We start from the raw sequence: 60,948 nt of genomic DNA on the forward strand, positions 1-60,948 counted from the left end.
GATTACAGTCGAAGTTTTATCCATGAAATACTCAATGAAGTCCAGAAAGGTGTGAACTCTGTCTCCAGCAATGCAAAATGTACTTTTAACAGAGAGTACAGCTTAGATTTGTCTCTGCATCTGTGCAAAATGGCAGCAGAAAGGTTTAAAGCCATGCACGAAGCATTCCAAAAGGCAAATGACCCAGTCATGTACCTGAGGAGCAAGAGAGAAGATTTCTTCCAATGTTTCCAGATTTTCTGCCAAGGAGCCACTTCCATCACAACTTTCGCTGGTTTCCCTCGTGAGAAGATTGCTACAGCTCTTCGTCGGGCAGTCTATGAGAGGACGGCTAAAGCCATTGCTGAGGACATGCAGGGCAAATTCCCAGATTTCAGGGGCAACAGAGCCAATCTGGAAGTTTGCATCTTGAGATACCTGGCAGAACAAGAAAATTTTGAGTATTTCAAGCAGTACCTGAAGTTTCCAAAAGAGTTTTTTCAGAGTTACATTGAGACACGAGTAAAGAGTCACTGTTTAGATGGGAGTGGGAGGCTTGAGAGGTTTTTAGATTCCTCCCTTAATCTTCTCTTTGAAAAGATCCTGTCAGCTGTTTCTTTATCAACCCAAATTGTCAAAGACAGAAAAGACAGAGAAGACAAAGTCTCTCTTTGGCTGGATGAATTTTGCAGGGAACTGACAGAGGTGATCAGCTTGCCCAGAAGTGACCTGAGGGGCATCGAGTACCAGGAGGTCACAGACATTGAGTTCCTGAGTAGTACCATGGCAGAAAATCTGGCTGCCATGAGGGACAGGCTCAAGGAAGAATTTGCTGATGCTGACCTGAGCTTGTTTTCAAGGAAGCCTCACATGATCCTGGCTGAACATTTTTCGGGGTGCTGGGCACAGTGTCCCTTTTGTGGGGCAGTCTGCATAAACAGCATGCAGGGACATGATGGAGACCATCTGGTGGCCTTCCATCGCCCACAAGCCTTTATAGGAGACACATGGCTGATGTGGTTTTTTGGCTTTGAGTATGATACACGCCAACTGAATATTGATATTTGCTCCAGCGCTGTTGCAAGCGATGCCTTATTCAGAGCTGATGGTGGCCGATGGATCCCGTACAAGAAATACCGTGATGCAGGTCCTCCTCATTCCACTTGGAACATTCTTCCTGTTCCATCCATGCAGGCGTACTGGAAATGGTTTGTGTCTCGTTTCAGGACACAGCTGGAAGTTTTGTACAATGGGAAATTTCAGGGCAAAGGAGAAATTCCAGAGTCATGGCAGAGAATTACCAAGCAGCAAGCGCTTTCTGAGCTGGACAGGAGTTAGGCCACATCCATGGGAAGGAAGAACAACAACAGCTTTGCTGTTCTGGAGATGTTTGTACCAGGCTCTCCACAAAATGCATTTACAATGATGATGCTCTCAAGCCCAGTGAAGACAATGATATCCAATTGCTCCTGAATGTGGTGAATTAAGGCGCATTACTGTGGCTGTCATTCAGCAACTCTCTCCCTTCATGATAAAGCCAAAATCCTCTTGCCTTCTTGCCACAAACATTTCCCTCTGCTTTGTCCTAGAGCCAAACCAAACCCCCTCCTTGGGGCGATCAGCCTCATGGCCAAGACTGAACCAAAAGGCCAGTGCAAAGGCAAAGGCAGCACTCCAAGCACCCCTTGGATCAGCTGCTGTGAGACAAGAAGGGACAGTGCCCCAAAGGCAGTTTTCCTGCAGCAAGGAGATGTCCTGCTTGGAGAAAGGGCTGCAGGACCTGAGGCCAGCTCCATGCTGGCTGCAAGCTGGGCTGCTTGGCTTTTGGGCATCATCCTTCCCTCCCTGACTGCAGCCTCCTGGACCAACTGAGGCTGTTCTCCAGGCAGGAGCTGCTGTGCCTCTGGGCTCTGGAAAGCAGTGACACGACTGCCCTGGGGCTCAGGCAGTGCTTTCACTCCCTGTCTCGGAGGTGCTGTGTCTCTGTCCAGGGCAGCTGCTCCTGCTCAGGTGCCTGGGGCTGCTGCCCTTCCCTCCTTTCAGCCTTGGCAGGAGCTGCTTCGGCCTTTGGCCTTTCTGCTGAGCAAAGGCCTTTGGAATGCCCCATGTGGAGAATCCTGTCTGCCAGCACCTTCTGCAGCAGCCCTTGGGGCAGTGCTGGTGCTGTCCAGGCAGGCTGGTGTGAGAGCTGAGTTTTCTCCCACACAAAGTCTTATACCAGGCTAAAATGATGAACAGAACTTGCAGCTGTTTGGTCTTTAGAGATGTTTATTCAGTTTCTTATCTCATGGTCCGCACGCCACAACCTTAAAGCTATAACCTCCCCCCGGAAAAAGAGCAGGCTCTTTCTTTTTGCCATTGGCGGTTGTCTGGGTCTCACTAAAGAAATTCCACAACTGACGCCCAACAGTGACTGTAAATCGAAGCAGGAACTATCCAGTGGGCTCTGTCTGCTGCACCCGCTGGGGAAGATGGGGCTGGAGAAGGACAGGGACAGGGCTGTGGTGCCTGGCTGGGTGGAGGAGGGATGGGGATGGAAGGGCAGGTGGGGAGCTCTGAGAAGAGCAATATTGCTCTTAGTTTCCCTTCCTCCTTTTGCTCTCTTCTTCCTGTCATTCTTCTTTCTCCCTTCCCAGAGACGCTGTTGCTGCCTGTGAAAAACGAGATTCACTTTCTTTGTAAAATTTTTTTAAAAATGGTTTATTTTAAAAAGTAAGACAATTAGGAAACAGAAATAAAGCAAGGGATCTCAGCATTTAGCCAAGAGCACAGCCTACCCTTCCAGAACACCTGTTTAAAAGGATCAGTATGTTACATATTCAGAAGAACCTAATGCAGTGTTCAAAATGTTCTTTTGCATTCAGATGCCCTTGTAGTTTTAACTCTCCCAACCTGCCCCTATTTCACTAATTTAGCATTTTATTACTCCTTGTAGATAAATTTCTTGGTGGTGCCTCTTGGCTTGTCTCTTGTCCCATTCTTCTGATAACAGATGATCAGTAAATTCTTCCATTGGAGCCTTGGGAGTCTGTTGTTGTAGGACACGAAAGAAAGATGAGAGACTCTAAATATTTCTGAAGGCAAAGAGCATAGAAAAATGCTTTATTGCCTAATTCTTACTACCTTTTATAAAGTGTTCCGGTACAGACTTCACATGGTCGCTGAATAGGAACGACACCTCTCTAATCCCATTCATTAAACTAGAGAAACAGCAAAACACCACCTGGAGAAAGATTGTTTTGAGAAAGGATAGTTGTTTGCCAAAATTGTTTTGAGAAGAAGCTTTCTTGAGAAATTTTTCCTTGGGAAAAAGTTAGCAGCTACTAGCAGGCTAAAATCTTTCAGACCCAGAAATATCAGGCCCACAGGGGTCTGCCCTTGTTATCTTCATCCAGATAATCCAAGAATGTGGGGAATTTCCTGATTACCTTTCCTATTCTTCTGGGTTAATTCCAAAAAGCGTCTTGCATCACATTGTTTCTATTTTAATATTATGCTACAACCTATATATATATATATATATATATATACACACACACACACACACACATACACATTCATGACATCACCATTTCTTAGCCCTATTAATAGCAGAAAATAAACTATATTAATACAATAAAACCTTCCTGCATTCTGCATATACCATTTTAATATTTGAGAAAAGCCAACTTTATAAAATGCATTTATAACACTGCCCCATCCCTGGAAGTGTCCAAGGCCAGGTTGGACAGGACTTGCAGCAGCCTGGGACAGTGGAGGGTGTCCCTGCCCATGGCAGGGCGTGGAAGTGGATGGGCTTTAGGGTCTCTTCCCACATGGAATCCTTGAGGATTTAGGGAGATGAGAATGGCACAGGGATACCTTTGAGCCCTTTCTAGTACCTAAAGGAGATCCAAGAGAGATGGAGAGAGACTTCTTAGCAAGGCTGGAGTGCCAGGACATGGAGAATCGCAAATAAGGAACGAATACTGTGTGTATGGTAAGAGAAGTCTTGCTGATGTGTGATTATGTTATTGTAGTTTGTCGTTTGGACACCCTCTGTTCTCCCCATGGCCCTTTCCCCCCCCTGTACTGTTTCCACCTCACAGCCTTGGTTGTCAGAGTTGTCAGGGACATGTGGAGGGAGGGCGTGTACATGTGCCCCTTGCATGGAGCAGTTGGGAATCGGGGCACACCTCATCTCCAATCAAGTTGCAAGAAGGTCTCCACCATTGGATGGCAAAGAAGTGTTGACTGGCAGAATTTGGGAGGGGCCAGGGTTGGCTGATGCAACACCAGGGGTATAAAAGACAGAGCAGCCATTTTGTGGATCAGCCTCTGGCAGTCAGCCATGCTCCCACCACTGTCCCTTTTTCCTTGTTCAGTCCTCTGTTGTGTTTGTTGAGGTTTAATAAACCTATACAATTTTAAAGTGGGCAGTCATTTCTCATGGGGTTTTGGGGTAAGGGGCTTTGCAGCAATGTGCAGGGTTTGGGGGAAATGGGGTGAGACCCTAAACCCAGGTTTGGAAGGGGTAGGAGGTGCAGTGAGCCCCAGGGTTTGGTGGGTTTGTGATGACACCCATGGGTTTGGGGATGGGGGTTGGTGCTGCAGAGAGACCTGGGATGGTGGCGAGGGGCTGCAGGTGAACCTGGAGTTTAAGGACAGGGTGTTACAGGGAAACCTGGACATTGGGGTGAGGCTTGGGTGAGACATTGGTGTTTTAGGGTAGGCTGAGCTCTGAAGTAAGACCCTGGTTTGGGGGTTGTTGCAGGGAAACACAGGGTTTGGAGGGATGGCTACAGTGAGACCCAAGGTTTGTGGGTTGGGAGGGCTGCAGAGAGACCTAGGGTTTTGTGGCAGAGGAATTGCAGTGAGTGAGAGCCAGGATTTGAGGGGCTGTGCATGCAGCAAGGACGAGTGTGGTGGAGGTGGGATTGTGTGCGACATGGAACCCCCTCTCCTTGCTGGAATGATCAGGGTGTGACTGGGAGCTTCTCCTCCTCCTGGGCTGGGGTCCAGGGAGGCAGTGATGACCTGTCCCTGCACACAGTGAGCTCTGGGGCTGTCCCCTCAATGAAGGGACTGCAGAGCGGGCTGTGGGTTTCCTGGGAGCAGGACTTGCCCAGGAGCTGTCCACGTGGAGCTCATGACCACCATACTCCTGCCCGGTGGGTGCTCCATGCAGTCACACCCATGGAACCCACATCGCTCCCGTCTCCTCGTGCAAAGCTGTGCCTTGTTCAAAGCATTGAGAACCTTGGAAAGAAGGGCTGGAAAGGCCAGCAGGCTCTGCTCTGGCATTTGCATCCCCAGGGTCTGATTTTGGGCCAAAGTTGGTGTTGGCGGTTTGGTTTGTTCCTTTTTGTCTTAAAGAATTTTTCCTCATAAGTTACTAGGAAACAAAGTGCTGGTACTCTAGATGGTACTTGACTAACACAAAGGAGGGGGAAGATCACATGAGGTTTGGGGCAGGAAAAAGACAGGGCTGGGGGTGCTGGGGGAGTTGGGGGTCTTGTTCTTTTTTCCTTGCTCTCAGCATCGGAGAGGATGGTCAGGCTGTGGTTTGCTGCAGGACAAGTCCACGGTCAAGAGAAAGTCTGGTCCTGGGGGATTAATATCATCTGCTCGGGTGCCTAGGGATTCAGCTCCTTCGCCTGCCTGCTGGGACATCTCCTTGCCTGCCGGAGACATCCCCCCTGCCTGCTGGGGACACCCCGCCTTTCCAATCCCCAGCCCCGGAGTTTCCACCATTCCAGCTTGATGCTCTTGGAGTCCCAAGAGATCAGACAGTCCCGTGCTTTGTGAAACAAAGCCCCTCGAGGTTCCTGGTTATGTTTATTATTATTGCTGTAGTTGTTGTTTGTTTGTCCTGTTATATTTACTAGTAAAGAACTGTTACTCCTTTCCCCATAGCTCTGCCTGAAAAAGCCCCTTCAGTTTTCTAAATCATAATAACTTGGGGGGGGAGGATGGGAATTCCCAGTTCCTAGAGGGAGGCCCTGCCCCTCCCTAGCGGATACCTGTCTTCCAAACCTAGACCGCTGGCGACATCCTTAACACGGGGTATAGGAATTTCTTGTCATTTGCCTGTCATTTCTTCTAAGTGCAGCTAACAAGTAATCTATAAGTACCCACATGAAGCTGTTTTGAGAATGAGAAGATTCTTTAACACAACAATCAATTCTGAGGGTGAAAAATAAGTGCACCTGTAATAACAATGGATTTGTTCCATGAGAATCAGTAAAAGAAATATGTAAACAATCTGAGAATAGATGGATTTGATAGACAAGTAAAATGTCTTTTACTAACCACTAGAACAATTAACAAGAACCAATTTTAACCAATTAGAAGCTGCCCCTGAAGTTTGTAAAAACTGCATAAAAGACAGAATGCAGCCATAATAGAGTACTGAAGCTTCTAAAAACTTGATACTGTGTCATTCTGTATGTCTCGACCACCTCTACAATGACAGTGGGAGAATAATGGATCCTGTGTTTGTGTGGAGGGTGTTTTCCATATTCTTTATTTCTTCCACACCAGCAGTGAAGTAAAAAGGCTTCACCTCACAAGCTTTGATTTGCAGTTGTGGTGTCGAAGGGTCTAACAGTGGACCTGTTAGCCAAAGGAGAGGGGAGAAGTTGTGTGTTCAGGATACGCAAAGCAATCACATGGAGACGAGAGATTTCGCAGGGCAGAGCTGTTCCTCCGAGAGAGCCTCAAGGCTGAGCCAAGGCCGAGAGCCCCTCTGCCTGTTTATTTCTTACTTTTTATACATTTGTGGGTCTGGCTGTGGATTGGCTTCTGGAGTTATCACCTCCCAGCCAAATGGCCAGACCAACTGTCAGTTACAATTGTTTTCAGGTTTTATTTTCTATTTGCATAGAAATATGCAAACAAAGGACAGAGAATGAGAAACAAAGGATTTGTTTATGTTACACGTGTGAGAAAGGCAGAAACTGCTCCTAATATTGTACAGTAGCTAAAAAGTCTGACTCCATTTTATGAACAGTCAAAAGGCTTTAAAAAACTCAGAAAAACCAGGGTGACAAAGTTGAGAAGCAAGAAGAAGCTGATACGGAGCCTTCTTCAAGGCTGTTACTGAGGAGACCCAGAGAAGAAAAGAAAGATAAGGAGAGAAGTTTGCAGCTGGATGAAGTTACTGCTACTTTCCACCTACGGTGTTCTGTTGATTTATTGTAACCAACAGCCAGGGTAGAAGAAGTATAAAGAATTAGAAAGCGTATGAAAGGTCAGCCATTTTGGATAATAAACAGTTGCCGTTTGAGACTGCTTCTGGTCCCTGTTTTGTGTCGTGACCACCTCAACTACAACAACTGGCGACCCTGATGTGATACGACAGCCTGCATGACATACTCAGTCTGGACCCATACGGGGGTCCCTAGTAACTGGCAACATTGACCCACTGGGAGAAGAGTGGAGGAGGCAGCGTTGGTGAAGCTGAGAGTGGCATGTGGAAGCCACAGGGAGGTCTGGACCTGATTTTTCCTATCAAGACACCTGTAAGCAGGTGAGCCTCCAACAAGTAATTATGGGAAATAATTTATCTATTGAGGAAGAGACTGTTTTAGCTACATGGAAAGCTTTGGTAAGAAATAAGGGAATTAATACATCAGACTATGCTCTTCGTAGTATATTGCTGTGGGCTAAATCACATAATTTTGGTACTGATCCTAATACAGCATTTAGTGTTAATGCATGGAAAAAAGTTGGGGACAGACTGTGGGAAGTCATCTGAATGGGAGATAAAACTGTTGTTGATCTAGTGGTTACCTGGGGATCTCTTTTGGAAGGATTAAAGAAATGGAAAGCAGAGCGGGAACAAGCAACACAGCACGGATGAAGAATCAGGGTTGATAGCGGAGACTGACAGGGGGGATGAGACAGATGGGGCCTCTGATGGAGAAGCTGGTAAATCTATCCTTGAACAGGGTGCAGATGCCATGAGAGTTACTAGGCAGGCTGCTGAAAATTCTGAGAAAGCTGCTAGAACTTCTAGGTCAGCTGCCAGGGCTTCTGGGACAGCTGCCAGAGCTTCTGGGCTGGATGCCAAAGTATCTTCTTATCAGGCCCCTAAACCTCTGTATTGCACACCTGCACAGCAGCTCGTGATGGTGCGTGTATACACAACACCAGTCCACCAGTTAGCTGAAATGTCTTTAGCAGAAAGAGAAACCCAGCCATCTGCCCTGCTCCCCTCTGAGCAGCATGAGCAATTTACACCGTCATATCCTCCGTTACCTGACAGTGACAGCGACACAAGCGAAGAGTCACCCGCTGTAACACCTGACGTGGGGCAGGGAACTGTTGATAGCTCACCTTCTTACAGATCTAATCCTGCTGCCCCATGGAATTTGCCTGCATGTCAAGTAACTGTGCTTCCTCGGCAGCCTCAGAAGTTTTGGCAATTTGTTAGGAAGAAAGCAGCAGAAGAAAAGAATTGGGACATAATAGAAAAATTAGGTGCTCCAAAGGTACCTCAGGATCAAAGTGTTAATGTAAATGTTGTCTGTGATAATAACCCTATGGCTTTTCATGTTTTTAAAGCAGCTCCTGGAACAAGGCAGAGTGATAGTCATCACGTCTTTGCCTGCAAAGTTGTGCAAGATCTCCAATCAAAGGTTTGGTATTAATTCCTCAGAGGTAATGCAATTAATACATGTAATTAATGCTGATATGCTTGTGCCTTATGACATCACACATCTTGCTACAATTTTACTCCAGCCAGTACAATACGGTGTGTTACCCTGGTTTTTCTGAGTTTTTAATCGCCTTTCGAATTTTCATAAAATGGAGTCAGATCTTTTAGCTACGGTACAATATTAGAAGCAGTTTTACCTTTGTCCCACATATGTAACATAAACAAATCCTTTGTTTTTCATTCTCTGTCCTTTGTTTGCATATTTCTAGCCTGAAAACAATTGTAACTGACGGCTGGTCTGGCCAGTTGGCTTGAGAGGTGAAAACTCTAAAAGCCAATCTTCTGCTAGACCCACAAATGTATAAAAAGTAAGAAATAAAACAAAGAGGCTCTCCCTCCGGCCTGTCTCAGCCTTGAGCTGGACGGAGGAACCTTTGCTCTGCGAAACCTTTTGTCTGCGTGTGGCTGCTTTGTGTGTCTCGGTAACAACTGGTGACCCCGAGTGTAGAAGAACGGTCTGGTGAGGTTTTCCTTCCTCTTTTTTTCCCTGTTTTGTGTTTATTATGCAGGACTCTTTAGTATTGGAATTTTGGGGAGATCTCTTGAAGCGGAAAAACGCTCAGATCTCCCGGGAGGGACTCCAGAGTCTATTCGCATGGGGCAGACGCCGTGAGTTTTCTCCCACACCACAAGCTGTGCTCAGTCGACAGGAATGGTACCTCCTGGGGGAATATCTTTTAGACACCCTCTAAATAGAATATGACGAAGAAACTGCAGATTTGTTCCTGCAGTGGAAGTTGTTTGAGAGGGCAGCATTTAAGTCGACCCCTTCCAGCTCGCAGGCTAGCAGCCCCGGGCCGAAGCAGGACGGAGAGCTGGAAGGGGGCGGGGTCATTATATCAGACCCGGAATCCAAACTTCAGCTCCTTTGTGATGTTGATTCTTCCCCTCCCTCCCCCATTCCTGCGCGGGGGTGTTCCCCCCACCTCGGGTTCCGGCGCTGATCTCGGGCAGAGGGGGAGCAGAGCCCCGCCGAGCCCGGGGCCGGTCCCGCCTGTACCCACGCCGCGGAGCCTCCGGAGCGGGGTGGGACCGCCTTCTCTCCATGCTTTTCCAGCGTTGTTGTGGGGGGGGTGGCCCGGGAATGCGACCTCCAGTATCTTTTAACCGAGAGTCGGTCACGGTGCATTGTCTGTTCTGCCGCACGACCGTGATGTATCCGACGGAGTCGGGTGACGTAGAGCTCCCCGCCTTGGCACCCAGGCCGGGCCCGGAGGCGGCTGCGTTGGCCGCCTCTGCCCCCGCACCACCTGCTGATGTGGTGGCGCAGGGCGGGGATGCTGCCGAAGGCAGGGTCCCGGTCAGTCCCTCGGCGGGTACCGCACCCATGCGCGGGCTGACAGCTCCGCCCTACTCGGGGGTGGGGGGGGCCGTGTGCTCCCAGGCCCCTGCGGGACCCCTTCTCGGGGGGTTCTGGACACTCCGCCTCCCGCGCTAGCCCCATGGGCTGCAGGCGGTGTTTGCAGCGGGGGGAGAGGCTCTGATGCGGCTAGTTCTAATGAGCTGCCAGCAGGGACCGACGCGGCCCCGCTAGTGATGGAAGTGCGGTCACCGTCTCCCCCTGAACGCAGCACAAGCTCCACAGCTGCGCCGGGATGTGTGTCCGCCGCGGAGCCGTCTGACCGGTCTCCAGCGGCCGGCGTGGGCTCCAACGCCGCTGAGGATGCAGCGGGGCCGGCGCCAGCGGCTGGTCCGACCCCACCCCCGCTTCCCACTGCTAGTGTTGCGGTGGCTACGGGCAGCGAGGTGTTTAAGTTCAGCGCGAACGGGGACACGGCCGGAATGCGGCCGGTCTTTGGCAAGAGCAAAAGTTCCCGCGCTGTTGGCTCCTCGTCAACAGCTTGGACACTTCCCCATTGTCAGGTGACTGTACGCCCGAAAGACCGTGGGCAATCCTGGGGGGAGGTGAAAGCTAAGATTGAAGGACTGAGCAATGGTGCTGATGCTGGTGCTGGACCTGCGGTGTCTGATGTTCAGCCGGTCCCCAGCTGAGTGCCTGCCTCTGACCCTGTGGGGTCCAGATAAGGCAGGATAAGGCAGGTGCTGCTGCTTCATCTGAGGGTCTTCAGGCCTTCCCTGTCCTTCAGGGTGCTACTCATAACACCTGTCAACCCTTGGCTTGGCAGGCCTTGTCAGAACTGCGTGATGCAGTCGGGAAATATGGTTTGGGCTCAGCCAAGGTGATGCAGGTTCTTCATTATTTTAATCCCAGTCTTTTGACACCCTTTGACATTCGGAGCTTAGCTCAAGCTCTTTTTCCACCAGTTGAATATGACTTCTTTGAGAATAAATGGACTCAGTTGGCAGTCAGAGTGGTGGAACGGAATAGGACACTGGGTCCAGGAGACCCTAGGCTATGGTTAATATCGATATGCTAATGGGAACAGGCAATTATACCAGGGCCGAAGGGCAGGCTGGTTTTGAGCCCTTGGTCCAGGAGCAGTGCCAGCAGACAGGCATGGCAGCCCTGGTTCAGACCTTACAGCTGGCTGCTCCACAGCAGTCGTTTGCAATGATTGTCCAGGGAGTTGATGAGCCCTTCCTGTGCTTTGCAGGACGGCTGACGGCTGCAGTGGAGAAGCAGGTGAGTGATCCTGCAGCAAGGAAGCTCATGATTCAGTCCCTTGCTCAGGGCAACTGTAATGCTGCTCGCAAGGGGATAATTGAGACGCTTCGCGGGGAACCATCCATGTCAGACATGGTTGGGGCCTGTGCAAAGGTAACCCCTTCCAGCCAACAGATGGTTGCCGTGCCTACAGCTGTGCAGCCAGCTGTGGCTACGATTGTCCAACCGACAGTGACTACAGCGGTCCAGCCGGCTGTGCCTGCGGCCGTGCAACCGGCTGTGGCTGCTGCTGTGCAGCCTGCTTGGGTCGTTCCCCAGGGGGTGCAACAGCAGCAATGGGGTGCTAGGGCCAGGAAGAAACAGGGCGGAAAGGCACAGAAGTCTACGGCTGTCTTGTTTTATTGTGCACGATGTGGAAGGCCGAATCATGCTGCGAATGCATGTAAGGCAACGGTGCATGTGAATGGTCAGCCATTGGGCAGTTCGGGAAACGCGATGCAGAGCGCGAAGGCGAGACGCATGCCGACACAAATGTCTTTGCCTCAGCCCCAACCGATGGAGATCTGCTCAGCAGGCTTGCAGCCAGCACCCGCGGTTCAGCAGGTGTTGATGTCTGCACAGCCGAGTCTGTTGTGATTGATTCGGACAAAATACACAAGGTTCCCCTGGATGCCTTTGGTCCCTTGGGTGATGGCATGAGTGCTTTCTTGATGGGGAGATCTAGTGCCACCATTCAGGGTATCATGGTGCACCTGGGACTGATTGATGCGGATTTTTCGGGACAGATTCATGCAATGGTCTCCACACCCACCCCCCCTCTGACTATCCCAAAAGGCACACGAATTGCTCAGCTTGTTCCTTTTAAGTCTTCCGTTTCCAGAACCGAGGACCGGTCGCGAGGAGACGGTGGCTTCGGCTCTACTGGGCCACCTCAAGTGCGCTGGACTGCTGTCCTGACCAAAGACCGTCCTGAGACGCTGTGTTCTGTGTCCATGGTTGGTGCCACGCCATCGGAGATTCACCTTCGTGGCCTCCTAGATACTGGGGCCGACGTGAGCATTCTCTCCCTGGCTGCTTGGCCCCCGCAGTGGCCTTTGACCCTGGCAAAGACATCGATCTCGGGCTTAGGAGGAACAAAGCAATGCTACGTGAGCTGGAATCCCGTGGCCATCACGAACCCGGAGGGACAGACGGCCATAATTTAGCCTCATGTTACTGAGATTCCTCAGAACCTCTGGGGGAGGGATGTTTTGGCCGCGTGGGGGGTGCAGTTGGGAACAGATTTTTGATTGGGGCCACTGTGATGAAGGGCACAGAGTGTCCCACACCTCCTTTACGGTGGCTGGTGGACAGACCCATCTGGGAGAACCAGTGGCCCCTCCCTCATGACAAGCTGGTCGCCCTTTGTGAACTCGTACAGGAGCAGTTGGATCAGGGGCATTTGGAACCATCTACCAGTCCCTGGAACATTCCTGTCGTTTGTATCAAAAACAAGTCTGGGAAATGGAGGTTGCTACAAGACCTCCGAAAGATCAATGCCGTGATGGAAGGCATGGGGACATTGCAGGCTGGTATGCCATCGCCTACCATGCTTCCTGCGGACTGGCCAGTCCTCATTGTGGATCTGAAGGATTGTTTTTTTACGATCCCTCTGCATCCTGATAACAGACCAAAATTTGCCTTCACGCTACCAACAATAAATAATGCCAAGCCCGCACAGCGGTATCAATGGAGAGTTTTGCCTCAAGGAATGCGGAATTCCCCAGTGTTATGCCAATGGTATGTAGCCCGTGCCTCGTCTGGAGTTCGCAAGCAGTTTCCTGATGCTCACGTCTATCATTATATGGACGACATTTTGGTGGCTACGCCCACCCAGGATGAGCTGCTGAGGCTACAGCCTCAGTTGTTGAATGCTCTGCATTCACATGGACTGCAGGTGGCTCCAGAAAAGGTACAACAACAACCTCCCTGGAAATATTTGGGAGTCAAAATTCTGGAACGGACAATCCGTCACCAGGCAATTTGTGCAATCAGTGAAGACACTGAATGATGCTCAGAAGCTGGTAGGTGTTATCACTTGGTTACGTCCTTACTTGGGACTGACCACAGCACAACTGTCTCCCTTGTTTGAATTGTTGAAAGGGGACACTGATTTAAAGTCACCTCGTGAATTGACCCCTGAGGCACGAAAAGTACTGGAGGAGGTTCAGCAAGCTGTTTTGGCTTGCCAGGTGTACCGCATTGAACCTTCCATTGATGTCACTGTGTTCATTACCACTCCTGATTTACATTCTACAGGTATGGATCAGCCAATGGAATGATTATTGGACTGATCCTCTGCACGTCTTGGAATGGGTCTTCTGCCTCATCAGCCACATAAGACGGCGACGGCGCTGTTTGAATTGATTGCGCGCTTGATAATCAAGTGCCGGCAATGCTGTTTAGAATTGATGGGTGCAGATCCCTCAAAGATCATACTCCCGGTTGAGAGGGAGGAATTTGATTGGAGCTATGCGAACAATGTTTCACTGCAAAGTGCTCTCGAGGGTTTTTCAGGGCAGATCACTTACCATCTGCCTAGCCACAAGCTATTGCAAGTGGTGAAAAATACTCAATTTACTCTATGACCCAAAAATAGCCAAGAGCCAGTGCAAGGACCCACCGTCTTCACTGACGGTTCGGGCAAAACAGGAAAAGCCATTGTTACCTGGCAGGATGGATCTGAGTGGCAGGTTCTGGAAAGCCATGAGGATGGGTCAGCCCAACTGGTTGAACTAAAGGCTGCTGTCATGGCATTTGAGAAATTTTCCCAGGAACCTTTCAATTTGATCACGGACTCTGCCTATGTTGCCAACATCGCACAGCGATTGGGTTGTTCAGTTTTGAAGGAGGTCAGTAACCCTGCCTTGTTTAATTTACTGAAGGCCCTGTGGTGTGCAATTCAGGCCAGAGTTCATCCATACTACGTTCTGCATCTACGGAGTCACACTAACTTGCCAGGATTTGTAGCGGAAGGTAACGTGAGGGCTGACAAGTTGGCTAACCCAGCGTGGGTAGCACCTCAGCCTGACGTGCTCGCACAGGCCAAGGCATCGCATGGGTTTTTCCACCAAAATGCGCATACGCTGCAGAAGCAGTTCCAACTGACGGCCACCGAGGCTCTTGAAATTATCGAGTTGTGTGACGACTGTCACGCCCTTAGTGCGCCATTGCCGGCAGGGGTTAACCCCAGAGGCCTTAAAGCCTTGGAGCTTTGGCAGACCGATGTTACCCAGGTCGCCGAGTTTGGCCGGATCAAGTATGTGCATGTCACGGTGGACATGTTCTCCTCTGCGATGTGGGCTTCTGCTCACACTGGAGAGAAAGCCCGCAATGTCATTGCCCACTGGAGGCAGGACTTTGCTGTTCTTGGCATACCTTCTGCTGTGAAAACCGACAATGGTCCTGCTTATGCCTCACAGCAGGAACGGCAGTTCCTACAGTCATGGGGTGTGTCACATAACTTTGGCATCCCTCATTCTCCGACGGGACAGGCGATTGTAGAACGCGCTCACGGTACACTCAGGCTTGTTCTTCAAAAACAAAAAAGGGGAATGCAGGGTGAAAACCCACACAGTCGGTTGGCAAAGGCTTTGTACACCATCAATCACCTTATGGTGCCGCAGAACTCAAATAATCCTGTCATTTTGAACCATCATCTCTCATTGCAGGCTTTGGATGGTGTGCAACAGCCTCAAGCGAAGGTACGGGTCCGAAATTTAGTCACCAAGCAATGGGAAGGACCCTATGACCTAATCGCTATGGGGCGAGGGTATGCGTGTGTGTCCACGGACACTGGGACACGCTGGCTACCTTCAAGGTGTGTCCGTCCTGACCTGCAACCACAAAGGCAGAATTCAGCTGACAGGCAAGGTGGAAGCCGTGATCAACTTGAAAGCCACCAAGTGGATGAATCCTCGACTGTTCACTCTGATGATTCCTCCACAGACAGTGATTGAATTTATATATATACGCTTTGTAAATTTGTTCATTTTTCTTTTTTTCTTTTTCTTTTTTGTAAAGTTAAAAGGGTGAGATGTCACCCTGGTTTTTCTGAGTTTTTTAAAGCCTTTTGATTGTTCATAAAATGGAGTCAGACTTTTTAGCTTCTGTACAATATTAGTAGCAGTTTTTGCCTTTTCTCACACGTGTAACATAAACAAATCCTTTGTTCTTCATTCTCTGTCCTTTATTTGCACATTTCTAACCTGAAAACAATTGTAACTGACAGTTGGACTGGCCATTTGGCTGGGAGGTGATAACTCCAGAAGCCAATCCACAGCCAGACCCACAAACGTATAAAAAGTTAGAAATAAACAGGCAGAGGGGCTCTCGGCCTTGGCTCAGCCTTGGGCTCTCTCGGAGGAACTCTCTGCCCTGCAAATCTCTCGTCTCTGTGTGATTGCTTTGCGTGTCCCAATCACAATGGTCCTCACCACAGCTTGCAGAAGAATTTCATCTCTTGGAGCACCTTCTCCCCCTCCTTCTACCCTGACCTTGGCACCGCCATGTTGTTTTCTCTTTCGTATCCTCACTTCCTCCTCTTCTCTATCTAAAAGAAAAACTGCTGCCCATAGGTACCATTGCCAACAAGTTTTACTAATTCCAAGATTCCTACAGGATCCCACAGCACTGAGAGGTTTGATTTAGTTTAGGTTCTGCCTCGCGGTGTTTCTGCTCACCATATTTCTACTGCTGGCCATGTGGCCTCTGCTGTTTAACACCTCTCTTCCCGCGGGGCTCCAGGAAGGAGAAGCTGCTGCCGCTCCTGCCCGTCTGCCCGTGGTGTGGCTGCTGGCCAGGCAGACAAAGCTCCCTGTGGGCCACGCTGAAACAGCGGCTGGGGCGCATCGCTGAGCACTGCACCAGGATGCCCCAGCGGCAGTGGCTTGCCAGCCCCGGAAAAAACAGTGCGAGCGCTGTTTTGATTTTCTTCTTAAATATGCCACCACAGAGGTGTTATCTATGGAGGGGTTTGACAGCTGGCCGGTAAGCTGAAGTCAGTTAGTAGAAGCAACAGCAATTCATAAATTCCAAGTGTATCCACAGCAAGAAAGAAGACAAGGCCGTTAGCATGGAAACCAATTAAAAAAGATACATGAAGGAGTTTTGTAGTTAGACTATATGTATAAGTAAACGTTTATATGTTTATAAGCAATGCTTATATGTTACATGGCTTATTAATTTTTGCAAAACTTTTACTAAATATATTGGTGCTAATTGCTTTGCACTGATGAATATAATAAGTTATTGTGATGTAGTTAATAACTTGAGATCTTGCTTTGTTATGAGTTTATAAACTGGAGAACATGCAGAATAAAGAAGACCATGCTGCCATTGTTATTCTATTCAAACGCGCGTGTGTGTGTATGTCACGTGTGACCCTACAAGGACAGTTAGTAATACCCTGACATGACGAAGGAATTACAACTACGAAATATGCTCCTCGTACTGTTTTAATCTAGGCAGTCACAAAATTTTGAGACTGATGCAACTACTGCTTGCAGTGTTAAAGCTTAGAAGGAAATCAGAAAAAGACTCTAGGATGTAATTTCAAAAGAAAATAAAAACAGCTGCAAATCTATCACCTACTTAGAGATTGCTTTATGACACCCTAAAAAACCAGGAAACAGAGCAAAAATAAAAGAGACTCAGAAGAGGTAGCAGAAAAAGAATAAAGCAGAAACTCAAAGTTGCTAGACAGCAGCAGAGGGGAGAAGCTCAGCCTAAGAATATATCCTTCCCTGAAGTAAATCTTGCTAAAGTTGTTTCTGCAAAGACTGTTGCTAGGTCTGTGGGTATGGGACATGAGCAACAAGCTGATAATGTCTCTCCATATCTATCCCGAAAGGCTCTAAATCCCTGGACCCTTCCTCTGTGCAGCAAAGAAGTGTTAAATCTGTGAATCTCCAACACAGCAGCTAGCTAAGATGACCTCCGAAAAGAAACAAATTGAGCCATCGGCTCCTCTGCTTGCTTCTGCTCCTGAGCTGCACAAACAAATAAAAGCATCAACTCTTTATCCCCCACTGCCTTCTGATACTGATAGTGACAATAAAGAAATGACAAAGTGTCCTAGGTTACAATGTAAAATGTGCCCAAAGTATGTATTCTATCACCATCTACATGAAATGTTGAAACTAAGTTGTGCACCACTGTTTCCCATGCCCCCTCCCTCCAGACTATCTTCTGTTAATGGCCCATCAATGCCTTCCTGCATGACTCATAGATAACTCTCCCCAGGAGCTATCTCTGTTTAATAGGCAATCAAGGACCCATTACAAAACTGATAAAATGATATCAGTCCATTGTGAGATGCTCCGCCCAGGGGGAGGAGCCAAGCATTCCCACCTGGATATAATCTGGGCCTTGGGACAGCACAGGCAGCCTTACCCACTGGATTCCCAGAGGACAAGAGCTACCAGACCTTTCTGCAAGAACACTGCTTCAACAAGACCACTTCATCTGGACTGCTACCACCACCGTTTCAGGTTGTATTCTGACTCTGTCAGTGATCTTTTGTACCATTGCATGTGTTTCATTTTATTTTACTTTTTTTTTTCCTCTCCTATTAAATTGTTTTTTCTGACTTGGAGTCTCTCACTGGTTTTGCCTTCAAGCCAGCACACAAAGATTAGAAAGTCTAAACTAACGCATAAACCTGATTAATGTAAAACTAGTAATAAAGATGAGCTTGATGTTTCAAGAGCTCTGCCTTTTTGTCAAGTTACTGAAACTGTTTAACAACATTTACAATTCTGAAACCAAGTTAAAAACAAAGCAGCTGAAGTAAAAAACTAGTATTTATTAGAAAAAATAAGCCTGTCAAAAGCATTAGATATACAGAATGTTGATATAAATGTTGCTGATAATAAAATAGCTTCTCCTGTATTTAAAACAGTTCCGAACTCAAGACAAAATGATCGTCATCTCATCAAGTTTTTGCATAGAAAATTGTACAAGACCTCCAAGAAAAGGTGGCTAAGTTTAGTATTAATTCTCCTAAAGTAATACAATTAATTTGTATTATTAATACATATTTATATTTATATTTATATTTATATTTATATTTATAAATATAAATATATATAAATATTTTATATTTATATTTGTATTTGTATTTGTATTTGTATTTGTATTTATAATATTATGCACTTAACTTCAATTTTGTTTCAGCCAGTAGAGCATAGAGTATTTCAAAACACCTGGAAGCAACTAGCTGAGCAAACAGCTTTAAATATAACTACCTCAACACAACCCTCATCACACTGTAAGAGTTGATACTTTGCTCAGCAACAAGCATTTTACTAATCCAAACATACAAGCATAGTAAAATCCTCAAGTTTTACCACAAGCTCAGCAAATAAGTATGAATACTATAATTAAAACAATACAAATAGCATCTCCAAACCCAAAATTTGACAGTATAAAACAAAGTATTAAAGGACCTTCTTTTGCAATTTGTAGAAAAAAATTGCTGCAGCAATTAAAAAACAAGTAAATGATAGTTTTAAAACAAATTCTATGTAAACAATCAGCCAAAGCCAATACAAATAAAGACTGCCAACAAATTATTGAAGCTCTACCAAAAGATCCCTCTGTTCCAGAAATAATTACAACTTGCTCAAAATTAGCACAGCCCAGCATAAAATAGCTGCATTAGCAGCAATCCTAAAGCCTCCACAGAAATATTTCTCATGTAAAAAGCAAAAATATTTAAAAGCACAGTACCCTAAAAATGTTAAAGAAAAAGTAAAATCTAAAACGAATCGAAATAATAAATTTACTTGTGTGAAAAATGCCAATCACTTATTTTAAAATTTTAAAAGTTTAATAGTAAATAAGATGGTTATGAAAATAGAATTAGAGTAAAAAAATTGAACAGTTTTAGAGTTAGGACAATACAAGACAATAAAAACAAAGTTACAGACGTCTGGGTGCCTCTCCCGAGCCACAAGCTCTGAAGAAGGACCCCTGTTAACAAAGAATTATCTCTTAAAAGCAATAGCCTGTTGAATATTTATACAATTCATACATAATGCATAAATTCCATTCTAACTAAGAATTGTCTCTGGTTAGTATCACTTTTTTCCTTTAATCTCTATGGCGTCCACCAGGCTGAGAGAAGCAGGAGGAGCTGGTCTCTTCTGATAAGAAAGTAGTAAATTCTTTCTTCTTTGAAAGATTTACATTTTCTTGTGGTTGGTACATAAAAACTTCATTTTAACTACAAAACTACATTTACCATACTAACAAAATGTTAATACCACATTAACAGTTAGCACAACATAACACATATAGTAAATATCTTGCGTAGAGCCATATAATATGCACTTTTCACAATCCTCCCTCTTTCTTTTTATAATTAATTTGGCTCGAGCAATATTCATTGTTTTCTAGCTTTCATTATTCGCTCATTTTTTTCACAAATCAATCTCGCTTCTTTGAAGGGGTCTTCTATATTATTCTGTTTCTTTAACACCATAATCCTTTGTGGTGTTGTTGTTGTAGGCAGCTTTTGGTCAATGTTCACTAATTGCATGCCTTGTACCACACTGGTGGTGAGCCGAATGAAACAGGGGATCAAAAAAGGAAGAAATATTAGACCAGCTGTAGCGCATAAAAGGAAGAAGCCTAACTTTTCCCACCATTCTACTCCCAACACATTATCCCACCAGCTAGTATTTAGCATTGATTCCCACTTTTGAACTGGTACGTGGGCAATTTTTCTGATATCATTGACTATGTCCAGGACGGCATCTCCATTGTCATCTATTTTTAAACAACAATCTGATGTGTTGAACTTTCCACAAACACCCCCTTCTTCAGCTAATAGATAGTCCAAAGCCAACCTATTCTGATACACAGCCACTCTTGTTTGGGTTTGTTGCCTTGATATTAATTCCATTGCCTGACCACTTTTGTTCGTTATTATTTCTACAGTGGCCTGAAGTCTTATAATACGATTTAGCATATAAATTGGGGTTCGATATCCCCAACTCCCATCTTGTGCCCAGGTGGCTGGCCCATATGTTTCTAGTATGCGTTCAGGGGGCCATTCCTCATCTCCCCATTTTTGGAATCCTCCAATCAATTCTCTTTTGTTTCTCTTTAGATCCTCATAAACTGGTATCCCTAATTGATCTCCATCAGGTCCTGGTAAAAGAAAAAATCCTGGCTGTATAATTCCTAGAGTACAGCTCCCTTTCCACTGGGAGGGGAGTTTTGGGTATGCTCTTTTTCCACATATCCAAAATAAGCCGTCTGGAGCTTTCCAATAGTTAAATTTTTGTTGATCTATATTCTCCCAAAATTTGGAAACTTCTGGGATGCCATAGTAAGGATTTTTACTTGTATCATTACATTGAAAAGGGTTTGTTTTGTTGTCATACTTACAATTCACTTTTTTTGCTTTTTCTTGGGTCCAACACACGGTTGGTGCTTCTGAGACCCACCATACAGAAGTTCCATTACTAACCTTATATCTTTTACAGGGTGTTTTTCCTACTTCATAAAGGAGCCTTTTCCCAGTGCACCAGAGACATTCTTCCCCTATCACTGTTGAGCTTAAAATCCACCCCTCTGGTCTGTTTTCTCAACTTGTACTTGCTTGGTTCCATTTTAGAAGCTCAATTGGGCCTAAGCTGCTGCCTTTCCATGGCCATTCTTCTGACATCAAAGCCCCTCCACAGACCCAACAATTGGTTATGTTAAGTTCCTTACTTATTCTTTCTCCTAATTCTACAAACTGATTTTTACCCATCCTTGAGATATCTATTTCTTTCTCTAATTGCTGTTCAAGTTTGGTATACAAATCGTTGATGGAAATTGGCACAGGCTTAGGTGGTTTTACTGATTTAGCTTTTTTGCTTATCAACTGCTCTTTTACTAAATCTGGTGCTTTTTTCCCAGTAATGTAGGTAAAACAAATCCATCTCTCCTCTTTTGGGCACTGACTTCCCATCCTGCTTCCACTTGTTCCTAAGTTCTCTGCAATCCAGTACTTTTTCCCTTTATGTATGCAATTGCCTAATTTGGATGGGTTGTAACAGTGGCTGTTGACATGAGTGTGAGAAATGAAAAAAGAACCTCGGTGTCTTTCCATGTACAGCTTTTGGTAACATCTGTAGCATGGCCTTGTCGATATCCCAAAAGGGAGAAGACAAAAATTGAGTGACAGAAAAAGGAGTAACAGAGGTCCAGTATGGCTTATACTCCCACCTCCCATGCCTATGGGGTTGCAACCCACAGCAGGTGTATTTGATCTTCTTGGTGGCGAATACAGAGGCCAATCTGGTCTTGCCCTCTATTTCCTTGTCACTTCCTCTTAGCTAATTTCCAGATAAATCGTTTTTGACACTCTTTAACTGTCGTTTCCCACTGTTCTTCAGGTATCTCCCATTCAACAGGCACTAATAATTCCCATCCACAAAACAAAGTTATTATTTCAGTTTCTTGGAATTCTATTTGGATAGGAGATCGATTTGGCCCTTGACACTTCCTGCAACGAGAACGTCGCTTGTGTGAACTACAATACCAATTCTTCCCACAATTTAAACATTTACATTTAACCCAGCTAGCATGTCTGGTATTTGGGTGGATCAAACAAGGTATTTGGTCTGACACTGATGGAAGTTGCAACTCCTCTTCCTCCTTGTATAAATCACAGGCTAAGGCATGAATACAAGAGTTCTCTGTCCGAAACAGTCCTGATCCTCCTGTTTGGAGTGGAAGTATTCCTCCCCGAGGAGGGTATCGGAGGCGTCTCAAAACTTGTCCAGGCGGTACTTGAAACCACTGATATAAGCTTGGCCTTATCTCTCAATTAGGTGTGATCCTGGGTATGTTTCTTGGACCATTTGGGTCTTCCCAGTTCATTACCACCCAGTCCCCGTTTAAGAGTCAGTTTTGTATCACCCGGTTCAGATGTAATCGTCCACTCCTTAGGTTCTTCCACAGGTCCTTTGATTCTGCTGGCGTGGATCCACCCTCGTTCCTTGGTCCGGATCGCAGCCTCGGTCATCAGCAATACCTGAAAAGGACCTTCCCATTGAGGAGTTAAAGATTGTTCTTTCTAGGTTTTTACTAGCACCCATTCCCCTGGATGAACATTATGGATTTTAAAATCTAAAGGTGTGGTTTGAGGGATTATTCCTTTCAACCGTAAGTTTTCAAGAGTTTTTTGCAATGGTGTTAACGTATTTTTTTTTAACGCTCATTTCCCCTACCTCATAGGTAGCATTTTCATGTTGGGTGGTTAAAAAGGGTAACCCAAACATCATTTCATAGGGTGACAATCCCAGGTCTGACCTGGGTTGTGTTCGGATCCTCAATAAGGCTAAAGGTAGGCATTGTACCCATGACATTTGGGTTTCAACCATTAATTTGGTCAAAGTTCTCTTTAAAGTCTGGTTCATCCTTTCTACACGACCAGAACTCCATGAGCTCCCCCCTGTTCTACATTCACATACAGATGAAAGGGTTTTTTCTAGTGAAGGTAAGCTTAAAGCTGGTATTGAGGCTAATTTTAACTTCAATTTTTCTAATTTATCATCATCTTCCTTGGTCCATTTTATATTATCTCCCTCTGTCAATTTTTCATACAAAAATTTTACTGCCTGTGTGTACCCCTCAATCCATAATCTACAATATCCCAACAATCTAAGCAGTTTTCTGATTTCCCTCTTTGAAGAGGGAGGTGGAAGGGATGGAATTCCTGCAATTCTCTCTGGACTGAGCTTTCGACTACCCTTACTTATCAAGTGTTCAAGATATTTTACTTCTAGTTCTACAAATTGCAGTTTCTCTTTTGATACTCTTAATCTTTTTTCTCCCAGAGAATTTAAAAGCTTTATTGTAGCTTCTCTAACTTCAACTTCATCTTCCCCAGATGGTAGAAGATCATCCACATATTGGATAATTTGTATTTTAGGAGGAGTGGAGAAGGCTTGCAGTATTTTTTTTTTTTTTTTTTTTTTTTTTTTTCCTAAAGCTTGCTCAAATAAGTTTGGAGATTCCGTGAACTCCTGCGGTAATTTCGTCTACCTGAGCAGTCGCTGTGGTTACCGAGGGAACGGAGCTCGGGGCTGCAAGGGGGGAAGGGAAGGGCATAGCGCCGAGGCTTGGTCCTCCAAGGGCGGAGCGTAGGCGGGGTTTGCTGCCGGGACAGGAGGAGGGGGCAGTGCCGGGGGATGCCAGAGGATAGCGTGGCCAGCTTGCATGGGGCTGGTGGCAGTTGAGTCAACGACTCCCGGCAGAGACAAAGGAGCGGCGGCAGCGCCCAGCGCAGCCGGCTTAGGCAGGGCAGCCGGGGATCGGGCAGTGGGGGAGGCGATTGGAGATAGGACGGCTGGGACCGACGGGCCCCCCCCCGGCCCGGTTGGGGCTGCAGCCCTAGACCACGCGTCAGGAGGGGCTCCCGGCACGGCCCCCAAGGCGGCTGCAGACCAGACGGCTGGGGCAGACAAATTCACCGGCGGGGCCGGGGCTGGGGTGTATGCGGGGACCGGCACAGCTGCCGGGGGCTGCGAACCGGCGCTCGGGACGGGAACCGGGGCAGGCGGGGCTGCCGGAGGCTGCGAGCCCGCGCTGGGGGCGGGCGGGGCTGAAGCGGGACCTGGGACAGGGGGCTCGGCCGCGGACGGATAGAGCGGGAAAGGAGGGGGCAAAACCTGCAAAGGATCCCACTCTATTTTCTTCTTTTCTTCTTGTTCCCTTCCCTTTTCTTTCCCCTTTTTTCTTTCCTTGTTTCGTCTCGGGCGTTTCTGATACATTAAAAAATTTTATTCTCCTAAAATCTCCTGTCCAACATGTGGCATATTCTCTTTCTTCAGGATTAAACGGTTCTTTTGAATTTACAAATATATTTAGAGCCTGACAGATCCAGTTCTCAAAAGAGCCATATCTTGGCTAATAAACGTGGTCAGATCTTATTTCCTTCTTTGCCCATTCTATCATGCAAAATTGTATCATCTTTACCTTTTCCTTTTTTTTTTTTTTTTTTACAAGGGTTTTTATCCTAGTTAGCTAACATAATGCCAAGAGGGCTATTTTGAGGTATTTCTGTTGGTAAATTTTTTACACTCTTTTTTCTTGCTTGTATCTAACTTACTGTTTTTCTGTCCTATTTTTCAAGATTTTATCTATTCGTCCCCCACCTCTGTTTTTCACTTTCTCTTACAACCTAAAGACCACTTCTATCTATGCACACACACAAAAATCCCTTCTATCACACACAAATACAATACACTTCCCTCTAAGGAGATATAACAGCCAACATTACATGTGCTTTCTTCCATCTACTCTTACTTCATTCCTCCTTTACTTTTATACACTCTTTCACACTCTTAGGACATGAAGCTTGTCGCCAGAGAATCGTGGCTCTGTGTGTCCTCCCCCTATAGCTGGGCCTCTGAGGAGGGCTCAGAATCTGGTCGCCCCAGGTGCCGATCCACTTATGAGGCTAATTTGCGTGTCACTTACACTTTACTGCCCCCCTACTCCACACGCCCGGAGAAAAAGGGCTGAATTGCAGGTCACACACACTTTGCCACAGCCCCCCACCCACCCGGGGAAACTGAGGCCTATTCGCAGGTCACACACACACTTTGCCACAGCCCCCACCCGCCCGGGGAAACTGAGGCTTATTTGCAGGTCACACACACTTTGCCACAGCCCCCACCCGCCCAGGGAAACTGAGGCCTATTTGCAGGTCACACACACACTTTGCCACAGCCCCCACCTGCCCGGGGAAACTGAGGCCTATTCGCAGGTCACACACACACTTTGCCACAGCCCCCACCCGCCCGGGGAAACTGAGGCCTATTCGCAGGTCACACACACACTTTGCCACAGCCCCCACCCACCCGGGGAAACTGAGGCTTATTTGCAGGTCACACACACACTTTGCCACAGCCCCCACCCGCCCGGGGAAACTGAGGCTTATTTGCAGGTCACACACACACTTTGCCACAGCCCCCCACCCGCCCGGGGAAACTGAGGCCTATTTTGCGTGTGACTCACTCTCACAAAACAAAACAACAACAACAAGGTACCTTTTACTTTTAAATCACCTATTACAATTTTAGGTGTTACTGGCCAGTCCCGGTGCTCTTGGATATCCCCTCAATCCAGCTGTGTTGTCCAACCCCAGATGCTCTCGGGCACTTTAGCCCTCAATCTAGCTGTGTTGTTCAACCCCAGATGCTCTCGGGCATAACCTCAATCCGGCAAAACCTTGGGTGCTCTTGGCACATTCCCTCAACCCAGCAGGTTTCAATCCTGGATGCTCTTGGGCACTTACCCCTCAATCTAGCAGACTTTTTGCTTCACCCTGGGTGCTCTTGGGATATTAATCCCTCAACCCAGCAAAAGTTTTAGTCCTGGATGCTCTTGGGCAACTACCCCTCAATCCAGCAGACTCTTTGTTTAACCCTGGGTGCTCTTGGGATATTAATCCCTCAACCCAGCAAAAGTTTTAGTCCTGGATGCTCTTGGGCACCTACCCCTCAATCCAGCAGACTTTTTGCTTCCTAGGGGTCCCATCCCTTTTCTAAAATTCAGTCCCAGTTTCCCTGGGGGGGTTCTCTCACTCTTCTTATCACTCGCTTCGTCTCTTAACTGGCCATCTTTCTCGCGAAAGAACGGAAACGCAGCGTCAGAAACTCCGCACTCGCTTAGCAAGTCTGGGATAACCAGCTGCCTCTCATTCACACACATTCATCCCCCCCTTAACCGCCCCTCCAAACCAATACTTACCTGTCCTGTGTCCTTGGGTCTTTGTCTTCGTGTACACTTTAGTCTTAGGGGCTAACTACCGCGGTTTTAGGGAATCTTTTCCCTTTCTTTGTTTTATTGTCTCCTCTTGTCCATTGATCGTAACCTGCATCTGCCGGTCACAGCAGGAGAACACAGAGCGAGGCTGCCAACTGGGCAGGGCGCGCCGTCCTCACCCTGATTCCACTGGGGCACCGGCAGTGAGGTGTTTGAACCATCCTCTGCTACCATAATTGTGAAAAACGCCAATCACTTATTTTAAAATTTTAAAAGTTTAATAGTAAATAAGATGGTTATGAAAATAGAATTAGAGTAAAAAAATTGAACAGTTTTAGAGTTAGGACAATACAAGACAATAAAAAACAAAGTTACAGACGTCTGGGTGCCTCTCCCGAGCCACAAGCTCTGAAGAAGGACCCCTGTTAACAAAGAATTATCTCTTAAAAGCAATAGCCTATTGAATATTTATACAATTCATACATAATGCATAAATTCCATTCTAACTAAGAATTGTCTCTGGTTAGTATCACTTTTTTCCTTTAATCTCTATGGCATCCACCAGGCTGAGAGAAGCAGGAGGAGCTGGTCTCTTCTGATAAGAAAGTAGTAAATTCTTTCTTCTTTGAAAGATTTACATTTTCCTGTGGTTGGTACATAAAAACTACATTTTAACTACAAAACTACATTTACCATACTAACAAAATATTAATACCACATTAACAGTTAGCACAACATAACACATATAGTAAATATCTTGCGTAGAGCCATATAATATGCACTTTTCACACTTGTAATCGTTATAGTAAAACTGAACATTTTACAAAGCAGTGTTAATCAAAATACCATACAAATAAACAAGTATTGCAAGAACACATAAAAAGAACAGGAAAAAGCGCCTGTAAACACAAATACTTCAGCAACCACAGGCCCTCCCAGCACTGCAAAGTTATCCATCTATAAATAATGCTCAAAAGCAGTAATTAGTTCAGCAAAAATTAATATACCCACTGCAAACACAGGAACTATTAATATTCATGCTGTTGTTAAAGTACCCTTAAAAGCATGAAAACCTATTAGAAAAAGTCTCAGTGCTCTTTTAATTAAAAATCTAGTGCCACCTTATTAAAACTATGTACATTTTAAAGTAATTAATACTGACTATACAAAACAAATTTATACTATAATTTCAACTAATTATCTGCCCGTTGCTATACATAGAAGAACTTACCTTATTCAAATTCTTCTGTATTATTTTCTATATTCACAAAACAAAAAATCAACTACTTTCCACTAAAAGCTTCAGGTCTACCAAGACACCTCAAGGTTTTTAAGCACAATGACTACTCAACGACCCACATTAAACCTACATCTTAACTTCTAAAAATGCAAAACCTCAACAAACAGCATTAAACAGTTTACTAAACACTAAAACTAATGTAACAATTGTGTCTTTACACTCATAACCCCCACAACAGCCTGCGCAAACAAGTAACACTAGAATGTTCAAGCTAAAAAAGAGCCACAGTAAGTAAAATTTCAGTTAACACCATTTTAATCACAACCAAATCACTAAAAGACAAAAAGCAACTATAAAGCCACATATTACCTCTACTCCATTAAATCTATAAAGTCGAGATTACCTCAACCAATAAAAAGTAAAAATTACTCTGGATTTTTAACAAAAATCGCCATATTACAAAGTATTAAGCAACCCACTCTAACTTAGTTAACCACCAAACCTGTGTAAATTGATCAACAGAACCCTCCTAGTAAATAATTAATTACCCTACAAACATTAGTTCAAAAACAATTAACCACAAAACATATGAAACCTTCACACATTCCATAGAACACTCCTGTGCTTATTATAAAAAAAAAAACACCAAAAACTATCAAGTAGCAACTTTTACATAACTTAAAACAAATTAATACTGTAATAGCTACAATAAGAGCTTTACAACCCAGTTTACCATCCCCTACCATAATTCCTATAAAATAAAATATTGTTTTAATAAAATTTTAAAAATATTTTTTACAATTCCTTTAACTAAACAAAACAAAATTTACATTCACAGTACCAACAATTAATCATTCTCAACCAACACAAAAGTATCAGTAAAAATTTCTTCCCCAAAGCATAAAAAACTGCCCTACTAGTTTCAGTTTACAGCACAAACTTTAACTCCAGAAAAAAATTCCTAATTGTTATTATTATCATTACATAAATAATATTTTATTAACAACTAAAGAACAAAAACAATTAACTCTTTTACAATATTTTACAATAACTTCTTTACAAAATTATAGCCTAATTTTAACTTATCAAAAAATTCTAACTGTTGAACCTTAAAAAAATTTGTCTCATTATATCTCAAACACAAGTAAAACCTCAAAAAATACAATTACAAAACAAAATTAAAGCTTAACTAATATACAAAAATTAATAAAAAACAATTAATTAAATCAAACCTTATTTAAAACTTACTAACTCACAATTATGGCCATTTAAAAATATTTTTAAAATATTAAAAAATATTTTAAAATCAAAAATTCCTACTAATATCTATAAATTACCCCCAAACACCTTTCTATTCTCAGAATAATTTTAAAAACTTTACTTTAAAAATTTGCCTCTCACATTACTTCAACACAAAAAGTACATCTATTTATTTTAATTAACAAAATAACTCCTTTTAAAATTCCTGCACAATAAAATAATCAGTAAAAAAATCATACATTTTTTAAAATAATTGTTTTTACCATTCAAGCATATAAATAAACTACCTTAGTAATATTAAATTAATTACTAAAATCATGAATAAAACTCATAAACAATATGTTAAATTAATAAACCAAAATCCTAAAAAAAAAAAAAAAAAAAAAATTAGCTGTTCAAAATTACTATTTTAAGTAGTATCTTTCCAACAACTGTCAGTTACAAATGACTATAACTACTTTTACAAAGCAAATATCTTATCATTTACCAGGTCACCCTTTATTAAACTTTTTCAAAAAGTGCCAGTTAGTCAAAAACTTTTAAATACAAAAAACCTTATTAATAAACCCACTGTTTTTACAAATAGTTCTAAAAACCAAAAAAACCCCGGTACAATTACTAAAAAAAAAAAAAAAATTAACACTATATAATAAAATTTCAAACAACTTCACCTCAAATTATTAAATTACAAACCATAAGCACTGCATTTCAGTTATTCCCTCTAACTGTAAACATTGTAACTAATTCTACTTATATAACAAATTTAGCCCCCAAATTAAATGAAGTTGTTTTATCAAAATTTAATCATCAGCCTTTATTTAATGTATTGCTGGAATTGTAAAATACAATCCAGCAACACCCTAAGCCATATTTTATATTACACATTCACAATCACACTTCTTTACCAAAATCCTTCACAAATAAAAAATACTATGGCTAATACTCCTGTTTCCAACGCTACCTCAACGATCCCTGATCGTAAACAAGAAGCAATCTTATCCCATCAATTTTACCATCAAATTTTCAAACTTTACAGTTTTACCATGAAGGATTTTTGCAGTTAGACTGTGCGCATAAAGTAAACGTGCCTTATTAACTTTCTGAGAAACTTCTACCTAATACATTGACACTAAGTGCTTTGCACCAATGAATAGAATAAGTTATTGTAATGTAATCAGTAACTTAAGGTCACGCTTTGTTATGAGTATATAGACTGGAGAACACGCAGAGAAAGAAGACACTGCCGCCACTGTTATTCTGTTCCGGAGCCATCAGAAGCTGACTCTGCTGGACATGGCGGAAGATTCTGGCAGTTTCTCACAGAAACTACCTCTTTGGCCCCGTCACTACCAAAAACCAGGTCACACAAAACCAAGACAGTGAGGATCCCCCTCGGCACTGGCCACTTTTCCAGCCCTTTTGTCCTTCCCTGCTCTGTCTCGCTGCTTCCTGGGCACGTCCTCTCGGAATTCCTGCTGCCTCTCCCTTTGCCCTGGGCCAGGGTGGCAGCTGGGCAGGTGTCGTTGTGCATTGTTTGGGTTTACATTGTATTTCATTTTTATATTGGGTTTTGTAAGGGTTTCTTCTGTACCCCTCTGTTCCCCTGTGTCTTGGTTTGAAAAGACAGGTATCTGCTAGGGAGAGGTGGGGCCTCTCTAGGAATGGGGAATTCAAATCCCTTCCCTCCAAGTTATTATAATTTAGAAGATTAAAGAGGCTTTTCAGGCAGAGCTGTGGGGAAAGGAATAACAGTTCTTTACTAGTAAGTATAACAAGGCAAACAAACAAACAACAACTACAGCATAAATAATAAACAGAGCCAGGAACCTTGTGGGGCTTTGCTTCACAAAGCCTTGGGCAGCCTGATCCCTTGGGACCCCGAGAGCACCAAGCTGGAACGGTAGAAAACTCCCAGGCTGGTGGCTGGAATGGTGGGGTGTCCCCAGCAGGCAGGGGGGTGTCCTGGCAGGCAAAGGGGGGGATGTCCCCACAAAGTGAGCAGTGCTGGAGAAGCCGTGACGGCTGGGCAGGGCTGGCCCAGCTCCAGCAGGGCAGGCCAGGAGCTCCGAATTCCTGGGCACTCCAGCAGATGATGGATGGTGGTAGCATTCCCAGGACCTTTGTTAACAGTGGACTCCTCACGCAGCCAGCCATCGCCCAACTGTCCTCTCCAAAAACTGAGAGTGGAAGAAGCCACCCTCAGCTCCCGCAGCCCCCGAGCCATTCCCTCCCCCCCCAAACTAAGTGATCTAACACCACTTCTTTTGTGTGGGTCAAGTGCCCTTTAAGCATCAGTATTTAGTCTCTTAGCAGCTTATGGGGGGAAAAAATTCTATAGGGAAAGGAACAAAAAAAACCCAAAAACCCAAACTTAACACCTTGGAAAATGTATCCTGAAACTTGAACTTGTCCCTGCTCCTTTTCCCTGCCCATTCTCCCACACTGGAATGTAATCCAACTCTATTCCACTCTCACCTTATCCCTAACTGGGTAGTGGCTTGTCCCGGCCTCTAGCCCCTTCCCTTGGATAAAAGCCAGGAAACCACGTGGAGCTGTCTCTTGGCTTGGGAATGGGGACAGGGATGGGGCTCCAAACCCTGCAGGGGCAGGACCACAGGAGAAAGACTGAATAAAGCCCTGTTTCCCCCCGGACCAAGTGCAGACTCTTCCCTTTGCCATTGACGGGGACCTGCTCTCTCTAAAGGAAAAGGTTCACAGATGCTCTGGGATCTTTGGGGCCCTGAGGAAAAAATCCTTCCAACTGTGGTTTGTCTCTCAAACTAGCCGAGGCAAAAACAGAGCCGGGGCTCTGAGAAAGACAGAGAGAGACACCACAGGCAGGGACTCCTGAGCTGGGGCTCTCTGGTGTCTGTCACAGAACGGGAGGAGACGAGGCAGGTTCCCAGGGCTCCGTTGCTCCTGGAGCTCTTCCAGGGTGTGGAGGATTGTGTCCACCTCACAGCACAGCTGGAAAAGCAGCAGCTGCTCCCTGTCTGCTCCACCTCGATTCCCTGCTCCCTCCACAGCCGTCCCAGTCTGGCCCCGATGTTCCTCCACACCAATGTCTTCAGTCTGGACTCAACAGAGGAATCATGCATGTGGAATCATGATTAGCTCAGAAAGAATTACAGCAGTTAATGGGCACCTTAGGCTCCTGGAGAAAACAGGTGCCTGGATTTTCTATAGTTGCTCGTGAAGCCCAAAACTGGGCAAGAAAATAAAACTTTATCGTCAGATGGCTACAGAGCAGGCATTCGTTTATTTAGCACAAGGCGTGAGGGGGATCCCTTCACCAAAAACTCACTCAGGCTTCTTCAGCCTGCAGTTACATCTTCAAAGTCCTTCCACTGCATGTCACAATTACAACATATCATTGGCATATTCCTATTTGCATAAAGCTCTGTCAGGATTTTACAACAGTTTGTTGCTTTTGTGCATACATCAGTTCCTTCTGTGGTGGTCATCAGTCTTCTGGTGGTCTTTTGATGAAGACTCCTGTAGTTCTTCCTCAGATTTGAACTTCTTATGTGTCTTCAACACATGCCTGGTGCTTCTTGTTCTTCAGTCTAACTTGGTTTTAGCTAATTTTGCAGTTTGCAAGTTCTATTAAAACGTGTTATCCTGCACTTCATGGTGCATGTTATCTCACTTGCCCTGCTATCTTGTTTCCCCTGCTATCTTGTTTGCTCTGCTATCTTGTTTCCCCTGCTATCTTGTTTGCTTTACTTGCACGTCTTGTCACCGTATTACTTGTGGTTAACCTTTTGTTACACACCAGTTAGGATTGAATCCCCCCTTTCTTCTTCCTCTTGTGAATTCTTTCACAAATTATTGTGTGTTTATTCTCCAGAAATATGTTCCTCTTCCTACTCTATAATTCAATTTATATCTATTCCAATCATCATAAGACACTGTGGTTTGCTGACACACTACAAAAAGCACTGTCTAAATATGCATGTACACAAAATTATAATTCTTAACAAGATTCTCATAAATACTTGTTTTAACCAATTTAGATTAGGGAATGAAGATGGAACTGTCTCTCATAAGTGAGTTTGACCCAGATGTATCATCCTTTATTATTTCATGGAGTGTAGATATTGCTTCTCTGGACTCCAGGATGGTATGGATGAAAGTGGACATGAGATCTCTGAAGTTAGGTTTTAGAAGATGAGGTTTATTATAAAGGATGTGAAGCCTTGCTTTGAGTTGCCAGGCGCAGCTCGTGGCAAGGCCTAGGGAGTGAGGGAAGGGAGAGGAAATTCCAAGAGGAAGATCCTAGGGGCAGGGTGCCAGGCAAAGAGAGAGAGGGGTAAGAAACCAACCCACTCTCTCAGCCTCCTTATCAGGGGGCTTCAGGGTGGGCTGGGACAGGACTTGGGCCAATGGGGTTACAGATACCTGATGCTTCAGGGGAGGGTGACAGGTGTGGGATGAACTATACATTGGGGGTGAGACCGAGCATTCCATTTGACCTTTGGACCTATCTGCAGGTAACCTTTGGCTGGCCATATAATTGTTTTCCCAGACATCCAGTAGCTAGGACATCTCAGACATCAAAACTTGCTTTCAATTCTATCTCACTTATAGGTTTCACATTCTCAGAATCTAAGCAGTCATATTTATAGGGCTTTCTGGCTTCATCCTCCCCAACAATGGAGTAACTTTGCATGTTGCCAGAGTGGATGTATATTTGTTGTTAATTGCCCTGATTGCTCTATGTAAGTACAGAAGGCTGTTTCCAGCCCTGGCCAGGTCTCTCCTGCCATGGAGTCAGGAGTCCAGATGGTTTCAGTTTGCAGTGTGCACATTCCTGGTGGCTGGGGATGAGGCAGGAGTGTGCTCCTGCTGTCCCAGGCTGGCAGGGGCAGAGAGGGAATGGTCCTCTGGCTGCTCCTGAAGGGACACTGAGGAGCTCCTGAACCCAAGGAATCCACGCAGTGCTGGCAGAGAGGGTGTCATGGTTTAATGGTGCCAGAGAAGATTTCATGGGGGTGCTGTGCCAGCAGCTGGACAGGAGCCCAGGTGTGCCCAGGTGGGCAAGACGCCACTGGCCCCAGGGCTGTGCCATCTCTGGGGTGACAGCAGGACCAGGGCAGTGCCCGTCCCCTGTGCTGGCACTGCTGGGGCACCTCCAGTGCTGGGGCAGCTCTGGAACCCTCCTGACAAGAGAGACCTGCAGGGGCTGGAGCATGTGCAGGGAAGGGAATGGAGCTGGGAAAGGGAATGGAGCCCCAGGAGAGGCTGAGGGAGCTGGAAAAGGGAATGGAGCCCCAGGAGAGGCTGAGGGAGCTGGGAAAGGCAATCGAGGCCCAGGAGAGGCTGAGGGAGCTGGGAAAGGGAATGGAGCCCCAGGTGAGGCTGAGGGAGCTGGAAAGGGGCTGAGCCTGGAGAAAAGGAGGCTCAGTGGGACCTTGTGGCTCTGTTCCCAGGGAACAGGGACAGGACAAGGGGAAGTGGCCTCAGGCTGGGCCAGGGCAGGCTCAGGTTGCACATCAGCAGGAATTTCCCCACGGAAAGGGTGGTCAGGCCTTGGCAGGTGCTGCCCATGGAGGTTTGGAATCCCTAACCCTGGAAGTGTCCAAGGAATTCCTGGAGGTGGCACTCAGTGCTCTGGGCTGGTGACAAGCTGGGGATCAGTCACAGGTTGGACTGGATGGGCTGGGAGGGCTTTTCCAACCTCAGTGACCCTGGGATTCTGTGCCTGTAACACTCCTGCAGAAGCAGGGAATTCTTTGGGTGTTGGAAATATCCCTCTGGAGACAGGGTAAGCTAAACTGGGAAGGGAGGGACCGAATCTATGCTCTGTAGGTGATGTGTGCCAGCCCTGCCTGGCAGGTGTTGAGGCTTCCCCTGAGGCTGGACAAATGCCAGGGGTGTCTGCTCCAGCACTTGTGACTTGTCAGACTGGGGCAGGCGATGCCTGAGGTCTCGATATCCAAACTCCAGGGCTTGTTTTGAGGCTGTGGAGCAGGATTTGTGTGTCCACATCCCAAGGGAAAAGCAATCCAGGCACCCTGCTCTGGTTGGGTGTTGAATGTCCTCTGTCAAACCCCAGCGCTCTGTTACCATCAGGTGTGGGATGTCCACTGCCAAGAGAACTGCAGCCAGGCGCTGTTCCTGCTTTGCTTCCCCTGCTGGAGAGGTGTCCAAGGACGGCCAGGTTGGGCAGTGCTTGGAGCAACCTGGGATAGTGGAAGGTGTCCCTGTCTTGGAATGGGGCAGCCACTGTTTCTCAGGGAATTCGATCCCAGCCCCTCAAAACTCTCCCAGGGAATATTTCCTTCCTAGTATTTCATCTATCCCCGCCCTCTGGCAGTGGGAATCCATTTCCCCTTGTCCTGCCCCTCCAGGCTCTTGTCAAAAGTCCCTCTCCTACTTTTTCGCATGTATGCGCATGCAACTATCGCACTTCACAATATTATTGCCAACAATCAGCACAACATTTAAGGGTCAGATGTCTGCAACAGATGAGAGCTGTCTGTGAGCCAACTCAAACCACAGCCGGTGTGGAATTTGGACTGTAATTCAAATATCTGACTCCAAAAGAATGGTTTCACTTTCGCTTTCTGGGCAACAAAACGCCTGATTTCCTGGTATTATCCCGCTGCCTCTGGAAAAGCAGAGGCCGTACCCAGTTACGAGCCAGGGCTGCATAAAGAGCCGGGGCTGTGCTGGGCTTGTCCCGTGCCAGGAGCTGCGGGGCACGGAGGGAGAAGGTAGGGCCCTGGGGATGAGCGGTGGGGCCGGGAGCAGCAGGGAGCGGGATCTTGTCGGGCTCCTGCCTCCTGTTGCCGGTGTTTTGCCAGGGCTGGGGAGATGGCAGGGCAGGAGAAGAGGGCTCTGAGGGCAGCGGGCGGGCGGTGTCTGCTCCTCCGTGGGCTGCAGGAAGCCGCCTTTGCTGGCAGCCGCCTTGGGGCAGCTCGGGGGAGCCGTGTGCGCTGCGGGGCTGAGCTGGGAGCGGGGCCGGGGTCAGAGGGGTGGGAGCGGAGCGGCGAGGGAAGGAGGAGGGATGCGGGCGGATGGAGGGGCAGAGCGAAGTCTGCAGAGGCGCAAAGCCTGGCCCAAGAGCTGGCAGCGGGGCTGGCCGGGCACAGATCCCTTGCGGAGCCCCTTCCATGCCGCCAGCCCGTGCCCGGCTCGGGCACCCCCAGCCCCGCGGTGGGGCCGGATGGCTGCGCTCTGCTGATGGCAGGAGCCATGGGGGATCATTCCATTTCCTACCCGTGCAGGGAGGGTGGGATTCTCCTCTCTCACAGTCGAAGCGTCACCACTCAGAGAGCTCTGGTTCCTGGGGCAGCCCCTCAAAGGCATCAACGCCTCCAGAGCCCCTTTCCCTGGTCAGGTCTGGGGAAAAAGCTCTCGGGTGCTGTTCCCATGAAACGGGGTGCCGGCATTCCCATGGCACGTCCTGCTGCCAGCCTTGCTGTTTCCCTCTATAGCTTCCAAGGAGGAGCTCGATCCTGAGTTATGCCCTGAATGTGCTTAGTGCCTCTCTGCGGGCACTGACACAGTCACATGGGGCTTTTCCCCTATTCCTGCAGCAATGGGAAGCCGTGCAGGGACTGCCAGGGGTGCCTGGGGGCAGGTTCATGGTGTGGCAGGGCTGGAGTTAATGTTGTGCAGGGCAGTCTCTGACTCCAGCGACAGAAGCCGTGCTGCAAGTGCTCCATTGGGAGAGAATTTGGGAGAGGACAGGGCTGGGACAAGTGGCTCAAGTGGACAAGCTGCAGCAGTGACCCTGAGCCAGCAGTTCCCTTCCTGAGCAGCCATCCTGCACTGAGGCTCTGCTGCTCAGGGAGCAGTTGGACATGTGCCCAAAGAAAACAATTGGTGTCTAAAGTCCTTTTTGTGCTCTCCCAGCACGTCCAGCTTTCCTCTGTGGTTGAACTGCTCTTATCTTGAGCCAGTGGCTTTTCCTGCTTCTGCCTTCCCCCTCCTGTCCCCATCCTGCTGGTGGGCATGCACAAGCTGCAGATGGGGATCAGTGGCTGCTGGGATCCAAGCCCTGCACTGCTTCTCTCCCCTCTCCAAGGCCCTGAGCTTGCCCCCAGCAGCAGCTGTGTGATGTGGGCAGTGGTGGGACAGGGCCCGTGCTGTCCCATTGTCAGTGCTGTTCCCCTGGCTCTGGCCCCTCCACACCTTGTCTGCTGCCCCGAGAGCACAGATGTTCTCAGGACAGCCTCTCACCCATCAGCACCCTCACGTCCTTCTCCTCAGGGCTGCTCTCAATCCATTCTCTTCCCAGCTTGTGTCTGTGCCTGGCATTGCCCAGACCCAGGGACAGCACCTGCACTTGGCCTTGTTGACCTTCAGGGGCTTTGCTGTGTCCCACATCTCCAGCATGGCCAGCTTCCTTCTGGTGAGGGAACATGGATATAGGTGCCAGGTGAAACCCTGCTCTGGTCAAGTCCCCAGAAGAGCCCTGAGGAGTCTTTGCTGCCTGGGCAATCCCCAGTGGAGGAGAAGGGTTGGCCTCCAGTTCTCCCTGGAATAAATCCTCCACATTGATGGGTGGGTTCTCCTGACGGTCTGGTCTTTTCCTTTAGGATTTCAGGCCTTTTCTTCTCACCAATCTTCTTGTTGGACCAACTGGAGCATCTGCTGTGAGGTGGGTGAGGGGAATCAGAGCCCACAGCCCTTGCACAGATTGCCCAAATCTGCAAGGATTCCTGAGGGAAAGCTGCCCCTGAAGGCTCTGGAAGGGTGCAGGAGCCCTCGGATCCTGAGTCCAACTCCCCGGCATCAATACCTGTGCTGGTAAGTGTCTCGTGGCCTTGGTGGGGTGGAAGCTGAGTGCTCTGGAAGGTTTTATGCATGGAACAAATCTCTCCAGTATCCAGCTGAATGGACACTGGGACAATTTTCAGGGTTGTGTGACAGCGTCACAACCCCCAAAGCTCTAAAGGCAGGTGTGCAATGAGAGCGCCAGCTCTGCTAGCATGAGAACATGGAATCATGGAATGGCCTGACTTCAAAGGTGTTTTGCCAAGGGGCAGAGTCTGCAGAAAAGACACAAACACAACTGTGCTGGCTTGAAAGCAAAACCAGTGAGAGACTCTAAGTCAGAAAAACGATTTAATAGGAGGCAAAATAAAATAAAATTAATGCAATAGTACAAAAGATCACAGACCGAATCAGAATACAGCCTGACACCCTGTTAGTTATGGTGGTGGTATCAGTCCAGATGAAGTGGTCTTGTTGAAGCAGTAATCCTGTAGAAAGTTTTGGTAGCTTTTGTTCTCTGGGAATCCAGTGGGTAAGGGCTCCCTGTGCTGTCCAAATCCCAGATTATATCCAGGTGGGAATGCTTGGCTCCTCCCCCTGGGTGGAGAATCTCACAATGGACTGAGATCATTCTGTGAGTTTTGCAATGGGTCCTTGATTGTCCATTAAACAGAGATAGCTCCTGGAGGGAGTTATCTGTGAGTCATGCAGCAGGGCATTGATGGGCCATTAACAGAAGATAGTCTGGAGAGAGGGGGCAAGGAAAACACTGCCCAACCTAGCTTCAACAGCTCATGTAGATGGTGATAGAAAACATACTTTGGGCACATCTTACATTGTAACCTAAGACTCCAACTTAAGGTGAAATTTACTGTAATGCAAAACTGCAAAGAATCACAAAGGGATGAGTTCAGCAACGCATTCGATTATTACTACAAAGATTTTCTGTAGTGATTAAGAAAGATTCATCACCAGTTACCCTCAGACTTTACCATCCTCCAGACACACACATCAGCTGGGGAGGCCCTCCTGGTATAAACTGGCAATTCCTGTGGTGCTTCCGGCTGAAGGCAGAGAGGCTCCAGCCTTGCTGTGAGAGAACCCAGCTTTTATAACATTGAATAAACAAGCTGACACCTCTTCCAGTGCAGGAACATCTGGTTTCATTCTGCTCTTGGGTTATTCCTGAAGCCTGGCCAGGGATGAAGGGGGAACCAAGGGAGTTGGCTTTGATCCTACAGCCCCAAGAAAGGCCATGTGTCCAATTTCTAAATGTGTAAAAGTAAATGTGTGTTTTGTCAAAGAACAGACACATAGATCATACTGCTAATGATACTTCCATAATTAATGAATATATATAAAGATTGGGTTGAAGGTTCATCTAGAGGTCAACTTTGGCTCAGGGCCTGTTGTTCTGGCCTCAGTCAGGGCCTGTTCCTCCGGCCTTAGTACTTCAGAAGGGCCACACAGGGATCCTGGGAGAGGCAGCACTGAAAGCTTTACTGAAATGCAAAAAGCTCACATTAACTGTCTGCCCTTGATCAGCTCTGTGAGTTAATGTGTTATAAAAGGAAATTCAGTGTGACAAGAAGGACTTCTTCCTCCTGAGCCTGTACTGGTTGTGACCCATGACTGACTTGTCCTTCAGGGGTTTTTCAGTCAAAAGTGACCGACACTGATGGACCCCAGCACCTTTCAGATCTGTTTCCCACGGGCCCTGTGCAGCATGCCACTGAGCAGCCTGAACTCTGCTTCTACCACGGGTTGAAGCTTCTACCAGAGTTGAAGGTTTTCTGGCACTTTTCCTGCTGTCACCAGAGGTTTTAAGCTCAGTGTCTCCATGGTGGCTGTGGTCCAGATGGCCACTAATAAATCAACAAGCCAAATCCAGTAAATCAAAATTTAGGATTTTCTTTTGGGACTTAAATTCAGTCTCCAATAGCCACAATTAAAAGGAACAGCATCGAACCCTGGGGTTTCAGCACTGGGTGAACGTGGTTACGGACTCTGTCGCTCCGCCACCCCCTCTGTTCACAAATTGTGCCCAGCACCGCTGGTTTTTATACAGACTTTTGCTGAGAGTGGACAGCGACCACTCTCGTTGCTTCTCTTAGAACTTAGTTCTCGTAGAACTCTTCCTTTGTGGTAGCTTCTTTAGGTATTCATGTTCAGGTCGGGGGGTCAGTTGAATAGATTCTCAGAGTGGAACAATGCCATGATTGCTGGGTCCGGAGCAGGTTTGGAAATGTTAAATCGGGCCAGAACAGATAAGATACCAATCTTATCCAAATTGTTTGATCGCTAGCACACCCATCTCTGGGGATGGTACGACCACTCTCCTGTTTTCCATATCCCAAGGCGGTTCCCGGCAGAAATTCTTTCTTTCCCCCAACCCCTGTGTCCCTCCATGCAGCTTTTATTCTTAGTTAACCCTAAACACACTTTAAGTTTACAGATCTTAAATCAGATCGAACGCAGATCAATTTTATATTGCATATCACTACATTTCACCGTGAATTAATTACATATCACATTACCTAACATGAATTAACTTTAGGTCATATATCACAGCCACCAATGGGCACTTGGCTGATGAGACCCTCTGTGCTAATGCGCAGCAGGTCACCGAGGGCACCTCTCTGAGTGGGCTCCCAAAGTCTCCAGTCACTCCTGTTGGGCCACCAGGATGCCCCAGGCACAGCTGTGGCCAGGAACAAGGTGGATTTTGCCCCTGCACTGGGCTGGGCCCCCTGAGTGTGCCAGGAAGCAGCTTCTGGCAAGAGGCGTGAGTGGGGCGAGGGAGGGGCTGTGCTGGCAGCTGGAGCAGGAGCACAGCTCAGAGCCCGTGTGGCCGTGCTGGGCATGGGGGGAGTGTGTCTGGGGAGTGTGGGGTGCCCATGGGGGGAGTGTGTGAGCACTGCCGCCGTGTGCTGGGAGCAGCAGGCTGGGCCAGGCAGTGAGCAGGGCAGGTGTGGGGCGGGGCAGAGGGTGCAGGATGCAGGCAGGGCTGTTGGATGGGCACAGGGGCTGTGCCAGTGCTCCAGGGAGCCAGGAATGCCCCTGGCTGTCTGCACTTGGGAACTGGGCAGTTCTGCTGGGAGGATGTGGGCGATGGTGAAGTCCACTTTGTCCAGTGCAGGCTGTGTGGCTGAGTGAGACTGTGTGTGTGTCTGTGTGTGTCTGCGCGTGTCTGTGTTTGTGTCTCTCTGTGTCTGTGTGTCTCTGCTCTCTCTGGGATACACACTCAATTTCAGGGTGGATGCTGCAAACAGGAAAGCAACAGGCACATCCAGTGTGCTAGGAAGGAGACCCTGGCTCTTGTGCCATCCCAGGCTGGGCTCCAGCAGCCGGGTGGGAGCAATCCCCAGGGCTGTAGCTGCTGCAGGGCCTCTGCCAGGAGAATGGAGCCTCTGGCAGCACCTTAGGGAAAGTCTCTTTTCTTCCTCCACAGCCATGGCTTCACAGGAGGACACAAGAGAGGGGGATGCAAAGGCACAGCTCCTGGCCGGGGAATTAGAGAAGGAGGGATTGGATGCTGGATACTGGCTGCCCAAAGTGTCACAGATCCTGGGAATCGAGGGCAGAGAAGCACTGCAACATCTGGAATATAAAGACTACCTCAGGCTCGAGTGTGAGGTACGACACCCCTGGGAGAAAAAGGCACTCCAGAAACTCCTGAAAATACCAGATGAGAAAACAACCGCTAAAGAGGTGCAGAAGGAGCACTTGGAGAAGACAAAGCAAAGGCAAGAAATGGCCAAACAAGCCCTGAATGATCTGACTGAAATGCTCAACAGCAGTAACCAAAGCCAGGATGCTGTGAGGGAGAAAGCAGAGACTCTGTGGCAAGCCATGGAGATTCCCAAGGAGTTCTGGGCACCACCAAAGAAACCCTTGGCAGATATGCTGCAGAGCATGCAGAAGCAGCTGGAGCAGCAGGATTTGTCAGCAGTCAGGATGGAGAACATCCCTGACACAGAGGTGCTGAGGCGGGCGTCGGGGGGACTGGCCCTGCAGGGCATCTACAGAACCAGCAGACCTGAAGATGTGCTGGCAACGCGAGAGCAGCTCCTCAGGGTTCCTGAGGGATTCCAGCTCACTGGTCCGGAGCAAGGATCGCTGCTTGAGAGGAAGGAGTTCTCCTCCTCTGCTGCAGAATCCACTTTCACCAAGTCCATGGAGCAGCTGGGGTTCAGCATGAGCGTTTCTGCCAAAGCCGGATTCTGGGGGATTAATCTGGGAGCAGGTGTAGATCACAGCAGCTCCTCACAGTCACAGGACACCCACCAGTCCCACTCCGAGCAGAGTTACTTTTGCACCACCGTGTACCAGTACATCCCCCTGGCCTCCTGCTACTTCCAAAGACATCAGCTTCGCCTCTCGGATGCAGCTCTGCAGGAGCTGCAAGACATGGAGCAGCTTTTGTGCTTCACTCAAGAGGACAACAACGCCCTGCTGGAGAGGTGTGAGAGGTTCTTCAGCAGGTTTGGGTCCCACATAAACCAGGGTCCCCTTCACTTTGGAGGGATATTCTGGTGGAAGGCATCCACAGAAGGATTCCAAGGCGAGCAGAGAGAAGAGATGAAGCAACAAACATCTGAAGCACTGAACAGCTTTCTCAGGATGAGCTATGGGGGCTTCCTGGCAAATGCTGCGGGTTCCCTGGATGTTTCCAAATCCAGCTCAAAGGCTTCTGTCCAGGGAAGAGCTGGAGACAGTTCCCATACAGCAATTCAGCTCTATGTGGTCAACACAGGGGGCCCACCAGACACAGCTTCTCTTCCTCAGTGGAAAACGGGGCTCATGTCTGATAACACAACGTGGTGCGTTATCGACCGTGGCTTTGAGCTGGTCCCAGTGTGGGATGTCATTCTATACAATCACAGCAGGGATTTTAAGTCTGTGGGTCAGATGAGCAGAGCCCTCTTGGATGCGTACAAAGAGCTGACAAATCAGAGCATAGGCACCACTTTTGGAAAGGAAAGAGAAATTGCAATGCAAGAGGCCAGAGATTTCATGGGGACTGTGAAGACCTGGGAGGTGACGGTGGATGAAAGAAATCTGCTCAGGCTGATGAAGCTAAAAGATGATCTGAATGCAAGAACCAGGAACCCCAGTGTGTGGATCAACGTGTGCCTGTCAGACAAAGCCCTGCAGGATTTTCTGGTGAACACCGTGCGCAGCTGCCAGGAGTCACCTCCAGAAAACACCAGCTCCATCAAGGTAATGTTGAGAAGCCTCCTGGATCCTCATATTTACTCTGTCAAGGACTTCCCTGAGGCTTCCTTCATTATGCAATGGATCTTCCAGACTGGGCACCAACTTCCCAGCTCTCCCAAAGTCTCTGAGCTTGGAGACCTCATCAAAACACTGCAGCAAATGAAGGAGCACATCCATGCTGTCACCTACGCACCAGCAAGCTCTGATTCTGCCGTTCATGAAGCAAAGATAGAAGCCACCCTGACCAGCAGTCTCGCCGTTTATTCCTTACTCCAGTCTCTCCAGGAACGGGCTCAGAAGGACATGGAACTGTTGGTGCTCTTGATTGCGAGCAGCACAGGGTACCAGGTGGAAAGCAGCACTTTCCAGCACCTCCTTGGACACCCAGAAATTCAGTACATGGCCAAGGAAATGGCAGCGGCACATGAGGAGTATGTGAACCTGAAGGAGCAAGATGCCGACAGAGCTGAGGCCTCCCTTCTGCTGTTGGGTCTGACTGTGACACCCGAAAGTCAAGAGCTGTCCCCTGAGCAGAAGAGGGAGCGATTAGTTTTCATGGAAGATCACATGAAAGGCTTGTGGTCCCCACGGATAAAGAATCTCCTCCAAAAGCACAGTGGAGGCACAGACTGGGAGAGGCTGGAACGGGACTTGTGTTCCTTGATCAGTGGGTGCTTGGATGAGAAATTGGATGAAGAGAGGATGCGGAACATACTCAGTGAACTGGAAGCCGCTTTTCAAACACCAGAGCCCCCCTGTCAATCCCAATCCAAGTCAGACAGCGTTGAATCCAAATCTGATGAAGCCAATGCAAACCAGGAGTTCCTGAAGTTGCTCAAGCGCCTTGGACTCCAAAGTCACTATCCAAGAAAAATGAGGATGGGAAATTTCTACACCATCTGCAAGACATCTCTGCAGGACAGCCAGCCCAGCAAGGACACAGAACTGCCATGTTACTTCCTGCAAAAGCTGTTAATCGGGGATTACCAGGTGAGGTACCTGACTTGCTGGGATCAGAACAACCCAGGCCTAGAATCCATGTCAGAAAGTACAGAGCAAGAGGATGAACCATCAGAGTCCTTTGAAAACTTTCTTGATTTGGAGGAAGCAGCCCCTGAATGTGCAAACAAGGACGGCCATGTGCACCCCATGGACCTGCAGATGGCCATTTTCCATTGCGCTGATGATTTCCTCAGACAGACCCTTGCAACCAAGCTGGCCTTCTGCCAACTGGCGCTGCCCCTGCTGGTGCCCAACCCGTGCACTTCACGCATCGAGTTCCCGCTCTATGCCCTCAGCCACATCCAAAGGAGCTGGAAAGAGGCAAAGTCAGGAAAGGAGGCCAGAACAAAGAGTTACAATAACAAACTCATCTTTCAGGCACAGACACCCATCGTGTCCTTCATCCGCATTGGCAGCTCAGCCTCCTCTTCCAAGTCTCAGCTCCTGAACGCTCTGCTGAGCAAACGCAAACACGACACTTTCTTCCACCGCCACTGCAGAGGCAGCACCAGAGAGCGTTTGCTGATGGAAGGGGTGGTGGAGATCGCCTGGTACTGCCCCCGTGGAAGCCCCGATGACACCTTTGAGCGCTGCGTGGCTTTCTGCAACCTGCATGGAGATGCCAGGGATCACGGAGCACAGCTGCAGTTCCTGCAGGAGATATCTGCTGTCAACGTGGCTCTCGTATCTGACTTGGAGCACATGGACAACAGGGGGAAAAAGCTTCTGCAGGACCTGTGGCAGTCACAACGGCCTTTGATTTGTCTTCTCACAGAAAAAGAGAATGTTGCCACTGTCAGAAGGAGTAAAAAATTAAAAATAGGGATCAAGAACAGAAATGAAGCAGAACTGATGGACCAGCTGAATAAAAAAATTCGGAATCTTCTGGAAGGGTCTAGTTCGCATTTCAGCTTGAATGCCTCTGTGGACAAAGCTCGCCAGCACGGATTCATAGTGGATATAGATCAACCTGCATGTGTGACAGCCAAAGCAAAGGCAAAGGAGCTGGTGGACCTTCTGAAGAAAGAGAAGCTGTCTGAGATCAAATCCCAGCTGCTGCCACTTCAAGGAAAACTGTGGTACCAGTGGTGCAAAAAGGACAAGGAACTCACTCGCTTGCAGGAGAAGGGGAATAAGAGCATTGAGCATCATCGCAGCCAAATTGAATATGAGAAGAATGTAATAAGAAGAAAGCAAATCGAGCAAGCTTTTCCTCTCAACCCACTGATGAAACCATTCCTTGGCTTTCTCCAGGCCCAGCCAGCAGATACCAAGAAATATTTCCTGCAGTGGATGAAGGTCTTTATGGACGAGCTGTCCTGTGGTCGCCTCGAAGAACTGAGGAGAGACTATCACGAGTTATGGTCTGAAATCCGGACAGGAAAGAAAAACCCGGAAAACAACAGTGTGGATTCTGAGTTGCGGAATCAGCTGGATTCCATCTCTGATGAACTCAACGATTCATCCGTTGGCCTGGAGCACCTTCTGAGAGAAGTAGGGCAGATTTATGAAGCTCTGCAATTAATGGAGACAAAGAATTACAATTATGTCAAATTGCCGGAAATTGCAGCAGAGCTGATGGTTTTGGGGTATCCTGTGGAACTGATGGATGGGGACGCTTCTTACCTGCCCTTGCAATGGGTGGGAGCAATCTTTGACAGCTTAATTGAGAGGCTGGGGGACAAACGAGTGTTTGTGCTCTCCGTGCTGGGCATCCAGAGCACCGGCAAATCCACCCTGCTGAATGCCATGTTTGGGCTGCAGTTCAATGTCAGCGCAGGGAGATGCACCCGCGGAGCCTTTATGCAGCTCATCCCAGTGGGTGAGGAGCTGCAGCAAGACTTGGGCTTTGATTTTGTGCTGGTGGTTGACACAGAGGGACTTCGTGCCATCGAGATGGCCAATAAACAGTCCCTGAACCATGACAACGAGCTGGCCACCTTTGTCATTGGTGTTGGCAACTTGACTGTGATCAATATCTTTGGAGAAAATCCGTCAGAAATGCAAGATGTTCTGCAGATCACTGTGCAGGCTTTCCTGAGGATGAAGAAAGTCAATCTTTCCCCAAGCTGCATCTTTGTCCACCAAAACGTCAGTGAACCAACTGCCAAGGAGCAGAACATGGAAGGACAAAGGCGTTTGCAGGAAAAGCTGGATGAAATGACCGTGGTAGCAGCTCAGCAGGAATTCTGTGACATCTCCTCCTTCAGCGATGTCATTGGCTTTGATGTGAACACCCACATTCACTACTTTGCTCACCTGTGGGAAGGAAACCCCCCAATGGCACCACCCAACCCCAGCTACAGCCAGAACGTCCAGCAACTAAAGAGTAAAATCCTCCAGGCTGCCCAGAAGCAGTCACAGCGAAGCATTTTGAGGCTCTCGAGCCTGAAAGTTCGTATTGGTGACCTCTGGAATGCTTTGCTGAATGAAAACTTTGTTTTCAGCTTCAAGAATTCCCTGGAGATTGCTGTGTACAGGAGACTGGAAAGTGCCTTTAGTCAGTGGACCTGGAAGCTGCGGAGTCACATCTTAGACCTACAGATGAGACTGGACAACAGAATTCGCAATGGGGACTTGCAGAATGTCACCAGAGAAGAGCTTGAAGTTCTGGTGCAAGAGACAAGTGATGCCATTGAGAAAAAAGTGGAGAAGTATTTCAGTGAAGACAAAGACCATGAGATACTGTTGCAGTGGAAATCAAGCACAGAGCTGAAGCTGAAAGAACTAAAAGAGGCTCTTCTTCATGAAACGAAAAAGAAATGTGAGAATCTCATTGAGCTACAGAAGGAGCAGAGGAAACTGGATGCAAGGAAGTTGGAATATGAAGATGAGCTCCTGAGAAGGAGTAGGGAGCTGGCTGTGACTCTGAAAGGGAAGAGCCTCAGTGAGAGAGAACTGAAGGACAACTTTACTCTTGTCTGGAACAAGTGGATTGCAGAAGTCTCCCATGCTCCTTGTCCTCCAGAACGGGTGGATATTGATGCAGAAATTGAAGATGTCCTTCTAGAACACTTTAAGGAGCCGGGTTTCCATGAACGAATCCAGTCATTTCCCAAAGACAGAGGATTTTCCTTTGACAAGGAGAAATACATGACAAAGAAAAAGTATTTAGGCTTTAGCCAAGATCATTGGAACATTTCCAATGCTGATGTGATCAACTTTCAATACATCACAAACAACATCATCGCAGGTGTGAGGGCTAACATTGATAAGAAGGAACAGGAGAAACGTGATTACAGTCAAAGTTTTATCCATGAAATACTCAATGAAGTCCAGGAAGGTGTGAACTCTGTCCCCAGCAGTGCAAAATGTACTTTTAACAGAGAGTACAGCATAGATTTGTCTCTGCATCTGTGCAAAATGGCAGCAGAAAGGTTTAAAGCTATGCACAACGCATTCCAAAAGGCAAATGACCCAGTCGTGTACTTGAGCAGCAAGAGAGAAGATTTCTTCCAATGTTTCCAGATTTCCTGCCAAGGAGCCACTTCGATCACAACTTTTGCTGGTTTCCTTTGTGACAAGATTGAACCAGCTCTTTGCCGGGCGGTCTATGAGAGGACGGCTAAGGACATTGCTGAGGACATGCAGGGCAGATTCCCAGATTTCAGGGGCAACAGAGCCAATCTGGAAGTTTGCATCTTGAGATACCTGGCAGAACAAGAAAATTTTGAGTATTTCAAGCAGTACCTTAGGTTTCCAAAAGAGTTTTTTCAGAGTTACATTGAGACACGAGTGAAGAGTCACTGTTTAGATGGGAGTGGGAGGCTTGAGAGGTTTTTAGATTCCTCCCTTAATCTTCTCTTTGAAAAGATCCTGTCAGCTGTTTCTTCATCAACCCAAATTGTCAAAGACAGAAAAGACAGAGAAGGCAAAGTTTCTCTTTGGCTGGATGAATTTTGCAGGGAACTGACAGAGGTGATCAGCTTGCCCAGAAGTGACCTGAGGGGCATCGAGCACCAGGAGGTCACAGACATTGAGTTCCTGAGCAGTGCCATGGCAGAAGCTCTGGGTGACCTGAGGGACAGGCTCATGAAAGAATTTGCTGATTCTGACATGAGCTTGTTTTCAACACAGCCTCACACCATCTTAGCAGAGCAGTTTTCGGGGTGCTGGGAACAGTGTCCATTTTGTGGGGCTCTCTGCACAAACAGCATGCAGGGACATGATGGAGACCATCAGGTGGACTTCCATCGCCCACAAGCTTTGGTGGGAGTCACATCATGGGTCTGTTTACCTGACACTGAGTATCATACACAAGAACTGTTAATTGATATTTGTTCCAGCCTTGTTGCAAGTGACTGCAAATTCCGTTTTCCTGGCGGCCCGTGGATGCCCTTCAAGACATACCGTGATGCAGGTTATCCTTATTCCACTTGGAAAATTCTTCCTGATTCATCCATGCAGGCATACTGGAAATGGTTTGTGTCTCATTTCAGGACACAGCTGGAAGCTCTGTACAATGGGAAATTTCAGGGAAGAGAAGAAATCCCTGAAGCGTGGCATAGAATTACCAAGAAGGAAGCACTGTCCAAGCTGGAAGAGTGTAGGCCATTTCCACAGTAAGAAAGAACCACAAAGGATTTGCAATATAAAACAACTTCTTACAAGACTCTCCACAAACTGAACTTCCAGAATGATGCTCTCAAGCGCAATTAAGTCAATAGTGTCCAAATGCTCCCAAATTTCATGAAATAAGGCATGATACTGTAGCCTTTCTTCATGATAAAGCCAGAATACTCTTTTCTTCTTGCCATAAACTTTCCCTCTGCTTTCTCCTAGAGCCAAACGAAACCCCCTCCTTGGGGCGATCAGCCTCATGGCCAAGCCTGAGCCCAAAGGCCAGAGCAAGGGCAAAGGCAGCACTCCAAGGCCCACTTGGATCAGCTGCTGTGAGACAAGAAGGGACAGTGCTCCAAAGGCAGTTTTCCTGCAGCAAGGAGGTGTCCTGCTTGGAGAAAGGGCTGCAGGACCTGAGGCCAGCTCCATGCTGGCTGCAAGCTGGGCTGCTTGGCTTTTGGGCATCATCCTTCTCTCTCTCATTGCAGCCTCCTGGACCAACTGAGGCTGTTCTCCCAGCAGGAGCTGCTGTGCCTCCAGGCTCTGGAAAGCAGTGACACGACTGCCCCGGGGCTCAGGCAGTGCTTTCACTCCCTGTCTCGGAGATGCTGTGTCTCTGTCCAGGGCAGCTGCTCCCGCTCAGGTGCCTGGGGCTGCTGCCCTTCCCTCCAGCCCTCAGCCCTGGCAGGAGCTGCTCCTGTCCTTGGCCTCGCAGCTGAGCAAAAGCCTTTGAAATGCCCCATGTGGAGAATCCTGTCTGCCAGCACCTTCTGCAGCAGCCCTGGAGCCAGTGCTGGTGCTGTCCAGGCAGGCTGGTGGCACCAGAGCCGTGCTCTGGAGAAGGTGGCACCAGCTGTCTCTGCCCCAGGGAGCTGTGGGGGCTTTTGCTGTGCAGGTGCTGCAACCCTGCTGGCAATGCGAGGGCCAAGCCCTCCTGGAGAGCTGGCTGAAGGGCTGCTTCAGCCTCATCCCCTGCAGGCTCTGCTAATAAAGGAGTTGATTTGGACTGCACTGCTCTGTGTCTCCTTTGTGTTCAGGGGAGCCACAGCTGGGGGTGACTCGAGCTCTGTGCGCTGCAGATGGGCAGGGGACAGGGGGTGGCACTGGGGCAGGGGGTGTGGCAGCAGAGGCTCTGCTCCATTCAGGGTCTCTGCTCCAGGAGCAGCTTCACTGTCTGCAGGGAGAGCAGAGAGGGCAGGAAGCCCCAAACCACAACATCCAGGGAAACCAGTGTCAGTGGCAGGTGCCAAGGGAGGCAGCGCTGGGAACCAAGCCTGGCCTGTCACACACATGGAGGGCTGAGAAGGTTGATCCCATCGAGGGTCTGTGCTCTGGAGCTGCTCAGCTGGGACCCTGCAGGACAAAAGGGGAATGGGCCCAAACTCTGCCAAGCCCAGCCCTGGCCAAGCAGACCCGGAGCCAGTGACAGGAGCCAGAGCTGGGCTGTGTGAACGTGTGCTGCAAGGGCTGAGTGCCAGGGACTGGGGACAGCTGGGCTGGGAGGGGATTTGGGCTGGCTCCTGGAGGCAGACTGACAATGGAGGTACCTCCGGCTGTGGTGTCACTTCCTTGGCTCAGTGGGATCGCTGTGCTACTACTGGAGCATAGGGGTCCCAGTTATGTGTTTACGCTTAACAGTGAATTTTTTTTCTGTTATCATCATAAAATTGTCAGGGAAGGAAGGGGAATATCAGATAGCCAATGATTCTGCCAGAGGAGTAGCTCATAGCTCTCACCTGCTAACTTCTGGTAAGGGATGTGACGGTGCGTGTTAGTTTGACATTAGGGAATTGATTTTTACAGAAGTTACAGCTAAACCAATTAGTGATTGGTTTTGAAATGACAGCTAATACAGGCAATAGGCAAATTATATGACTCTGTGAACACACAGGGTTAAATATGGGAGGATCCTGGGAAACTGCCCTTTTCCTCTCTGCTTTGGAACAGGTAACAGGGCCAGCCCTGCTCCACCACGTGGCCCTCCCAGGTCTGGTGGCCTGGGCTGGGCCCAGCCTGGTCTGCAGCCATCTTGGCCAGGGTGGGCCCAATGATTCTGGGGCCAAGGGAGGGGAAGGATTATGCCCTGTCCCGCCTGAGCCTGGGTCTAAGTAGTTGCTAACATCCATCTGACTCTGAGGCCTGCCCCCGCTTCTGGCTCAGGCTGAGGAAGATGTCCCCTGGGTCCCAGGGAGCAGCCCTGAGCCGGTCCTCTCTGGATGAGGCGAGGAGGTGGAGGTGGAGGCATCCACCAGCCTACCTAAGTACTGAGATCCTGGCTGTCATTTCTTAGCCCCCATCCCCGTGGCTTTGAAAATCCTAGATGCTGCTGCCCAGCAGAAATCACAGATCATGTGGCCACTGCAGGCCTTGGGCAAGTGTAATGGTTTTCATTTAATAAAACCGGGCAGAAACACTAATTAATGAAGGGGTTTTAGTGTTAATATTTTTGTGGGAAGGAGAGATTAGGAGAAAAACAAACAAAGCAGGCTTAAGCTTAAAAATGAACAAAAATAGTTTTATTAACATATATTGAAAGACTGAGAAAAGGAGAAAAGAAGTTGAGAAACAAGAAAAACTTAAACTAAAACAGAATGATACCTTAAAACACGCTTCTTTCCTCTTACAAACTATTAACTTTCTTATTGAACCACATAGAAAGACACAACTTAGGATTTTCAGTCAATTTCACCACTTAGACATAACCGCTCATTACTTTAGGAGAAGAGTCCTTCTAAGATCTTTTTATGAAGACGTTTGCCACAAGACAAAATAGTCCAGTGCTCTCAATGTCACACATCTGCTGCCCCTTGGAGTTTCTGCAGACTGTGATGTTCTATTAGCAAAGCTTCTTAGTGTATTTGGGGTATTATTTACGAGTACTTCTTCTGATCTAAAATCATCTTTGTCTCAAAGGCTGAGACCTCCCTTTGACCCAGGAGTGGGGGTTTCAAAGTTCCTAAATAAATCTCCATTACATCAGTCCTTAATTTTGATTAGAATAGCATTCTACCCAAATAATACTAAGATGCTGTAAAGAACAGTTCATTTCTTCATAATTTACCTTAGAAAAGTCTGGTTAAAAATGTCCACTTCTTCAACCCTATTCCAAAATTATTAGTTCTTTCACTTCTCATCTAACTGACTTCATTTGGTGTCTGTTCTATGTACCCTTATGTTTTCTTTCTTCTTTCTCTCAAGAAAGAGTTGTGCTTTAAAGTTTTATGTTGCTAGTAAAGGGTTAAATCCGCCCGGGCTTGCAAAGGCCACGCACGCACCAGGCTGCGGGGCTGAAGAAAAAAGCAAGCCCGTGCTGATAGAAGAAGCTAGTAGGTGTCCTTTTTTCCACCCCTCGGTCTCATCCAGGGCGGTCCAGCTCAGAGCTACTACAAAGATGAAAAAAGGCTTCATCCAGGCTGCTCTTATGCGGGTAGCAGCTCTCAGAGGCTCGGCCAGGCCCAGCCCAGCTGCCCTCAGAGGCTGGACCGGGCCCGGCTCAGCCACCCAGAGGGCAGCAGGGCCCAATCTGAGCTTCCCCTGCGCTGCATGTGGGCAGCAGTTCTCAGAGGCCCAGCCAGGCCCGGCCCAGCCAGGCCCAGCTCAGCCACGCAGAGGGCAGCAGGGCCCGACCTGAGCTTCCCCCGCTCTCCACGCGGGCAGCAGCTTCTGAAAGCCCGGCCAGGCCTGGCCCAGCCACCCAGCTGGCAGTGGGGGCCCGACCTGAGCTTCCCCCGCTCTCCATGCAGGCAGCAGCTTCTGGGGGCCTGGCTGGGCCTGGCCTGGCCGCCCACGATGTTACTTTATTGCTGTTCCCAAAGCGAGATAGCGAGGCGGTCCCAGCAGATTAGTTTTAAATGTCCCTTCCAAAGTCACATCGACAGTTCTCGTCGGTCAATTTAGCTGCCAATATTTCAGCCAGCTTTTTGATAGGTCCTCGTCCTCCCCCCGCTCTACGGTCAGGGCAGGGAAAAACATATTACATTTCTTTATATCTAGAAAACAAAACTATGCCAAGCCATGATAGCAAGATGTTAATTCTTTCCTTGCACAGACGAAAATTCCAAAGCCCTAATCCTTCTCTGAGTGAGAAGAAAGGGACAGAGTGAGCATAGAGAAGACACGGCATGAGATGGAAGTCAGTGAAGAGAGAGTGAAAGACTGTCTGGGAGGAGGGATTTGAGGAGTTGCCATTTTAGGCTGGACTTCTCTTATGAGCCATGGTAATGAATTGTAATATATTGGTATTGCCCTTTAAACCATGATAAAAATATTCATTTTGGGGACATGATTATTCAGATTTGTGGATTTGAGAAAAGGTATTTGTGATGGACTGAGTGAATACTGAATTAGGAGCTGTGATCCTGTAATCCCATGAGATGTTTGAACAGAGAGATAACAAGCCCTCTGCGTCAGTGAAGAAGAGAGAAGACATCTGTTCCCTGAGATGAAAAATCCTTTGCCTTTGGAGTTGCTTATCTTTAAAACAATACCCCCAGTATTGCATGAGTCCATGATCCATAGGCAGTTGTTGAAAAAAACTACTAATGGGAGGGATTTCATGGTTTGCAGAATTTCTGGGCCGCTGAGATTTGTGACATGGGAACCACCACTGGACTGTTTTCTTGTGGCGATCTTTCCATGGGAATCCTAAGAGAGACTCCTCTCCCTAAAGAACTAATGAAAGACTATTTTTAAATGGTTAAACAGACTGAAAATCACAGGTTTTGTCTCTTTGTGTTGTCAGTGGGAAAATGAACATTTGTGGGGAAGGAGGAAAAGTGTTTTGAAAGTTTCATTTTGATTTTCATTTTATTCTTTTAGTGTGTGTTAATAAATCTATCTTTGTACCCTTTAGGATTTGAGCCTGCTTTGCTTTTCTCCTGATCCTATCTCACAGCAGAGTTCTAGAAGACACTCTAACCACTACATTAAATGTGGCAACCAGACTTTTACAAACGTGAAACCATTAGATGTATTGGTGTTTCCAGCAGGTTTATGAACAAATCCATCACACTATGTAAAATAAAGTAAAACATATCCATCAAGTAAGTGTGGACAGCTAATGAAGGTGCGATCAGTGTGTATGAGAAGAGCTCAGTGTGTATGAGAACTCCATGCTCTGTGCACTCAGTTAGAGGAAGGATCCCCTGAGTCGCCTGTACTGGAATAAAGAATGACTGCTTTCTAATACTCAAAACTGTGTTAGAAATTTTCTCTCAAGCTGATTTTGGTAACAATGGCTACTAATTAAAACTGAATAGGTGTATGATGGCTGAAAGGATGAATCACCTCAAATAACAACTCACAAAGTCCCATACATGGTTACTGAGTTAGCTATATTATAAATGAATATGGTCAAACCTCTAAGGAGTCAGAGAAGAAATATCTTGGAGAGTGTCCCTCAGTAGAGGTGATCACATTTTATTGTCAAATAAAAAGGCTGAAGGGTATTGGGGATTCAGAGCCTTCCTGGCTGCAGGAGACAGCGCAGCTCCCTGGTCTCTCACACAGGGAGCAGCTGACAGGGCTGGTGGACTAAATCCCCTGAAAAGGAGAGAGTCCCTGGTGACAGCAGGAACTACTGATCAAAGAGCTGAGAATGTGCAAAAAGCTGCCTGTTTGCAAATGATGCATGAGCGAGAATTAAAACTTTGACATGGATCTCCCAAGGTGATGCCAGTAGATTCCAAAAGAAAGACCTCCCTTGTCAGAGGACTTCCAGAGTCCCCAAAACCTGTGGGTGTTGAGCTCCAAGGTCAGATAGTAAGCCTCACAAATGGGGAAAGAGCTGCTGCCACCCTGGAAGGGGCTATAACCACTGACCGTTGTCACAGAGAGCATCTAATGTGGGCATGGGGAAAAGTGGCAGAAGAATTAATGAATTGTGGCAGAAAATACAGTCCATTACTTCCCAGTAAAACTGATTCCAACTCAGTTTTGTGATGGATGTGAATGGAAAACCATGATGCTCCTAACAATACCCAAAAAAGTGGCGTTTTTCTCCTGGACAGGGAGGATGAGTTTACACAAGTGATGTGTTGGAACCCTGGAGGCTGAAAATGACAAGCTTTCTGAGCTGAGGGGTTCTGACCCTCACATAAGCACCGCGTCTGACTTGAGGCCTTGGAACAGGCTTCTGAGTTTGTGTGATAGCACAGGGGTTGTGGGTGTGTAGTGTGAGTGGTGTTGTGTGATCTCACAGGATGGAAAACAGAATTGGGATTTTAGTGTATGGTGATATATGAGAGCCAAGATAGAGAACTTTGGGTGTGGATTAGTTATCTTTTTTGCACATTCTTCTTCTTTCTTCACGAATCTGGGTAGTTTTCTGTAATTGGGTGAAAGATGTCCGCATTGCAGGTTTCAGGTGATCATAACTGGATTAGAAGTACAAATAATATAGATGTCAGCTGTTTATTGGATAATTGGAACTTAAATACTCTTGAATTGACAGCATTTTCGGCTCACTTTCTTGACTTGTTAGGGAGAGCTCCCATCTTGTGAGTTTCTAATAGATAAAAATAATAAATTTCAGAGCGAGACTTCAAAAACAATGTCTCCTGAGTTTTATTCACCCTGACCTTAGAGCAGGAAAGAGCCAGGATCTCCTGTAGTGATGAACAGGAGAAAAAAAAGAAATCATTTTTGGATGTCTGGTTTGCAAACGGAAATCCCTAAAACAATTATGGATGGTCAGCCCAGTGATAACCAAGAGTTATTAGTGAAGGGGTGACTGACAAAGGAGGAATCAGGCAAAGCTCCTACCACACTACAGCTCATCCCTTAAAGGTTCCACAAAAAGAAAAGATGTCGGGAAACCCTATTCTTCATCCCCAGTTTGTGAGCCATGGGATGAAGGATGTTTTTTTATCAGAAGGCTCACTAAAACTCAAAAGGAGAATTACTAATCACTTGTGCTGTTGGTCCCCGTAAAGTCCCCACAACCTTTTTCACAGATATTGGGGCACAGGCGTCCACCCTCAAAATCAAAGACGCTTTCTCCTGGGGCTTTGTACCCTTGTGTAAGGGTATATTTGTAGGGGGTGCTTTGGGGGTACCAACAATGCCCAAATGACAGGTAAAGCGAAATGCTGGTTACTGGGGAAGGAAAAGCAATTGAAACCTGAAAGGTTTTTTGTCCTGAGTCTGAACATTAACGTGGGACATATGTAGTTTTTGGGGACATGCCTCAAAAGGCTGGAAAAACGAAGATGAGCACTATAGCTCACATCTAATTAACCAAAGCATAATTCCTGCCACCTGTCTCTCAATCCAAGGTGCCTTAATAAATACAGAGCCAAAAATCACCATTCTTGGCTTTAGAGATAAAACCTGTTGTAAAGAAGCCAAGTACTTAGTTCTCCTAGGAATGGCCAAGGGTGTGCTCCAAAGGAAAATTTTATTCCCACCTATCTCTGGAACCAGAGAATCCCAGACTGAGATGTAGAGCAGGAATAAGGCAAATTCTTTATACAGAACTAGCATTAACAATCTTAATGAAATTACTTAACAATTAAGTAACTAAAACACAGATTATTTGAATAGAACTTATTTATAACAGGTCCAATTGAGCAGTCAGTCCATGTTGGCATCTGGTAGAAACGGCAAAGAAACCCCCCCAGACCCTGGGAGCAAACCCCAATGCAGCTCTGTGGAGGGAAAGCCAGGCGCCTGCTCCCCGCGCCACAAGCGGTCACTGTCCCCTCATGAGTGAGGGCCCCAGTGAGGATGTAATGGTCTCTGCAGCGGCTTTGAGCGGCCCCATGTAAACAATTTGCCTTGTGGACCATAGAGCTTTTCCTGTACTGATGTGTGGGGGTGGAGCTTTAGCAGGATGATCCAATTGCAATTTTAATCTACACTGTGGGCATTTGGTAAGAATAGTTTCACAGGTTCTCCTGTTTATAGGACAAAGTTTGCTCTGTGCAGCAAAATTAAGTGCTTCTTTGTCAGTGTGACCTAATTTCTGATGTAACCATTCTCCCAACTGGTGCCATCCTTGATTTGAGGAGTCTTGTACCTTTATTTCCCTGATTCTAGATAATTCATCCACCCTTCTCCCAGTTTGTGGCTGGTTTGGGGTTTTTTTGGCATGGGCTCTGACCCATCCTCTTTTGAATGGTGTTTTTCTGGCAATGTCTAATAATAATTGCCAGTCTTGAGATCTCTAGATAGGAAACTTACAGCCATAGCATTCTTGTAAATCAGCCATCTGAACTGGATCATATGGCGTTGTCTTTTGGGTATGATTTCCCTCTCCACCCCGAGATCCAGTGGTCACTTTGGTTTTTATAAGGGTTTTGGCTTCATATACAGAATCGTTAGTCTGCACTAGCTCAGGCTTTCCTCCCAGCTTTTTTTTTCTTTTTTCTGTTCCTCCTGTAGCTGTTTCCTCATCTGTTCTATTTGCAAGGACAACAATAACTCCTTTGCTTCCCTGTTACTACTTCAGTTTCCACATCTTGTTTCTCTTTAATACTGTGAAAAGTGCATATTATATGGCTCTACGCAAGATATTTACTATATGTGTTGTGTTGTGTTAATTGTTAATGTTGTATTAATATTTTGATAGTATGGTAAATGTAGTTTTGTAGTTAAAATGTAGTTTTTATGTACCAACCACAAGAAAATGTAAATCTTTCAAAGAAGAAAGAATTTACTACTTTCTTATCAAAAGCTCCTCCTGCTTCTCTCAGCCTGGTGGATGCCATAGAGATTAAAGGAAAAAAGTGATACTAACCAGAGACAATTCTTAGTTAGAATGGAATTTATGCATTATGTATGAATTGTATGAATATTCAACAGGCTATTGTTTTTAAGAGATAATTCTTTGTTAACAGGGGTCCCTTCTCCAAAGCTTGTGGCTGGGGAGAGGCACCCAGACGTCTGTAACTTTGTTTTTATTGTCTTGTATTGTCCTAACTCTAAAATTGTTCAATTTTTTACTCTAATTCTATTTTTATAACCATCTTATTTACTATTAAACTTTTAAAATTTTAAAACAAGTGATTGGCACTTATCACAGCAGACACCTGTCTTTTCAAACCAAGACACAAGGATATGAGCAAAAGGCAGATTTAAGATTAGTGGACAAAGCATGACAGGTTTGTTGGCAAGATTCTCTCTTCTTAAAAAGGACAGCTAAGGGACGACAGAGGAAAGCAAGCACTAACAAAACCAAAGAAAATGTAGACAATTAAAACAGAAATTGAGAACTATCTAGGGCTCTGTGTGTGTGTGTAAAGACAATGCAGACAAGCATAAAAAGGAGTATGGCCCAAAAGCTGAACAACACTCAAACCTAGCAGTACTTTAACTAAACTTATACCTTAAGTTTAGCAATTTAGTATAGGAAAACATTTAACTTAGACCCAAGTAACTTATAACTCCATTTATAGCTTCAAGTTAACAATCTAACAGCGGAATAACATTTAACATTTAAGCTAACTTATAGCTATAACTTCGATGTCAAATTTAGCAACTTAACAAAAGCACACTTAGCAACAATTAGCTTATATTTAACAACTTAGGAAAATAACCACACTTAGCAGCTTGTAAGTAAGCTTATACATATAAGTTAACCTTACTTACAGGCCTGACTTACTTAGATATCTGAGGTACTTAAACATCTAAGAAAGCCGTACTTCCCCCAGATTTGCTATAGCATATGTTCATCTTTATGCAGCCAGACAGAAGCAGTCAGCGCAAGCAAGGTACCTGTGAAAAATTCCCCCAGAGGTTGGTGAAATCCTCACTTTGGAGGCCTTTGTATCTCCCGATGGGGGAAGGATGGAGCCTCCAGGAGTGAAGGCATCAGCCCAGGACACATCGTGTTTTGGTGATCCTCTGATTTATTAAAGAAATATGGGTATTGATCTTAGTATCGATACCCAACTGTGACGGACAAAAACTCTCTAACAGTTTAAAGTTAGAAAGTGTATGTTTATTACGGCCGGGCAGCACGCGGGATATTTCCCTAATTCGCACCGCGAAATTCACAGGTAATTACAAAGTCTTTTATTTACAAAAGTGTTGAATATCCAAAATACAAATGCATATTCATACCCCTGTCACCTCCCATTCCTCGCTTCGTATGCTAATTGGCAAAAAGGCTATTAAGCATGCGTACTTTGTTTCTTAAAATGAGTCGGGGGGTCTGTTTTGGGGAGGGGTCACCTAAAATGAGGAAGTAAGATGAGTCTTCCTCGTCCTGACCTTTCTATCTTTTCAATGCATTCGTGACAAATGATTCCTTGGTAGAACTTACAGTTTCCTGTGTTCAGTGGGTCCTTTAAGCAGGAAATCTGCAGCTATCTTATGTCCTATTTACCACATTTTGTTTTTCATTACAAGGACAACTACATAAACATAAACCTGACAAGAAATGAGTTACAAGATCCGGGGTAGCTTATCTAAGATCCGGCTTCTGTTAACTGCGAACAAAGATTACCTATCTACTTCAGCTAATTCAGCAACTTATTATCTTAACTTTCCTAAAAAATCCTTAGTTCCTCAAAATTAACGTCTCATTCCCCACTTCTTCTTTGAAATGAGTAAATTCTTTTACTCAGTATACAGAGTCTTCCTCATCTATCCAAGCTGTACAGCTAGTGTCTCTCAAGACCAAGCCATATGCCTTTGACAGTGATGTTAAAGCTGCCACTCATCGTAGCATCCTCCAATTCCAAACAAGTATTACAATGGATAACACTAAACTTATGCTGACCAAAATAAGCAACACAACTATAGGGTGGATTAAGGTATTCAATATTCCGGTTGCTGTTGGTGACCACCCAAAAAGCACATCCCACCAATGATGAGACAAATGTTCCTCAAGCCTTTTAAAACCTCCTTTGATGGTCTCTGTATCATGGTGTATGGTAATTAATGTCTTTTTCCCTTCATCTCTAATTTCTTTTAAGATTTCTCTCAATTCATGATGCTTCAGCAATTGAGCAACTAAAGTCAAATTCATTCCTATGGGCACAGGCAGTATCTTCTGCACAGTGGCTAGGTTGGCCTTTATATATTGATGTGATATTACGGGTACTCGATAGGAAAAATCACATCCCTTAATTCTAACAAAATTGCAAACACACAAATTGAATTGAGTCTCAGTCACGATTTGGTTGTCTATCCTTATGATGGGGCATGCTGTCCTAAGACAGACACAACCTTGTCTTATATACACAAGTGAAGTTGTCTGTTTGCCTGGATGTGTTTCAAAGTGACAAATACTTTGGTCTGTGTCTAAACAAGTGTCTTTGTCACCCTCTAATGTCCCTTCACATATGTATCCTAATTGTCTCCTCACAGTACAGGGCTCTAGATTAATAGTTTGCCACTTTTCTTTAATTTCTCGTGCCCACATTCTGTGTTCAGAAGGGAACAATACAGTTTCCTCATGGTTTAATCCTAAGGGGACTATTGGGTGTATTAAGTCCACTGAGGCATCGTGTATAGTTAAAACAAAGGCTGTCACTACACTAGTCACAGGGTTATAGGTGAAATTGACCAACACCCACCAGGACTGAAGTTCCCTCTCCATATCAGAGGCATTATCCCAGACAATTTTGCAAATTTCAGCAGGGAATATTCCTTCTCCACCTTCCCTGATAACTGCGGCAGCCACTGATTGCATCCACAGTTGTGCCTGAGTACACCCTAGGGCCAACGAGTGTTTTCACTAGCTGTGCCTAGTGCGTTAATTATTACTTCATGATCTCGCTCCTCTGTGTCTTCCCATTCTGGTAATATCTTGGTCAATTTCCAGTGATTGTAACCTAGTGCTAGTAGAGAGGATTGCAAAGGTTGTTGTAGTTTGACTAAATCGCTCCCTATTGTGGTTAATTTATTCAGTAACACTTCTGAATCTATTGTGTTCAGCACTCCCAGTCCTGTTCCTAGCAATCCAGTGAGATCCCTCTTCCTAAAATTGGTAGGCATACTTTTTTGAAGCCAAGTAGTCCAGTCCATAAAGGAGTTCCTGAGAAATGGGGCACATTCTGGCCGAACGTGTGAAGCATTTACCTGTACTCCCATTTCTACTCATTTTAAAGACCACTTTGGGTTAACTATCAGCTTCTGAACTCCTGTCTTCTTAATAGCATATGGCCCAATTTTGGTAACTACAGGAGTTATTTGTTCCTCCACTTCTGGAATAGCTGGCGTCTTGGTGATCACAGCCTTTCTTGGCACTGGTGGAGTGATCTTGGTCTGGTTCTTATGGTACTCAGTACATACCTGGGGTGATGTTAAAGTCAATGTCATACCCTCTTATCGCACACCCTTCTATTTTGAGCCTAAACTCTAGACATGTACTCAAGCATTTATCACAGCATTCAGGACTGACCCTGATGAGTTTCATGGGTGGATGGTAAGCCTCGTGGAACCCGTCCTGTACGAATGCATACTTACATCCCCAAACATTTCTTCCCTCCCACAAGCTTGCATTTGTGACTTTTAGTATCTTGTTTAAAGCCTTACGAGAGTAAGGATCATAGGCTCTTCCTTGGCACTGGTATATCCCAGTCACATTATACCTTCGTGGTATTGCGTTGACTCCTGTTATGGTTAAGGTAATTACTACAATAGTTACAACTTTCCACATAATGTCCAAAATAACTCTTAGTCCATTTATTCGTTGTTCCGAGTGAGCTTCAGCTTCAGTTCGTTATCGCCTGGTGTGGCTTTCCAAATTCCTTCTGGGGCTTTCTTCACTTGAGAGTGATGGATCCAGGCCTTCTGTTCTTTGATCTTGATTGCAGTGAAGGTAGTGAGGAGCACCTGGAATGGTCCTTCCCACTGTGGTTCTAAGGTTTTTTCTGCAAAAGACTTAACATACACCTAATCCCCAGGTTGTACAATTATGTACTGGCCCATCCA

At 46.6% G+C, this 60,948-nt stretch overlaps 2 protein-coding genes across 2 annotated transcripts in view; both read left to right on the forward strand.

Moving 5' to 3' along the window:
- The window catches only part of LOC120750269 (interferon-induced very large GTPase 1-like), a 19,198-nt gene extending 14,843 nt beyond the window's left edge, over window positions 1-4,355 (forward strand). Inside the window, exon 3 of the mRNA XM_040058721.2 lies at window positions 1-4,355. This exon is cut by the window's left edge and continues 6,014 nt beyond it. Within this exon, the coding sequence (XP_039914655.1) occupies window positions 1-1,317 (1,317 nt within the window). The 3' untranslated portion in view covers window positions 1,318-4,355.
- Window positions 4,356-35,141: 30,786 nt separating this feature from the next.
- LOC120750264 (interferon-induced very large GTPase 1-like) lies at window positions 35,142-49,077 on the forward strand. Its single transcript, XM_040058713.1, has 3 exons — window positions 35,142-35,276; window positions 37,107-37,317; window positions 40,736-49,077. The coding sequence occupies exon 3, from the start codon at window positions 40,738-40,740 to the stop codon at window positions 48,070-48,072; it is 7,335 nt and encodes a 2,444-aa protein (XP_039914647.1). The 5' UTR covers window positions 35,142-35,276; window positions 37,107-37,317; window positions 40,736-40,737; the 3' UTR covers window positions 48,073-49,077.
- Window positions 49,078-60,948: the final 11,871 nt, after the last annotated feature.

The sequence above is a fragment of the Hirundo rustica genome, chromosome 3, assembly GCF_015227805.2.
Source record: "Hirundo rustica isolate bHirRus1 chromosome 3, bHirRus1.pri.v3, whole genome shotgun sequence".
NCBI lineage: Eukaryota > Metazoa > Chordata > Aves > Passeriformes > Hirundinidae > Hirundo > Hirundo rustica.

What these genes read in the sequence shown, in the direction of transcription:
- LOC120750264 (XM_040058713.1), top strand. Translation starts at nt 40,738, where the DNA reads ATGGCTTCACAGGAGGACACAAGAGAGGGGGATGCAAAGGCACAGCTC.